Raw genomic sequence first — 72,089 nt, 5'->3', positions numbered from 1 at the left:
AGGTAAAATAGTCGCTGAAATCGGCTGCATACGAATTGCGTCTCTGATATAAAAATGTTGATAAATTACCAGTGACTTGAGGAAAAAAAGCTAGGATAAAGAAGATAAATAGATGCCTAAAGCAATATTCAGTAAGTTACGCGTTTAAGATGTACCTACCTAAAGTTGTATTGGTTATTATTTAAATAACAAAATAATAATAAAATGAAATAATACAAAATCTATAAATAATTATAATAATAATACTTGGTTGTATAAGCTTGTAAATCTTCTTCCTTTTTGTTATTGTTGTAAATTATCTGTCATTTGTATATATGTAATTTATTTAACAGCAGTATATAACGACGATATTATATTGAGTGATTATAAGCTCCGCCAGAATACTAGTTAGATAAAAAGTAATGGAAAGGTCTAATGTAAATTCCACCAGTTTTATTTTCTTACGTGTAATGTGTTTATGAAAACTTCACATTTGTTAAGACCTTACTAATGTAAAACTTAATAGTAAATCTCAACCAAAAAAAACTCAAAAATTAAAAATTAAAAAAAAAGCAATGATGTTAGTGAACTCTATAAATAGTTATAATAATGGATTTATATTTTATATACGCTTAGAAATTTAAATATCTAGGTGCAAATTGTATTACGTCATTTTAGTCCACAAATATTAAACACTATACATACCTTCATATTTTATGATTACTAAAATTATCTATTATAATTTTTTGACGTAATACGCATTACAATTTGTATGATTTATCATTTTTATATATTTTTTGATGTATCACGCGTAACTATTCTTAATTGGTGTAGACAATTATTGTTATAAAAATTATGATTTTTTTTTCATTACATTATGCATTAAAAACAAACACACGCACATAATCAATATGCGGGTTCGCGTTTGTGATGTAGTTATTGGTTATTACTTATTAGACTTTGTTAATAATTAATTAAACCACAACTCAGAATTAAAATGTTTACATTAATGCAATCATTATTTCTTATAGTATTAACTGTAGTCAGATATCTATTAGACTAATATTAGTAAATAGTAGTGTAATATTGTGTATCTGTAGTGTGAATATTTTTTTTTAGATATAACTGAAGAGACTCTATTTTAATGTTCCTAACATCATACTGTACCCTGGATTCCTGGAATATAGGCCCATGTAACCCTACTGTTGATTTAACAGAAAATAATTTGTTAATTCGGACTTTACTCTTATAATTTTATGTAAATAATATTATGTTGTATGCACTAACCTTTATCTTGGAAAGAACATATTATAGCACTTGCCACTTGAGCTACCGTATTTCTATTTCCGTTAGTATTATTTTTGAGTATACACTACCTATATCATACATTATACATGTTTACAGCACTACATCAGTGCTCATGCGTTTTGATTCCAGATACACAATCGTATTATAGCTACATGACTATTGAATTATCTGAATTTGATATTTGCAGTATTTTACGTTTTTATTGTCCATTACTCAATAGTCATTAGGTATATCAACTGCCAGTAAATAGTAATTCTTTGACAGAGACCTATATAGTAGAATAACCTAGCCGGATTGACTGAAAAACAAAACAATTTCATTTGACGGCAAAGGTTTCTTTTAATATTTCAATACGACCTTTTTTATATGAGTGGAAAGTGAATGATGTATGTGTGAGTTATGAGTGTATTTCAATTAAACGATTGTAATAATGTAGCTATAAATATTTAATTTTCTGTAATGGGTAGAAATAAAATGACAGCATTTTAAAATCTGCATACAATATGTGGCATAGGTATTCGTTAACATGGCACTATAGCAGCTGAGGCCCCAACCTTTTTTCCATTTTCAACTCAAGACCTCATACAACTATAAATTATATTTGAATCAAAATGTATTAATTTTAGCTTTTGTTAGGTATAAGTTTTATTCATGTAACTAACTATATCAATGCCATATTATTTATAAATAATACCATGTTTACGAATGTAATAGCCATTCGTTTTTAATTAAAAAATGTATGTTCATTTAACTTCAACATTTTTTAGGATTATTTATAGACAATTTTAAGTGAACTATATTTTGGTATTTTTCGTACAAGGAATTTTTTTACATGTTATTTTAAATTATAAAAAATATTATATTATATTAAATTTAAAAAAATGATTTAATATTTCTAGGCCGGATTTTTCTGGTGACTGTTTTCCATTAAAGTCGAGTCGGGACTCCGGGGCACCTGGTTCTGGTTACACAAATATAATATTATATCAATAGTCAGATAGCCGCATTTACATCAGAAACGCCCTCACATAATTTGCTCACCAGATGCCATACATTTGTGATATACTACGATCCGTGGTCCGTAAACCTATAACACCCAGAGTTTCGGAACGGCCTCTCATCGTATTCGTTGTCTTTATTCGAACATGTTCATATTATATCAGTTAGATAAAAAAAAAATTTACGTATTCAAAAAAAAATTAATTAATTTTAGCTAAAATAAACTAAGACCAATATAATATTGTTACTATGTGTATTGCAGAATGCAGATACACAAAAGTATACTCTATTCACAGAATAAATAAATAAAGTACCACAAATAAAGTAAAACATTTTAAATTATCTATATCTATGAATTGCTCACAGAGAGCTGAAATATTTTGAATAATATAATTAAATTCCAAAAGAACTATAATCTAAATATTTCGTGGAAATTGCAAAATCCTATCTGTGGCGATTTATTTTTACATAATTATGAACCTGTCAAAAACTGGTATTCCGTAAATAGTTCAGTCAATTTTTATTTCATTTTTCCGGATTGTTTTTAAAAGTAGATATTAAGATTTTTTTCCTTTGTATCAAACAGTGCGTATTACCAACTAGATCTAATTTTCTACCAGAGACTTATATTTAAAACTGATTACAGAAGGTTGAAGTGTTTTTGTTGCTCTAAAAGGTGATGACAAGCAAACAATAATAAAAAATCATTGTAAAACCAATACATTCATAGCTTTGCCCAGAACCTCGAACAATGCGAAAAAAAATGATTTTAGCGTTATTTTTTATATTTGGCCCTATTTACCAAAATTCCACAGTTTTATATTTTAAAATTAAATTTTAAATATCTGTAGAGATTTGATCATATGGCTGATCTGCTTACACGGACTTATCCGCCTTTTCTCCCCGGACATGCCCTCTAATCTTCTCGATTTATATGTTTCGTGTATGTTTATACTAACTACTAAGATACTGGGCACGTGCAAATGTGGTATGTGTGTGGCTGCGATTTTATAAGTCTATTAATATATAGTTAGACGTAACACTGTTTTAATAGAATTTATCGATCGGCTAACAAATATTTATAAAAATAGGTCTGAAACAGATAAAAATATCTGTAACGTATAACATATTCATTATATATTTTAATGTTATTTTACTCAAGTTTATTATACATTTTTTTCTACAGATGATAGCTATCGACCAGTGTGGCAGCGATTTTGAAAATTGCAGAGGCAGCACATTATGTCTCAAACAGTCATACGTAACTATACGACGTCACTGTACTGTCACGCCTATGATGAATACGATGCACAGAAGGCCACAACTAGAGTGAATAATCTGGGTGGGCTTAAGATTTCTTGTTTTCAATCGAACAATGTGCTACCGGGTAAAACTTAAACAAGAATGACATCAATTATTCAAAACAAGTAAATACAATGATACGCCTTAAAAATATTATTGTATTTTATACAGCTATTGCGGATAGTATAATTTGTGTGATTTATTTTCTAATGTAGGCACCTACTTTGTAAATATGAATGTACAAAAAATACAATATTAAAATAGATAATATTATTAATTTATATAAATAATTAATAAGTAATTATTCACCTCTATTGGCTATTTTTATTCGAAAAATGATCAAAATGAGCAATATCTCTTTCTGTAGGTAGGTACTTAAAAGTCAAAATAGATAAAAAAAAAAAAATAAACTGAACCCTGCGTATCCTATATTATACTGCTTAACAAATTTATAAAATGATAAACCTACCCTAACCTAGCTGAAATTATTGGTAGGTAATAGGTACCTATTGTTGTAGATTAAGTAGATCACTTGTTGTTTTGGTATTTTTTTGTAATTCATAAAGTGGTAAGTGAAAAGTTTGAGTGAATAGTCTTTAATCACTTTAAATATTAAACCTTCATTAGCAATCCGCTTGGTGCCTCACTGCCTCTATAACGGTATGACTGTATTGATTATCTATTTTATAATACCTATTGGCTTATTCATAATTACAAATTACACTTTATTGTACAGATTCAAGAGATGCATGTGTACAATTTATCATTAAAATGGTAAATGATCATCTGTGTACACGATTATCTGTTTCAATAAAAATATACGTCGTATAATATATACATATGTATACATCATCATAGTTAATATGTTAGAATAGGGGCTACATTTATTGAAAAAAAAACTGTGGGTCAGCTGACCCCCAACTTCTCCTGGGTCTACTTCTAAATGTAATTTATATAAGTAGTTTTTTTTTATTAATAAATATTGAAAACGATTAGTATGTTGTTAGAGTTTTTGGTTGAACTATGATTCCAAAACACAGCACTCATCAATACTAGTAAGTAGTGATAATACCCACTGTATAATTTAAAGTCAAACAATATGATTTTTGGGTTTCCTTGGAAATACTTAACTGAGAATTTACAAGTTACAATCGTTTCAAAGTAAATCGTAATCGTAGATTACACATATTAATATTCAGTGTACCACCTAGATACCATAAGTCTCCGTTATTCGAGCTGGATAGTATTTAAATATGTAAACTATTAATAGTATAATATTAATGCATTAAACGATAATAGTGTCATATTATTATACTGTACCAAAATGCAATCAATCGAAATAACTAATATGCCAAAGTCAAGGAAGTTGACCTTAAAATGAATGACGATAATATTATTGAAATTATATGAGTTCACAGGTAATAATAGACAATATATTTAAAACTAAAAATAATTTATATACCATCTATATAAGGCAAAATGACCGAGAAAGTTGATCGAGTTGAAACAGGCGAGAATCAGCTATTTAAAATACCTACCTAATGTGAATATACTCCACAGTCCGCAATGTAAGTTCATGTTGTGCTTCCAATTCTAATATCTACCAATACATAATCGATGGTTTTTATGGAATAAATTGCAAAATAATCTTAAAAAACATCTCAAGTATCCCAAAAAACATTAGAGGGTACAAACTACAAGGTACATATTATACTAAACCAGTGGTGGCCAAACTACGGCCAGCCATCATTTAATATCTGGCCCGCGAAAGAACTATAATATTTTATACTTCAGTAAAAAAAAAAATACAGTATATACATTCTTCATATTTAATACCGTAACGTTTTTGTTGTTACAATGTCTTTTAATAATATAAATAGCATTATGGTTCTCCTTATCTCATTTTCATACGATCACGATGGCTGTAGAATCTACAGTGTAGATAATATCGTCTGCGCCAAATAATTTTTGGAAATGTAAGCCGATATAATTTTTTTTCATTTGTAGAAATTATTAAGCTAAGTAAAAGAAAGTCATTACGATTATTGAGTACAATAAAAACCTCGTTAAATATAAAATTATACACCTATATACCTAAAATTCTGATGACTAAAGTAAAATTTATTTTATGGACCATGGTAAAAAAAAGTTTAGCCACCACTGTACTAAGCCATCTAAAAAACTTATAAATGATAATATCTCTATAAATTGAATGTTTTAAATATTTAAATTATTAAAATGTTTGCCAAATTATCCATTAGCCAAACGCCAAACTATTTCAATAATGGAAATACAAATCTATAAGGTACCTATATTATTTTATTATTTATAGTATATATTGTTCCTTGTTCAATTACTTTTTTGGACTGTGGACTGTAGTTGTCAATCATTTTATTAATCAGACATTTGGAATAAACACAAAACAGAGTTGGTTAAAAGCCAATAGGTACCTCATAAATAATACATCAAAAATAACAGTTTTGAACCCTCACTTTTCTTCCTGAAATATTTTCGAAATGGGTTTTCCACAACTTGTTATGTATATAACCAATTCAGTAAAACCTCTTTAGTACATTAAGTTTAAAAAACAAATTTTAGGGTAATTTAATTTGAATGCCCGAAGTACCATTGTATAAGTGCTTACTGTTGTTGGTTCGGAGAAAAACGTCTACCCACTAATACAATATTATAGTAAAAATGTACTTATGATTATTTTCCATAATAAAATGTTATTTGACTATTATGAGTAATAAAATAAGTAGGTAAATATGTAAAAAAAATATATTTTATTGTTTTCCAAATGTTTGGAGATTATATAAGGATTACAATGTGGATTCTGAGCGAAGTGATGAATTATTTATTTTACAATAATTTGTGTTTTTTTGTGTCTGTGTAAACGATAAGTAGGTAGTCAAAATAATGCTCTTATTTTCAACTTCAATATCTTTTCCGATGGGAAAGGTGAATCTAGTTGGTGCATTTGGTAATTAATAATTCCCAGTAATTTTAAAAATTGCCAGAAAAAAACAATAAAAAAATTAAGAAAAAACGGAAATTTTTACGTAAAATCGGTTTTTGACAAAATCGATTTTGGTTTTTGTTGTAATTTAAAAAAAAAATATCGTAGATACATGACATTTATACTGAATGTCTATATTACCATTTTCATTACACTATATAACTTTCAACTTATTTTAACTTATGTTCAGCTGCTTATAGACATCTGAAACTTTTGATTTTTATCAGTTCTTTTTAAAATTATTGTCGATAAAAAATGTTTGATGGGTCAAAAAACATGAAAATGTAATACAAAGTTCTTTGTAAGATTGTTCGAATAAATCAAAAAAAAAGTTCATAAATCCACACAATAATCTTTTACGAGCGTTTGAACTTCAAATTTCGACAAAATATGTAAAACTCAAGAAAATTTGCATATTTTTATGAGTTAAAAACTCATACAAATTGTTCTTCTTAAATCTAAGACCTTGAAAATTTAATTCGAGATTCTTTATAATTTTTGTCTAATTTACCCCCAAAAAATGTCTGTTAGAAAGTTAAATGACATTTTTTTAAACGTTTGAAGTTTAAATGTTTAGGTACAACATTAAATATTCACTCGATTTATCATTGTACAACTTTTCTATTTTGTTGTAATTCAAAAACGAAAAACTGTAGATACTTGAAATTTACACCAAATGTTTATTTTATTATTTCCTATACTTGATAACATTTTAAAAATATTTTGTTTTGCCTTAAGCGGTTTACTGACATTTTCAGCCATAATTTTTTTCTGTTTTTTTTCTATGCATGTCAATAACATTTACTCTTAGGGTCAAAAGCTTTGCAAATTTAATTAAAGGTTCCTGACATATTTTTATAACAGAAGTTGAAAAATATTAAAAATACATGGCACGTTTTTTTAGGTACCTAAAGTTCAAATGTCAATAAACTTTTATAACTATAAGGATTGAAAATTTAAAATAAGGTTGCAAGTAAGCATTTAATTCTATAACCAAAAAATTTAAAAAATATATAACACTGTTCTTTTTTATAGTTATTCTAAGTTAAAATTTGGACAAAATTACATATTTAAACCAAGAAGTTATTCTTGAATCGTTAGATTTAGTTATTTTGTTGTCATTTTAAAATATTATTCGTGGGTACTTGAGACTTTTAGAGTAGGTATATTATTATATTTTATACACATAATAGCATTTCTCAATGCAATTTTTCGACAGAAATGAATCTAACCTACTACATTACGCTTGCCTATTATATAGTAAAAAAATTACTTTAATCTCAATAATATCATTAAATATACCTACTTAGTAATATTCAAGGCTGACAGACCGTCTTTGCTCAGAATCGTTTTTCGTATAGGTACAATAATTTTTTATCAACTCAAATTTAACACATCAATTACAATCCTAGTCACCAGATCGTTACCCACTTACCTGCTTTTTAAATTTAAATTTGGTACACATAAAATATGAATGCCTATTATATTGTTACCTATTAATATTGTTATGGCTATTAAAATAGGTTCTATTAATTAATACAATTTATTAATAATCAAATTAAATGAAAACTGATTAAAATTATCATATGCAAACTGACATATTTATAAACATATTACTCTTTGGAACTCAATAAATGATCATTTTTTTTATTTATTTAATTAAGTCATTATACTTAGAGGACGTTATACAGACTACAGTGTTGTACCCATAGTCCATAGGCCTTATGAATATTTCAGTACCAGCATGTAAATAATGTCTCCGTCTTATACACACAAGTAACATTTCAAATTTGCTTATTGGATTCTCAAAGTTTATTTATGGTTAATAATAGACCAAATCGACATAATATAATATTATAATTAATTGTAGATAAGAATATAAGCTGTGTTTGAGCGTACTGAAAGTGAAGTCTTTTTTTAAGTGATATTAATTTTAAAGTCGAAATGATTGAATTATTCGAGTATTATAATTTTTTATGTTATAATAATATGGCAAATGGTAATCGGTAAAAAACGAAAAGTATATCATTTTAAAGGTAGACTCTAGTCAAGAACAGCAGTTTTAATTCAATTGAGGATAATATCAAATTTTAATTTTAATTTCATGGTTTCAATGCTTTCATCATATTATGCTATTGGTAAAAGTACATAATGTTACTATCGCAAAATATAACAGCTGCAGATGTCGGTATCGTTATTGTCACATTACTGTGATAGCATTATAGCAATATAGCATTATCCAATAAACGTCATTAGCCAAACACTCGATCGTAAAATATACCTACTTATTTGTAAAGCAAGTCGCCACAACAAAAATTGCCGGTCGTGCACACTCCACATGATAACATTTAAACAAGCGTCACATATAACAGCCGTCGTATGGTTATTTTCTCATAGATATATTTATTTATAAATTAAATTTAGCAGACCTAACAAGTAACAGCTATTAAACTATTATACGTATACATCTCATATTATATAATATCATGTTTCCGCGAAAACTGGGAACATCCTATAACTCAGTTACCAACTTTACTCAGTACCTACCCTGTACATATTTTAGAATTCTGTAAATTGAATAGTCAAGTTTCGTGTCCCGCAAACATAATTCAAAAATATGCACAGAGTAGTATGGGTAATTTAATAGGGAACCCTGTTCCACGTATAGACCATTGAGTATAATATAGGTTTAACTTACGACCAAGGTGGATGTATCCGCCTTGCTTACGACTTTGGATGATGGCGATAACTGATAAAACAATGGATTTTAACTATGTATATCAAAAAGCAGGGATTACCAACATAGATAATATGTTCGTAAGCCACGTGCATGCCAGGCGCACACGAATTGCGTACCAAATCAAGTAAACGAAACTTTTTGAACGAATAGCTTCCGGGTGTGGCGAATGTTTAGTGTATGTTGCCTCGTTGGTAAGGGTCTTTTTCCCCGGAATTTTTTTTCCTAGATTTAATATAATATTTTATACGAAAATGTAATATTATGATAGGATATTCGTGGTTTTTATATTTTTTATATTTTACTTATAAGTTAAAAAAGCGGGTAAGTGGATGTCACTCGGCTGAACATTAGGCAGGGCCGGACTGGGTCAAAAATATCTACGGGGAAAATAAAAAAATTGGCCCACTTAGTTATACCAATAAAAATAAATAACCCTAAAAAACATATATTTTCGTATAAAAGGATTGTATATATTATTTAAAGAATTTGAACACTTAATATTATTATTAAAAATTAAGAAAATTAAAAATTAGTTAGTATAAAGACATTTCATCATTTTTATTTAAAATACTCATAATATTAGTTTAGACTCAAGAATACACATTAATACATATTAAGAATATGCTTACAAAAAAAAACCTTGCCTATGTATTTTTAATATTTTTCAACTACTATTATACCAATATATCAAGACTTTTGTATTAAATTGTCATGCTTTTTGACTCAACCAACTTACTCAACCCATTTACTAACATTTAAAAAAAAAAGCAAAAAAAATGTCCGTCAACAGCTTAAAACTAGTATTTTGATAATTTTATCAAGTATATGAATTGATGAAATAAACACATGGTGTAAATTTCAAGTGTCTACAGTTATTCGTTTTTGAATTACAACAAAATTAGAAAATCGCAACATGAGAAATTATGCAACACAAACATGAAATATCCTTTTCGCAGTACTAATATACAACCCCGTATACAACATTATTTCTTATCGAGATAATAAGACTATGCTGACTATGCCTAGACACCTGGGTAGGCACCTAGTAAATTATATCTGCTTGAAACTTTTTAGAGCACTCCTGCAGAGCTGTTCGATAAGTGTTTAGAAAAAATATTTAAAAAAAAATCATTATTGTATAAAGAAATTATACAATTTTACATCGTTTCGTTCTTCATTTTAAAGACACAACATTTATTAATTTTTCACCTTTTGGTCACTTAGAAGTATATCCTAAGTAAAATGTATTTAAATAAATAAAAGATTTTGCTTAAAGTTTCGCGATTTAATAAGAATGGTCAATATCGAAATAGAAATAGGAATTATAAAAACAACAAGCTTTATAAAATTATATCAGCTAGTTTCGTTATAAATTCGTACCAAGTACCTCGGTCTTCAGAACCTATTTACATATTTTAAAAATGTATATCAAATCGTTGTAGTTGTAATGTAGGACATAATAGCAGCTTGCGCCGAAAAATAATTGATGGGGGGTAAGTTAATTTATTAACCGACTTGAAAAATCATTTTTCGCTCTCCGCTCAGTACACTGCATGCTTTTAATTTGTATCATAATTCATAACTCAACTTAAATTAATTATTTTTAATTGTTCTATACCCGTATAGTCAGTCAAGCGATGCAAAGGATAAGCCCATTGTCTTCCAATATTCGCTTGCCGATACAAGCCACAAACAGGCCAGTACGTGTCTTTTAGTGGCGTTGCTGTAATGTCAACACTCAAAGTTCCGAATCCCCATGTGTGGCAATAAAATATAAAATTATTTTATTCTTGTTCTTCTTTTAATATTTTGTGTTTTACTAGCTAAAATATCAATGGTAATCATAGTGGGGTTTATAAACAAGTGACATGAAAGGATTGTTAACCAACTATTCCTTTGGGACGGCCTTGATTGCAACACCAAATAATCATATTATTATTTAGTCACACTTAGTCACACTTAGTCACTTTATCATATGTGCAGAAAATTATAATATAATAGGAAATTTTCACGGGTTGCGCTGCGGTTAACTAATAATAATATTGCAGGTCCGCTAAGAGGGCACTCGCCTCGACGACGGGACAAATGATGTTTGAAAACAAGTAACCACGGAGAAGAAGCAAAAATGAGGTACTTGGGACGATAACTTTGGTGGCGACGACGTTGCGACAATAAAACCGGCACGCGCGGGTCCATTTGCCGCTATCACCGTATCACACGTTCAGTTCGTCACCGACGCGCTACCAGTGGCCGCGTCGTCGCTCTATCGTCTTCACCGGCTGTCCGAACATGTGCGTTAAAAGTGCGCGCGCCGAACGGCGGCGCATAACCATACACACGCGCACACACGCACTGCAACACGCGCGCGCGCCAAACGTACAAACTCGTGCGCACGCAATACACGGACGCTCTCACACACGCGCACACGTACGTACACACAAACACACACGTCCATGCGCGTGGTACTGCGCGTGCGTCGCCCGGTTCACCTCCTCTCCGGAACCGCGCCGCCGCAATCGGCCAGGTATTTCATTGTCACTCGACTTGGCGCTCTCGAACGTCGTCCGGCACCGTCGCCAACCCGAGAATATTATAACACCGACGACGACGACGACGACGTCCGTTTTCATATATTGTAGTAATATATATTTTTTTGAATATCCCAACGATCGTTTCTTTTCGTTCACGTTTGGGTCGACCGCCAAACAATACTTACTGCAGCAAAGACGAAGACGTTCAAAAAAACCGTTAAGTCGTCCCACGATTATTTCAAACTACGCGCGAAATATAATATTACCTGCTTGACCGGCTCGTTCTGTACCGAACGATGACGACGGAAACCGCCAAATCGGTGTTCGCCGTCGAGGGACACCCGTGTTTCAAGTACAAGCTCAATGATCCAAAGGCGTTTTGGAACGGAGCCGGTGCCGGCGTCGGCATCGCCGGCAACCACCAGGTACTGCAGGCCACGGCGTCCACCGAACGGTTTTGGGAAGAAGAACCGGAGGAGGAGATCAAGCGGAAAGTGCAAGATGCCAAGATCAAGTTCCACAAGGACAGGCAGCTGCAGGTCAAACACTTGCCCAGAAACGTTAGCGAAGAGGTGAGTAGTGTGTGGACCTTAGAGTGATTATAATATAGTAGTAGTAGGTAGTATATTCTAGTAAGAAATAAATATAAGTACCTATGGAGTAATAAGTTTAAGCACAAGTAGTTATGTAACTAAGCGAATTCACGTTGAAACGATTGCCTAGTAATAAGTATTTTGTCCGGTGTGACTTCGCGTCGTTTTTGCGTTTGATATCGATTATGTAAGTGCAATATTAATGATTACGACCGACCGATATTTTCAACACCGGAAATAGAACCGGGAAATGCCCTGGAGTCGTGTTTTTGTGCTCCCGCTAGGCGGTCCTTATACGCTGGCCTTTAGATTCGGCCTCGTCTGTCCCGAAACCGCGTCATCGTCTCAACAAAGATGATTTCCGACCTTAATCCAAACGTTTTTTTTTTTTTTTTAATAATAAACGCACACATTGTTTATCGTGCGGCTGGTTGATGCACGACGGCCACTCGCGCCGAACCGAGATAATCGATCTAAATTTAACTGCGGCTTCCGACATAAATTGCAATTATGGGTTGACAATTTGACATTATCATCGACAGCTCGTACGACAAGCTCGCGCGACGATACGGATTTCCCCAAGTTAAAACTGGTTACGCATGTGTCGTGTCGCGATAGTATTCTCATTGCAAGCAGTCGCAATATTATAATTATTATTATTATTATTATTATTATTATTATTATTGTAACGCGCATCGTCGTCGTTTTAACGTAAAATAGAGAATTGATAAATACTGCTTCGTGTGCCTATTTAATCGGCGGGTACCCTTATTCACTTGCATCCAATCCAACGACCGATAAAATAATATTATTTTCACGTATAGATTCTTACGCTGTACGACGAGCAATATTCTCACAACCTCTTCTGCGAATCGTATTTTGTATTTTTCTTTTATCCCGAGTACTGCCGTTCTAATGTAATCCGTTTTGCAAAAACGGCTTTTGTGATGTAAATTAGCTGGGGTGGTATTATAAAATGTTTATTGTGTTAAAAATTACATACAGAGACCGGTGCGGATACGATACCGGAACGGGAGTGAGTCTCCCGTATTTTTTTTAAATGGTGTATCCGTATTCAATCTGGTATCTAGTTGTTATCATTATTTAGCTAATATTTTTAACTTTTTTAACTTTTATTTTTAAGGAAAACAATACCTATAAGTTATGAATATGTACAATTTTCGTCCGCCTTATTTTTTTTTGTGACAACGGGCGTGATTATTTAAGTAGGTACTCCACGATATACGACTAGAAACTTCTTGAGAACATCGGCAATACATAATAGTGTTTGTTTAACTAATTACATAAATAATCAGTTTTAAACAGTAAAAATAAATTTTAAATTCTAAACATTTGTGTATACTTACGCATACAAAATAATATAATATTTAAAGTCGAATTAACAGCTTATAATATCAAAATAATAAGTATGTATGTTTGTCTACACTTAACGTTTAATCACGATTGTATACATAGAAGGTATTTTCTATAGATATAATTGTAAAAACGTGAGATACTGTTATTTTTTATTTGGTTTATTAATTTTTAATTTGTTACTCATTATTTAATACATTACTAAATATTATCGTTAACACTAATATTTAATAGACGAGGTATGAATTAATCAGTCTTCGTTTTGAAAATTGTTTATTGATATTAATTGATTACATGTCATGAATCATGATAAGACATTGAATTAATGAAGCTGAAAACCAATTAATCTGTTCATATAGACTTGACAAATTGAAAAAAATATATATTTAAAACTATGTTACCTATAGAAAATAGAAATATTGTAAATATTTATAAAATGTTTATGCTTTGAAAACATTTACCAATATTAATATGATATAAATCGCGTTGTATAACTTATCAATGTATTATGAATTACAATTTTGCAGCTTTCCGGCTATTAATGTAATTTATCGAGCGTGAAATAATAAGTTCCTACACAAAAATATTAGTGGACGTTCGGTAGTGTTTTTTTTAAATAATTCAAAATATAATGACATTTTAGTGTATAAATGGAATATCATCATAAACAATATTGACTGTTTACCCTCGATTAAAACAATATTAGAAAGAATATATTTTAATTTCCTCATTTCTGTCAAAAAATACTAATTTTAATTTGATGTAGATTTAGAGACAAAATACTCCGACTTAAGAACAATCACCTACCTTATGTCTTAACTTATTCATTCCCTTTATTAGTGCAAATTGGGTGGCTGAAGATATTTTTAAATTCTGGTAGAAATGAATGCAGTGATATTTTTTGCGTTTCAATTTATAAAAAATACATACATTAAATTCGTCTATTTTCAATATTGATAGTCATTCCTCATTAACTTGGTTGTATATTTATTTCAAATAATCTAAACGCTATTACTTGTATGATCTACACGACAAAAATAAAGTAATAGGTAATCATATTTTTATATTTATAAATCTGTATCCACTCGTGTCCGTATTGGCTACATTATTAAATGCTGAATACGACTTAATTATTACATTTTATCTCATCAAAATTAGACTTATCAGTTGTCACCGAGGTTGTCACTATGTAATCTTTTCTGTATCACTATTTTTTTCGCTAGGTCTTCATAATATTGTATAAAGGATTCTCTATTACGATTTTCTGTAATTATTTTTTCAAGAAATACCGCTTATCAGTTGAATCACGCAGAATACGAAAGGTAACTTAGTTGTTACATTGTTTGTGCATTATGACGATATAGTTGTGTTTTTTTTATTAATTCTTTTTCATTTTAAGATATTATCCATATAATATATTAATGACTGTATATCTATTTAGTCACATTTGTTTGCGATTTTCGATACGAAAAAAAATATTACAATAACGTTCAAATTCAAAAGCCCAATAATATACGGGTTTGTTGCCCTCTCTAATTTGGCCTTGTATCTACTTCAAATTATTATACAAGACAAATATTTTTACCCAAATCACCACATAAATACCGGTTATTGCTAACGTTGAATTTTATTAACTGGATATTTACCCATCACCAGAATGAATCCTAAACATTATTTACCAATATTGGTATCGATCAGTTAATCGAAGTCCACGTTAATTAACTGAATATTTTAAGATTAAGGAACAACTTTTTATTTCGACCCGAATGTTACTTGACATTATCATATAACTTATTTTGTAGGAATAAAAAAAACTTATTTCATTAAAAAAATATACAGTTGTTATTCAAACAATAAATTGTAAGTTAAATGGATAGGTTCATTTTTTTTTTCTTTGGGCTTCAAATATTTTTAAACACTCAACATTTCATTACTTAATTAATTATATACCCATCATATTTAGGTAAGTACAATATGTGATAATATTATGTGTACGGTGTTCAATACTCAATGTACAAAGTCTTAAATTAAATGTAAAGTCTTGTTTTAAAAATAATTATCAAACATATCACATTATATGTACATGTATAATATTAGTAAATCAATATTTTTTTTATATTACAAATGTGTTTTTATTCAACAACAATACAATCCTATCGTCATTTTTTCCCAAGCTCTGTTATTGAACCTCTGACCCTTCAGTATTTATTTTATTGTATGGTCACATTCTAGGACTGAGAAAACAATTTAATGGAATGGTCGTGTAGACATATTTAATGTCCATAATATTTTAAAACTCTTACAATGAATTATTAATTTTTTTTTTTTTAAATAAATTTATTTATTATCAATTTAGAAATTGAAAAAGCAATGCACATGAAAGTATCGTTAACTTGAAAATATTTTCCTTGTAGGTACCTAGACAAGAGTATATTATATTGGTAATAAAACATTATCTTTCTGAAAAAACCAAAATAAAACCATTAAAAAAAATATATTTAGGTAATGCGTGTATAATATATATTATATTGTATACATAATAACAAAAAAAAAAAAAACGTAAAAAATTTATTTTTAGATATAAAAACTAAACAAATAACATTTTTGATTTGTAGGTGTGCACTGTGCTCGATGTTTTAAAAAGATTTCGTGTGGTTTTAGAAAAACTACATTTATAAAAATGAATAATTTAAATTTATGTCATATTATTATGATTAATGATTATACTCGCTTGGCTAACATTTAAATTTCATTAAGAGCATATTTTTGCTAATGAATCCTAGAATGAATCTAATCTAGAAATATTTGCAAAATATATCTGTTTAATTTGTAGTGCCATGAAATGTATTTTCGTCTTAATTATTATAATTTCAAATTTAAACAAACAAAAAATTGTTTATAAAACATTAATTGCAATAGTCTATAGGTACTTGTCTATACTCTCTGATCATTAGGTACCTACTTGTTTTGTTAAATCATTTTTATTATTATTCATCGAATAATATTCATAATTTTGTACAAAAGTAATAAGTAAGTATCGATGTATTGATGTATTATTCATTTAAATATTTAAAAATTATAATCAGTTACCACAAGTTTCTTTAGTTACTCACATTTCACAATTTCAATAAAATAAACGATGACGTGAATTCAATATAAAACCATGAACCCTGACCCGAAACATGACAATTCGCGCATCGTACATACGCTACTTACAACAAACCTACCTACATCATAATATATTTATTATATTATATTACTATTTATTATGTTATGCGTGTTAACCATCCCGTTGATCATTGTTTATATCACCAGTATAGTATAATAATAATTATTATACTAATATTGTCTTACAAATAATACATTTATACCCATGCTTCTGAAAATATTAATCATAATATCAATATCCATCATTATAGTCATATCCTACATATTGGTACCTATAGGTAATAGGTAAATAATTATATAATAATATATTGATTTGGATCATTTTATAAAATGTCAATTTTACACAGTTTTTAATGCGATCCTAGAACTCATATTTCATTTCGGTTGTAGGTGGGAGATGAATTACGTGACTTGAAAACGTGATTACTTGATATTTTATTTTAAAACAAGGATGAAATTGAAGAGTTAGACCTTGGTGAATTTAGGCATGTAATTTTTTGCGCTCTTGACAAATGTGTTAAACGAAAAGTCCGTTCTCTATTCCAAGGTAACTACGTGGTCAATGAGTGCATTTCGATTTTTGGTTTTTTTTTCTAATTTACTAACCAAAGTATAAAGAATAATGTATTATATTTTATGGTTTTTACTTCAATTTTTGAATCTTATAATAATGTTAAAATATTGTATAAAGTGTGTTTTTTATACTATAAATTAAGTTTGCGTGGTTTAGTTTTGTTTAATTCTCAGGCCAATTACATATTTTTAACTTGAAAAAATACGACGCCTAATAGGAAATGTTCTTATTCTTATCCGACCCAGTGCAATTATTTAAATCGTAATGGCTTGATCTTATCCATTGTTACTCCAGAAGACAAAAAAGGAGGAGTTGAACCCACAAGTTTTTCTATTCATTATCACTTTTTTCTCTGATGTTGGTGAGTCGCATAACCCATATTCATAAATGCGTGTGGGCTTATAGACAATTATTTCACTTGATACTTGTTATTACTTGGATGTGTGGGAAAAATACATAGTGTGTTTATTTCCTCTTATTTTAAAGGTTTTTGGACTAAAATTACTTTTTTATTATATGTAAATTAATAATTATAGTTACCAAATAATAACTGTCCATTCCACACACACACAAATATATATGCAGATTTGAAGTAACATAATACACAAATTATAATATAAATATATAAAATTGGGCGAGTTAATAAATTTTAAAAAATGATAAGGAAAATAACATTGAATTGAAAAAAATACTGTTCAAATACAAGTTAGGATATATTTTTGTCACTAAAGACAACTAGGTATACTTTTTAACACTAATCATTGTTAACAGGCTATAAGCTAATAAGTCATTTAAGAATTATTTATTCGTCTTTATTTATTGAATGAAACTTATCAATCGGAATCATTTAAAATTATTGTTGGAAAACTTCCTAAATCATTAATATCGGCCTCCTGAGCTTATGAATATGTTATTAAAGTACTCTCAATACTAATTTATAATTTCGTAAACGAGGCGTTGTATATTTTTGGTTTTATTGTTTTTTTTTTTATTACTTATTAATACAGTAAGATAGTCCTAGTTTGCGCTATTTATATCTAGTGATGACATTATGCACGTATTTAGTTTTTCAAAGTATTATACATGAAATTAATTCTAATTATTATGCAGTTTTAGTGTTTAATTAAACTACATTGAGATAGTTCCCATATTTTTTTTGTGTAAAACAAGATTTTAATATTAAATTAATTTTGGACATTCATATGGTTTTCTTTTACAGTTTAAGTGTTTAACATAAGTTATATCTTACATTATAGTATGCTTTGTGCAAGAAAAATATACTTAATTAAAATGTATAGATAAATTAAAATTATTATGTTAAATAAGTTGTTTATTGTATGTGCTTAATTATTTAACTTAGCGCCTGTTAAGGTATATTAATCGCTTCGTTAATCGAAAATGTATTTAGACATTCTTTTTTTCGAAAAAATAAATTAATAAAATACATCAATAATTATTATCATGCTTGACGATTGTATACGGATATGAAATCCATATCATCATGTGACGTGTAGGTGGTATATGATCTCTAATTGGTTCATTTGACGAATAAAATATCGAGTACGCTTATAATAACAATTTTACAAATTGTGAGTGTGTAGTGTAGGCATGGACGATCTTAAAATAATTGTGAAGTTTTTCACGTTGAATTGTCGGCATTACAGAAACAATATCATTATTTCCGCGGCGTTATGATAATATCGAATGCAAATCATACAAAACTTTCAATATCAGTGTACCACGTGTCCGTGCCGCGTCTCGCCTCCACAAGGTTACCTATCGTAATAATAACTATATTATTGTAAGACAACATCATATGGTTTGTTCGTATATGACGTGTGCATATTATTATAATAATATAAAACGATTTTTATAATATTCGTGTATCTCATTGCCGTAACGGGGTTTTTCTTCGTAGTACAAATAAACGATGACGTACCTAACGCATATCATAAATAAATAAAAATACATCTTATTATCATATACTCCGCTAACCCAATAATCGGTGGCTGGTGTGTGTGCGCGCGCAGATGCGTAAACGTTTAATATTTAATTGGTGAATTAATTTTTAAAAAGAAAAAATTGTCATTAAAAGGACGTTTTTCGTTTGTACCTGCATGACGTGTTGTCTCTGTCCAACACTGTTAACTATCGGATTCTCACTATACACTTTATAGTTAATAAATCAATTAGATCGAATTTACTTTTTATTGAATTTGTACATTAACTTTTTCATATTTTTATTTTATAATGACGTTATAATAAATGTTTATAAAATTTAACTTTTCTAATTTATGTAACTTGTTATTCATCATATTATGCAAAAACTCTCGGTTCCACCAGTTCTCATCTAAAAATTCTATAACAGGTACATTTTAAGTAATATTAACTGTGTACAGAAAGAATTCTGTAGGTATTCTGTTACCCACTTGACAACAGTCTTTCTAACGCATAATAAAGTAATATTAACATTCAGAAGAATTTATATTAGGGTAAAAAATATTATTCAGTGCCACACAAAGCCTTTTTTTTTTAAATTTTCATGTTGAGTTACAAACATTTTAAAATGCGTGCATATTCAGTGTCATCATAATGATAGGTTAGGTAATGATATTTTATTCGCAGTCTCCGCCTCGAAGGTCATGAAAATCGGCGTTTTGTGTTCTTCTACCGTTCCCCCTTTTTAGCTCGAGTAACGTTCCACCGCCGATCATGGTATTATTATCGTACACACACACACACCATTTTAATAATATTATGCCTACTGTAACAATAATAATGACAACAACGCACATAGGCGCGCATCGCCCCCGCTGCCGTTACACCTGTTGCATCCACGACCGTCGACTATACCGGCGACCGCGCGAGGTGTAACGAAATACTACTCGAGGCGCATCGGCGGCGGGTTCAACCGTGTATAAAACGCTGACGGGGAAAACTACGACGACCGTGGCGGGTGACAGGCGGGAGGGAGATCGGTCGCTACCGTCGAAAAAAAATATTAAATAATTTTTTTTCTTTTCGGAGAGAATAAAATAATATTATTATATTTAACGCGTTTCTTATGGTCCGTTGACGGCGGCCGGTTACTACACTCTTGCTCGGTGGTTATACTATAGTATAATGTTATTATTATTATTATTATTATTATAGTCATAGTCATCGGCGGCGGTGGTGGTGGTAGTTGTAGTAGTAGCCATCTCGCTGCTGCGGCGGCGGCTTCGGCATCGGCATCGGCATCGGTGGCGGCGACCGAAGAACAACGACGGCGGCGGTGGAACCTTGAAACCGTCGCCGGTCAATGGCACCGGTCCGCCAAGTTCAGTACCACGGGCACTACACTTGCGTGTCCGCCACTGCCGGTTGTTGTTAATACTCGGCGCGCGCGTGTGCGTGTAAGCAACTAGTAATAGTAGTAAAATAGTAATAGTAATAGTTGTTGTTGTTATTACACTGTGTGTGTGTGTGTTACAATGGACAACCGTGCAAAGAATACCTCCCCTCCTCCCATTACTGCGTTAAGGCTGCCGCCCTCCCCTCTCGACGGTCGCGCACGATCTTCCGCGGCCTGCGTTTATGTACGAAATGTACAGATAACCGTCGCCGTACCTATATTGTGCGATGCGGCGCAATATGACATCGGCGCGCAGTTTTCAGCGGTTACGGTCGACGACGCTCTGACATTGTAGATGTCTTTGTCTCTTCTTTACCCATCAATGTCCTAACGAATTCGGATGGTCTGGGAGAGAGGAGCCAGTTCGGCGGTATTGGCAGCTCATGCATTGGCATGACTAGTGATGAGGCTTTAAGGGGGGTAAAGCTCCCCCCAAATAAATTTAAGGTGGTACTTTTGCCATGCTGTTTACACAGATACCAAGATACGTATTGAAGGTATTATCCGTATACGAGCTGGACCGTTGCTTAGGGGAAATACATGGATTAGATGTCCTGTATGAAGTGAGAGATGTCTATTTTACATAACATTGAAAAACATGTTTCCTATGGGCAATGACATTAAATTCGAAAGGAATTCAATAAGTCTACTGAAAACGAGGGAAGTTTAAGATTGATACAGAGTGTAAATAGGTAATACTTCATACATTTTAAACTCCCTATGTTGTTAATAGTCGGTAGTACCCTAGCCATACCAATAAAAAATTGTGGTCGTCCCCAGAAAAAAATCCTAGTTACGGCACTGAGTGGTAGTATTTGGATTCAATCTTGGCTCGGCCTCGGCACTACGATTGATAAAACTATTATTGTTATAAGTATGCCTCTATTTTAAAAAAGGGTTTTACTGTATACGTATTTTTTATTTCTCCTGTTCGACTGGAAGAAAATTACATTTTATTCCTGTTGTGTGTGGTGTCGTTGCACTTCCGGTTATCTAGGTGTATCAGCCAAACCAGTTTGACACGTAAAAATATGCAATGTTTCGTTCCCACAAACTAACCGGGTGGACGGTGGAATATTACGCGAATCGTCAATCGACTAATTTGTTTGATCGGTTAAATATGTTTCATTGAAATAATAGTCTACGACGATGATTCCCATATCTTCAAGACGTCGCCGTCGTCATATTGTTAGATAATAATAATGTACTCGTTGCGTTTGTAGGTTCTCGCACGTTATCGCCATTTGGTTTACTAGCTTTTCTATTAATACGTTATTATTTATTGTAGTTGTTTATGACCGTTTTCTTACAGTGATAATATACAGTTCAAAGTAATTGCTTTTCTAGTTTCTTTAATATTATATTATATTTATATCCAAGTTATTGGTCAAACGAACATCTCTGTTTCGTTTCCCGTGATGCCCTCTACTTCTTAGAGTAATAGTGTTTGAATTTGTCTAGTGTTACGCTGTGATAAATTGTATAATATCGGTTTATACTTAATTTACAGCGTTCAATTCTTCAATTATCATTATATTATAATATTCAGTGTCTACCTATGAAGTGAGTTTCGTTGCGTTGTGATTAAACCGTGTCGACTGTCGGCTTTTTTTGTTTTAAATTATTATTGTCGATTAATGCGTCCATCGGTTTTCAGTATATAGTTCATGAAAACAGAAAAATGCACCAACTTTTATTTTTATAAACCCATTGTGAGTGTGTGCTGTTTCTCGGATATCTTCATTGTATACGGGTGTTTTAAATTCATTCAACGATTTTTTTTTAGGTTAATGGGACTCGTAGGAAATAAATGACTTTTGTCGGTGCTATATGCGTACTGTACACAGAGAGATAGAGAGTACACTAAAGTTTGCGTGTATTTATCATATTGTATTAATTACTCGGCGTGTGTCAATGTACGCCAATGACCTACCACGATGCCGTGGCGGAGGCCACGGGTTGTCCGAAATATATTATTATTCTTTGCTTCTTTTGCCCCGAGGCACAAATTGACCTATAAAATGGTGAGCATAACTAACGGAGGCGAGACTAAATGGTTCACATATGACACACGCTGTATATTATACACCCCACTACAACTTCCTATAACATCGTAAAGCGTTTATAATATTATTAATTTTACCACCATTTTATTTATAAGTACATAACTCCACTTATAAATGAATTATTTCTTGACACTACACTCCATTTTCTCTTGACTTAATATTTATAAAGTTTCAAGTTCTATGTTTTTCTTTTAAATTTATCGAAAGAAATGTAGAGAAGAATATTAAATTACACGCCGGTAGTATTTTAATTTCAAATTTTTTCTTGGTGTGCATAGGTACTGTGTAGTTACATAAGATGATAGTTAGCTGATTCAGAACTAATAAGTTTTACTTTTAGTTGCGGTCAGGTCAGAACTTGTATTTATTTGTAAAAACAATTATTATGATGTATTTTAAATTAGTATTGCTTTAAACGTTCATGATATTATATCAATTATAATTTTATAAATTCATAACACTATTAAAAGAAATGATAATAATATATGATTTCAAATCTACATACAAGATCTATAGATACAGAATTACGCTTTTATAACATGCAATGTGCATAATATACACAAACCCATGTAATGAATGTATTTTTTTCATAAGTTAACGTTTAGTAAGTTTTTCACGGTGGTTGGTTTTAGTTTTACAATGTTACCATGCTAATTTTTCAATATATGTTCATACTTCAATACGTCATTGGTATATCAGTCGATTAATCAATTCCCGAATTTGACGTTTTCTTGTCACAAGGAATTTTGTATTTAAATTAACTAAACTTCAATAGTCTTAAAACGCAATCAATCATTCATCTTAATAGTCTATTTTGGAACTTCTTCAATTATTTCAGTCAAAACCAGTTCTTAAGCTACAAAAAACCTCTTTCCTACCGCTTAGCCTTCCTTACTACCTTAGTTTTTGTTTTATTATTTACTTAAAATCCAAATCCATGAGCAGTAAACATCGAGCAAAACAAAAATCAGAGAAAATTATACTATTATATTATAAATATATGAAGAAACTCGTAGTTGTCGATATCTATTATACGGAGGTATTCAATATTGTTGTAACAATTCGTATTGACCGTTGGTAGTAGTATATTGTGCTAAAGTGTCCTGTATTTCAGAATTATATCCAATTGTTCCGACGAATGCTCTGAGATTCTTAAATGAGGGAACATTATCATATTGTGTGTCTTGTAAAATAAAATATTTAAACAAAAAATATTATTTTTATTTGTCTCACCAAATAAGACTGATGAACAGGAAGACCCTGTAATTCAGTTAATATTGAGTTTAGAGCCATGGTTAAAATGTCCAAATGCCCAAAAATTGGTGTTGACATTTAAAAAAATGCAAGTTGTATAATTGCAATGAGTCCATTAAAATGGGCCAACGATTTAAAATCCGTCTAAATATATGTATTTCAGTTACTTTAGCTCTTCCGGAAAACCTCATTAGTCATTTCAATCCGAGGTCACCAAACAGAAATATTTCATATTATTTTTAAAAGGAAACGTACTCACCACTGTATAATATAAAATATAATATTTATTTACAAAAAAAAAACATTATCATGTTCTACTTTTATTTGATCATTTTATGCTGGGTTCAATTAAATGATTTAAGAAATATTTTTTTTTTTAAAGAAGCTTCTTTGAAATAATTTATTTCATAAGCATCTCGTTCTTAGTTATAAATTTTGTCTTGTATTTCCGGATTCTTATTATGGGCACCTAAAATGTTTATAATTATATTACATAGTTCCGAATTCCCGTTATTGCGACGCCGAAACACACGTACGAGTTCGTAAGTCGTTTCTAGTATTGGTTTTTTTCACGCATCGTCCTGCCAAACCACTTGGGAGTACATTCTGGTTGGTATGTGTAGTAAGACTCTGCTCTTACACTTCTAACGCGTTCGCGGTTTGTTGGCCTCGCGTTCGATCGGATTTCGGCGATATAATAATAATACAATAATAATGTCCGTCCGTCCATTGTGTCTCGTATTTTTGTACGGTTTTAAAAAAAAAAATAGTTACCATCATATTTTCTTTTTTTGGTCGGTCGGTCGACGACGTGCACGTCGTCGCAGCTAGCTAATGGCGTTTCGGCTGCGACCGTGCGTACTTGTCTTGAAAAAAACATGTTTTAAATAATCACGGTCTAGAGAACGCGTCTAAATGACATATTATTACTAACCATAATATGTCATATTCGTTCAATTATTATATTATTGTCATTATTATTAGTATGTGCCCGCACGATAATATATTATATCAAATATATAAATCAACATCGGAATATCATCAACGTTCGTGTACCGTTGGTTCGTTCACCGGGCTGCACAGTGTAATAATAATATGATGTTATATTACTATTATTACTGTTGTTATTGTTATTATTATTATATATCTGTTAAAGAAATCGTTCGAGGAATCGGTTCATCGTCGTACCATAGGCGTACAACGCACGGCCGGCCGGTTGACCCAGAGCGAATGTCTACTTCGACGGCGGTCGCCAAATAACGGTTTTGCCGTTTATGCGTGTGGTTTGGGCTACATAATACATAATAATATTATATACCTATTTACCATTATACCATATTATAATATATACCAGGTATGTTGTACCTATACAACATAATATTATATTATTAAATCAATCGAACGGTAGGTACTGCAGAAGAAAACCGACCTGTTAACATGTATAACCCGGTCAACGAAAACTGAAAATAGTAAATTTCTTAATTACTGTCCCGTAACTGCGATAATGACAATTAATAATACATTTTGATTGATCAAGTGGGTTTGCGCACATTTGCCACCCAAATAGGTAAGAGAACAATATAAGCAGTGGGTGCAATACTCACTAGTCACTTATAAATTACCTGCCCGTAATACAAAATTGTATTAATACTATTATATTATTTAGGGCTGCTCCTGATTGGTATAATGTGTTTGCTTAGTTAATGATTAATTTAAACACGCACTTGACTGTGTATTAATATTATTATTATAACGTTTGTTGATTGCTTTGACGATGTCGTTACTCGTCAATATTTAATTGTTCATTGGAATGCTATTAAACTATAATATTTCGATGTAGCCAATTTATGACCCCGAACATAATTGCAGTCTTATTGAATATAATTTATAAGTTTATAACTACAATGTATAATGTTTCATTATATAATGCTTGAGAGTCGTATTTTCGAAACCGAAGAATTCGGAAAACTTATTGGTTATGATTATGACAATATTATTCTCTAAACATTTTAATCCCGTCAATTAACATAACGATTCCTACCTTTAATTTTAAACAATAATAATTTACATTAAAAAAATATAAAATATAAATATACAATTTATTATTTGAAATGAGAAATGAGAAAAATAAAATTTTAACTCTATGTCAATTTGTTTGTTGTGGCTTATACTTATTTAACACTGTTTTTTGGTATTATGACGAGTCATTTTTATTAATTATTATTAAGTGTCGATCTAGTATCTACTTACCGTGATCGATATTAAATAGGTACATTTGATCGGTAGTTGGGTAATAATTCCACAGACATGAAAACTCATGCGAGTGACATAATAGTATATATTATATTATATAGAACCATGTTCTGCATTATAATATGATATTATATTAATATACTGTTTTATAAATGAAATATTAATTAGTATGTTTAACCACGTACAAATAACAATTTATTCTGACGTAATTTGTCAACTTGCAGTTATAATCTCTATTTTTATGATTAATTAAATATAAGATATACAAATTGAAAAGTTAAAAAATACAAGTATTAAATTGATCTAAATGAATTTTTGTTGTTGAACAATGGTTTTGCCAAGAGTATACTTAACAGAAATACACATTCTATTTTATTGACTATTCTTAAAAAAGTATCTAGCTTAATTTATTTTTAATTTTAAGATACCTACATAGTTGTATTACGTTTATCTATTACTTGTTGTTTCGATAAAAAAAACCCAATTTCCCTAATTGTCTTTAACTTTATTGCAATGTCGACTTTACTCTATTATAAATCGACTCTATCACTTAATTACAACATCATGAGTTTTTTTCACAATTCGTTTTAATTGTTCAATTTGTGATTCGAACGATTTACGGATAAATTAAAATAAATTCGTGCAAATTCGGAAATAAAATTATTTATAACACATCTTGTGTCGAATCACCGCTCATTTATTTTCGGTCATGGTCCGTACGTGCTAAACGCTCGAATATCGTTACCCGAGCTGAAAATTCATGTTATACGAACAATATCGAATGTGAACATGTTTTCGCGCGTATTACACAGACGTGTAACATTCGATTGAAATAACATCAGAAAAAAAACCGTCCGAATTTCGACCGAACAATAATCCGTATTCCTACCGTAAACATAACAATAACGTACTTGTACATAATAGGTAATATATTACTTTGTATTTATTATATATACATAACGAAGTGGTAGTAACACTGACATGTACTATATTTTACTGTATAATATAAGTATATGATATAATATACAATATAAACCGTCGTACTGTTCGTCCGGGGGTGGTCACGAACAAGTATAGGCACGTACACCGTCCGCCCGAGCAGGGATTGGAATAATACGAGAATATGAAAATAATGACAAGTCTTATGGTATTATACATTTTATTTAAATATTATACGATGGTGTATAATTTATTACCTACATTGAGAAATTTACGAAAGGCGCTGCATGTGTTCAGGAATCTTGGTTTCTGGACACAATCCCTAAACCCTATTACTGTGTGACGGCAGACTGGTAAATCGCGTTTTGTCGCTCGAACCTGATTCTTTCTTGCAGGCCAACCACGTCGGACAGTGCCTGACCTTCGGTTTCTTCCACTCATCATAGTCTCAAAATATTATTGTGTACTAATTTCTTCATCGTTTTTGAATAAGGTTCAATGACGAGTCGTACACCTACAGAAAAGGTTACAACATAATATACACGTTTTGATATATTTCCTGCACTTGGGATAACATTTTTAAATTTTGGTTTAAATTTACAAAGCAAAATACAGCCATTTACTTAGGTACTATATGGTAATACACTAGTATTACTTTTATAAAATACCAAACGAATTATATAGAAGTCAAAAAACATGTTTGCCTTATTTCGACCTTTGGCGTTCTTCGTTGAATATAATTTTTTTTGTAATCTGGTGTTGAATGCAAATCAGCAAAGTTTAGAGTTATGCATTTCATCATGATATTTCAGAATAATATTCAATAACTGTCACATTGCGTTCTAGAAGACAATATGTGTAGGCGATACAGCCACATCTTAAAATAAGGCAGGATGCGTTTACTTCATAATCTAAAAGTCTACATATTTCTAAAATATTTTTTAATATTTGAAAATGTAATTTGGTAAAGCATGCTTCTAAGTATTTACGTTTTTAATTAAAAATACGTTAGTATATAAACTTTTAATCATATCTTCGTTCTAGACTTCAAAGTGATCTTTTTAAAACTGTACATTTTGAAAGTCTGTACACGTCTTGTTCTGGATGTGCAAAATTATGGCTCAATTTCCTGATTTATTGACCAGGTCTAATCGTATTGGATTGACTTACATTCGTTACTACGACAGTATAAAGTAAATAAACTTAACACCACCAGGTTATGCATGACACGTCTACAGAACTGTTACATTTTCACTACTGTGAAAAGTTTTGTAATAATAATTCAATGTTATTATTTGTTTTCGGTGCGTTTAAACCACCCGATCGGTTCTCATCGTGCTACCATTATTATTTAACACTGAGTAAGTAGAACGTGTGTCTTATTCGTATTTCTCACAGCGTCGTAGTTTTCATCTTTTTCATTATCTACATTTTTTTTAATAAAAGAGAAAACTAAACGGCTCGTACACTCTAATTAACAATATTCTTTCTTTGCTTAAATAAGTACTGATAATATTGTTTATGCTTTTAATGAAATTAAGCTTTTTTTTGTTCTTGATAAATCGGACCGTGATGAAAAACTATGTAGGTAGGTACTAAGTACATTTAATTTCATTAATAATATACCAAGTGAAAATATATAAGTTTAATAATATTATATTCTATATTAAAATCATTTGTACTGTCTGTTAGGTTGTTGCATTTTATTTCAATATGTAAATAGCATTTACAAAACGAATTATTTTTTATTTATTTTCCGCCAATACAAACGTATTTTTTTAAATGTATATCACAATCGTTTCGAAAAGTATCAAATTGCGGCAATGTAAGATGACTAAGATGTTATGTAATTATTGTCTCACCATACATCATTTATGCCATATTTTATATTATTAAAATGTAAAAAAAAAATAAAAATTCGTAGATAATATTATTATGGAAGTATAGGAAAAAAATTGTCAACGTCGTGTCCTGGAATTCTGCTCGTGTATTTGAGATAAGGAATACGATAAAGATACAGAAAACGACCAAGTAAGGTGTTGCAAAACATTAGAATTTATAATAATATTATCACGGCTTGACATAATAATAGTATCATGTTTAGTTTTAAACAAAATGCACTATCAGGGGTGTGTTTCACACGTGCGTTCTAAATATTTTTAAATATTACGATTTACGTTTTGCGACACTTGTCGTTATAATAATAATAATGTGGCGATGGACTGGCGTATAGATAATATAAATCAATATTATCCTATCTTTTTCTCGTCCCACCAGATGATCCACAACGGTCGTCAGCCTTGCAGAAAGCACAATATAGTTTATCCTTGAACACGTTTTTTTACTATTATTTTAATCCGACCAAATAGGTACCGTTAATTCACCTTAATAACATCCCAATTCACAATTTATCGATTTGACACATCAGCTCTATCGTCATCCTCATAGTTTTTTTTTTTTTATTAAAACCCGACATTCTTTAGCATGCGTCTTATCGTCGTCACTCGTACACGATAATATATGTAATATTAAATCACGTATCCTAATGTTAGTAGCGTATAATAGTATATACCAATTTTATGTTTCTACAGTATATACCTAACCTGTAAAGTGTATTATATATTATTATATTATACATTTATACACGCATGATAAATAATATACTGACGCCGAAGAACCGTTAGAATTAAAAATTATGTGTGTGTGTGTGTGTGTGTGTGTGTATGTCTTACAAAAGTACCGTTCTTTAGGGACTTGTTGTCGTGAAGATTCCTTCTCTCTCCCTCCTAACATTATCTCTCTCTCTTTCTCGTTCTTGCACGGTGTTCCATGTTCTTGTCCTTGGGCGAGTTAACGCTCTCGTCGGTTGTGCCTGCAGTTGAATTTTTTCGTTATTTTTCAAACATTTATTTACACGGTACGTTATACGAACGATTCTTCGTTGTAAGGACATAATATTCTATTGACAGTATTGAAACACTGACGGAATTCTTTTTTATTATTATATATTTTTTTCCGAAATTCGTTTAAAGTCGGTCTGGACAATATATTTTTTTTTTGGCTATACATATACATAGATAGATGTCGTATGGTTCGTAAAACGGTCAATGCATCTTAAAATCTTAGCTCTTTTTTCTCCGCATATTTTATTCTGTACTTATTCGAATTTAATACTGTGGCGTAACATTTTTTCCATTGCACTCAAACACAACAAAAACGTTTATTTATTTTTTAATTGTGTGATAAAATTATTATTATTGTCCATCACTTGGTAGCGTTGTATCTCGTTGAAAAAACATACGAACAAATAATTTTACACCATTAAATATTTTAACTCAATAAAAATAAATAAATGAATTTCAACTAAAAAAAAATTGAGAGCATTTGATCAATAGGTTTGACCTGTTCGGAAATTAAGTCCCAAAATAAAAATACGGAAAAAAGCCCTGAAAAATTACCTTTAATTAGTTAATTATTTTTTATTTGTTATTACTTGTTTTGAATGTTATATTATACTAGTCACTAGATATCATTTTTTCTTTAAAATTAATTATTAAAATACCTGCACACATATAGTAATTAGTATAATAAATTCGGTGCATAATGCATATAAGTAAAAGATATATAATTATACTGTTTTCAACTTAGGTGGGTACTATATTTTTAATATATCATATTGTCTACTGTTCATTTTACAATTTTCAATTTTTATTAATACTTCATATTATTAGGTAATGAAAAACAATGTTTAGGTACCTATTGTTATTAAATAATATAATAATATAAAAGTACAAAAATGAATAACTTGCATGGCAGTATATTATATTGATATAGATACGTATTATGGTGTGTTACATAATTATTGATTAATAAATAATATCAATAACTCTTATTATTCATAGAACGATTGGAAATTCGGAATATTTAGAGCACAATCATGTTTAGTGTTTGTTGGTAAGAGGTTTTTTCTCTAGATTTGATCAATAACCAATAACCATGTTAGTATAGACATTTTATTAGACGTGTTTATTATTTTATTTCTTCGCACATTTTTCGAGTGCACTGACTTATACATTTAGATTGGACACTGTAATTGTTATCAATTGTTTGGATTTAATTTTATCTTGAGGAATTTCGGTCTACGTAATTAACACGTTCTTGGTTTCCCAAGTTTTATCATTTGTAAATTATCGTCTTGGTTTCCATGCCTGATAAAAATTGATATATTATGTATATAACTATATAAGCATATTAATATAATATCTTGTAGGTATTGTATTATTTGAGATTATTACCGTACTATCGACGATTTAAATATGCAAATATCATGGTTTATGGTCTATAGCAAAAAAATAAAAAACTACGCAAAACCATTATATCGATTAGATGATGTATGTTAGCTAGTTACGTTTACTCGACGTGCAAAACTAAAACAACATTAATCGTGTAGTTTTTTATGAAGCTATAAACTGGTACATAATTTAATTGAACATTTTAAACTGCTCGGTTTATAATTAGAAGTCGAAATGTATATTTAAATATATATATAAACCTATATATACTATTATTATACTCGATTTTATGCGGTTTTTTTTCTAAACTTTTTTTCTATTACCTACTTAATGATGATACAGGCATATTGTTATATGGCTTCTTAGAATAATACAAATAGATTTATTTATTTTTCGCGTGATTCTAATTTTTACACTATTTTACGTTAACATCTATTTTTTAACAATTATAACCTAACCAAGCCGCACGAGATCCACATACACTATTTAGTAGATTGTCCCGTCGATTTGGTTGGTAAATTCTTCTCCGGGTCGTACAAAAAGTTTCGAAAGTTCGACATTTTGTTGTTTGTATAGGATAGAAAAGTATAATGTATCGATGACTGTTATTATTTTGTCACACAATCAACGGATACAGCATTTCATTAGCAAAAGTAATGTGAAACGAGTTTGTCTGTTGGGTTGTACATAAAAAAAATAACCAATTAAATATATCATGAATGAATCACTGTATTATTTTGCTTCGCCGACATAAAAAGCAGCACGTGCGTCGTCTCGTTGACATAGATTTGTTATTATTATCAATCAATTGACTCTTCACAAACGCGTCCCATCGACGAAATAATTATAATATACGTTTCTTTGGCCTTGTATGTATGTGCTCTATAAGAAAAATCGTATTCATAAACGCTCTGTACTACGCACCACATGTGTACGAACCACATTAGTTCATTAGTTTCACAGAGTAGGTAGTATTCATGCTGTGTGTTGACTTTTGTGCGTTTGGTATGAAAGGTATCTACTGCCCGTTTTTCGTTTTGACAAAAAGTACACTAAATATTATAAACACGTAGTTTTCACTAAAAAAAAATGTTGACTGTTCATTTTTTGTCAATAAAAGGTGTCGTACAACGGATGACACTCGCAACGCTCACCAGCAATATTAATTACGATTGTATAATATAATATACCTTCTCATCGTAACTGTTAACTGTTATGGTTAACGGATTATACATGATTTACATTAATATACGATCAAATTGTGGTGTATATACTATTTACACATGACATATTATATTATATTGAATATAGATACTGCTAGCTTATACAAAATATATGTAGTTGTTAAGTCAGTGGCACAAGTTAGTCTACTGGGACTGGGAGCTCTATATTTTAAACTATAAATTGTTTTATGAAACTTGGAGTTTTTCTTTGATAGGCTCATGTAACTTAACCTTTAATGGTTTATTTAATTTATTTCACCGATATTAATCTTAATGATTTTTAAATGTATTCAAAATTAACAAACTAAATAGTTTACTTTTATAAAACCAACATCTTATACTTATTGCTTATCGTAAGAATTAATTTCGTCGATGACACTTATTAATATATGAATAGCAAACAAACATAGACTATAGAACGAAATTTGTCATCTATGTTTATTATAGATTTTATAGTACTATATTTTTTGACATTATGAATTAGATATTAATTTTCCTATTACGACGTTGGCCTCCGTTATCTCCTAAGCCCGAAAGATTCACTTACCCTGCAAATTTCCCGCTAGTCGCGCCACTGTTTTTAGTTATTTTAGTTGCGGTTTCAGGAGACGAAACCTCGTATAGAAAAATTATGGTTGTAACCCGAAAACCGCAGCTCTATATACGATGTGTTGGAATTATTCTATTGTAAATAATCGTTTTTAAATCAAATTATTTCCGTAGACACACTGCCCGATGTTTTCTGAACTAGTTTGCATTTGTATGTCTAATAATGGTCCAGCGGCTCATATGCTAGAATTTCATATAAATACTCACTGCCTGTATAATATTTAAAATGTTCATACGTGGCCATAATAGGGAGGGCATTTTAGAAATTCAGCAAACACGCAAAGACAAACTCACTGGTTGCGGTTATTATTTTACTATGCGTTGATGTATCACGACAGGATTTTCTTCAGGGGCAACAATATTTAACCATCCATAAACAAATTGGATATTTCAATAATTAATTATAAGTTATTTTTTATAAACAGTTCAAAATATTTTCAATTACCTAGAACACTTAAAAAGATAATTTATAAATTAAAATCATAACGTTGTATTATTTAATATTAACTTTTTAAAAGCTTTTTAGTAAAAAGATGGGTAGGTAGATAGTGCACAGTATTAGTAGTAAATTGTAGTTGTTGCAAAGTATTATCTGTGCTTGTCGACTGTCGTCTATTGTTAGTTGTCGTAATAAAAAGTGCGAAAAAAGAGTTAATGGTTTAACTATAATAATTAATAGAAAAACTCATTAGAAAAATCATTGAAGGAAAGAAAAGTTATTGCACAAACGTAAAAATAGTAGACACAATGGTTTTTTTAAAGGGTAGATTTTTGAAATATTATTTATTGATAAAAATTACGTTTTAACAAATAATTTGACCGTCAAAGTAAGCCACGTACTTCAAATTCAAGTTTTAATGTATTCTCCTGTTTATTTTGTATCCTGAAAAATGATTGGTCCGTACTATTTTTATCTGTGTGTACGAGCTGGTATGTTAAAGCTGTTTGGAAAAATAATGTTTAGATTCCATATTATTGTGAAATGTTTATAGAGGGAAAATATGGTTGATAGAGTTTTTTATGTACCTAAGTTGCAAAACTGTTTTATCATCACTATTCACCGTGCATACAATATATAATAATATGCAATATACATAGCCACCTTGCAATTGTTACCACTCACGTCGATGATTTTTTTCAACAAACCTTCCACATTTTTAATATTTTGTACTTGTTTTTTTAATTATGATGATTTATTAACGTAAAAACTCCAATGAAAAGTTGTTTTATTCTTAATCAATATGTTATAAAATTATACACAACGACGATTTGAGCACATTTAATGGAATTAATTTCAGTGGAAATTTTAATTTTGATTTAAAAACTGTTAATATTAGATGTATCTTAGACATAAATGGAAGTTCTCAGATGAGTTGAATTACTTTTTCCTTCTTTTTCGGGCAGGGGGATGTCGACGGAAAATTGGCGTAGGCCCTAAATCCGACTTTTATCACGAAAACTGTCCAAAAGAAATTTATTTGATAGAATTGTCTTGGTGAATTATTATTATTATCATCACATACAGCGCTGAGTGTGGTTGCCCTCTTGAATTTAGTTCGTGATTCGAATTCGAATTATTTTCGGACATCGCCAATACTATAATCTATATTCTATAATATTATAATTCATTGTGTTTTAGGCGGCGTAATATTCTGCATCGCTCTCCACTAAGATAATTTATTAGAATTTCCACTCACTCGGTACACCGTTAATATACTTTCGGCGGTCGGTTTCCGCTGCTCGCAGCAGATAAACGAAAATAGCGAGTGTGCCATCTGTGTAGTTCTGTAGAATTATATAGTTTCTGCGACCGAGAAAATTCTTTATTTATTTATACGAACACGGCCAATATTATGAAACGCTGCTGCTGTGTGTTTTTCTCGCGATTACCTATATCATAACCCATCATCGTTTAAAATACGTGTAGTGCGATTATCGTCGTCTGAGATGACATCACATCGTTACAATCGTGCCCGTGCCAGCAGGACTATACTTCATGTTTATTATGCCCGTCGAAAAATAATTGTGATGTGACGACGACGGTCTACAACAGTTATTAAACTATAGTTACAGGGTGATCAGTGATCACCAATCATTATCGCCCGCCCCCCTCAACAATTATTTTCTTAACTGTGTATGTATTCAAATTTTGATTTTGATTTTTGGAATTTTACTGGTATACTAACTTAGTGGCTTCAAATACCAGGATTTTTACATAATTTAAGAGGAAAGTCTTAATCCTGTGCACCACAAACCTTTTTTTACTGTAAATTAATAAACCGGTGTTTTTTTGTTGAATTTGTCAATATATCTAAATCAAAATTTGTACTTGTAATTGCTGAGTTATTTTAATGTATTTATTATAAGTATAACAGAATCGGTCAAATTGATAATAATATAACATGGATTGATTTCTATAATTTTGAAATTGTCGTAGCCTTCAAATTTTTTCAATCCTATTAGCATGTACTTTTTTATCATCCTTGGTTCGTAAAGTTAAAACTTAAAATACTTACAACTGATGGTTTGAATTTCAGTCTGGGTACATGCATTTTTCAAGAAAATCGTCTGCATAACAATTAAGACCCCGTTTCACATGGACGCGTATCGTACTCGCGCGTTTTTAATTTACATTGATTAAGTTCAATCGCCCTTACCGGCGCGCGGTGGTGCAAGGTAAATGAAAACGCTCGCGTACGGTACGTGGCGTATGATAAGCGTCCATGTGAAACGGGCCTATACTGAAAAATTTGATTCTCGTTCGAAAAAAATAAGTGATTGCCACTTCTACAGATAATAGGACACTTTTTTTTGTAAATGTTGTAAAAAATCCAAGCATTTTAAAATAAGGTTATTGATCATTAGTCATTAAGTGTAACTAATTACATGAGCGTGCTTGATGGTCCACCCTGTATAATATACAATATATCTTTAGTCGCTGCCGAGTTCCTTCACCACTACTATAATAGTAGGTATATATGGTATACTGTATGGTCTGTTAGTAAATGAAAAAAAAATGATATATATTATTATATCGTAGACGTTTCTTTTTTTTTAAAGGGAAAAAATGAAGAAAAAAATGGCATGTATTATAATTATTGGAATCCAGCCATCTGTTCCACTTCTTTTTCTTTTTTTTAAAACTGTTTTGTGATTCGGTACGGAATATCATAATACTTTACGGACTATAACGTGATTGAACACCACGAGAAGTGTGTTCAGTGTTTTCGGCTTAAAGATTCTATAATAATAACAAAACAAAAACCAATTAAATACATATTATGACGACTGTACGAAATAAATTATTTAATACTTCAATGGCCCATAATGCGCGTTGCCAACCATAAAAATTTTAATGTTTTATTATGACTATGTGCTTTTACGTAATAATAACAATAATAATGTATATGATGTATGGTGTTCATAAATTGTATACAGATAATGCCTTATTTTGCTGCTTAGAGTTAACTCTTCGGAGGTACCTTCTTAAGATCGTTTAAAATATTATATCTTTAATAATAGTTTGTCGGTACATACTTTGTATGAATTCTTATTATGGTATAAATTGATCATTTTTAAACTTCTAAAATAAAAGATCATAAATATATTTATCAAAAAAAATCGTTCATCTTGCTCACGTTTTATAAAATGTTTGCGTACTTAAAAATTATGAATATAAAAATTTCAAATACAGTTTATACACATGGTAATATTTATATTCTTTGAATGCCACATCGACTATAGTTGTGTAGACTGTAGAGGATGGATTTGTATGTAGTTACAAGTATCACAATATTGGCATATTATTTGCAGTAACAACCTTGAAAATATGCAAAAAAAAAATAGGTAATAGTAAAAAAAATTGTTCTCAATTGAATCGTTAATTATTAATCTATAGATATTAGGTACACAAGTCATTTTTTTGTTAAAATGTCTGACAAGATTATGAACAAGAAAAACTTGCTTTAAAAAGGGTTCAAATTGATATTTGTCAACCGAAAAACGGCGTAGGTCCGTAGTCGACAACATTTATTTTTTATCAAATATATTATATTATGAAATATTTTTTTGATACACTTTTGTTAGATTTTGAAAACTTAATAAAATTTAGTTCCTCATTGACATGCAAAAAAAAATTGTTGTCATTAGCTTAAAAACTTAACTTGTAAAGGTGACTGACGAAAATTCAAAAATATACAATTGTAAATATCTGTACTTGGATAGAGTTCAAAATTGTTAAAAACTTTCGATATTATTGAATAAGTAAGATATTTGTTTATTTATGTTTTGGTTACATAACAATAATATTAGGCACGGTATTATAGTACGTTGGGAAATGGAATAACACGTGTAGTGTATTTGTAAAAAATTACTTCCACACATGGCCGAGTATTGTTGTTTAACCGTGTTTACACACATATTTGACTACACGGTGTGATGTATGTAGTAAAAAAAGAACATTGAGTTTACTCGGATCGTGTTACGTATTATTTTTTTTTGAAGGGTATGCTTTTAAGTTTTTAAAAACATATTAATATAAACGATGACCCTATTGAAACGGTTTTCGGTTGGGCAAGCGGATTTTCGTTTACACAGCACCATTTTTCATGTTTAATTATAATATGGGTTGTCACTTGGGTTAGAGTTCTTCTTAAATACTTGTATTCGACATTTCGACTTTTCTGTATATCCGACCACAATATAAATCCATTTTCATACGTTTTTACGATTTGGCACGATTTTCAGGAGCACAGCCGCTGTCGCTTTAATTATCGTTAGTTTTTTTTTCTATCTGTTCATCGTTTTTTGAAAAATTTAACGATGCTTCATCCAAATACACCAAAAACTACCTTCATAGATACCTATAATTAGTAATAACTAATAACTTCTTAATTGAAGATTTGTTCTTAAAAGACTTAAAACAACCGGAAATTAATTGACACCATTAGCCAGTGGCGTAGTGTTGATTATGAAATTAGGGGGGTGTAAAGTGTATATTAAACAAGTTGTACAGCTTTCGTACATAAATAATAGATTTATTAGGGGGGAACACCCAAATCCCCCTAGTTACGCCACTGTCATTAAAAACATCTGTTCTAATAATTTTAAACGTAAAAATAGTCCTTTCGGTTTGTAATTAATATATATTTGAGAATACCTGTATTATTATGTTCATTCAATTTAATTTATGAACACAATGCCATTCTGGTATTCATTCTAAATAATAGGCTCTTACAAATTGTGGGTTCAGTTGTAATTTTAATATTCTGTTAACGAGACATTAAAATCACGAGAAAAGTCTATTAGGTAGGTACTTTTTTCATTGGCGTGTTATTGACTTGCCACTAAATTTCATCTATTTCCATTATAGTCTATATATGTGGTTTAATTGTAAAACCTTTAAGTATATTATAAACCTAATATAATTTATTCGTCCAATAATAACAATAATAATTATGATTTTCTTATATCCCGAGATATTTTTTTTACCTTATTGCTTTTATTGATGCAACAAAATCATATCAAGCTGTTTGTGAATGACTAATGTGGCAACACAGACTTAACATTTTTTTTGAGGGTTTAGAGCCCCATAATAGTGACTAAAAAAAATGCATAGAGCATAGCCCCATTCCCCTCTCTGAATAAGGACTTGATTTTGGGTGGGGGGGTCTACCACTCCCCACCCAATATTTATTTTAATAAATAATTCTCACCCCTTATTTGCGCCATTGACTGGCAAGCTTAACAGTAATTACCAATAACAATAAATGGAGATTATATATAGGCATATGAGTATGTACACGTATTACAGTAATATTAATGTATTTATATTTGTATCACATACTTATATTGAATTGTTCTAATTGTCTTTGGACAAATTAGTAATTGTCAATACAACACACGTGCATTAAATAATATTTGGACATAAGGCATAATAACAATAAAAAACAAAACTATTATTGAACAACAAAAAATAGAGTAACGTAAATTATGATGAAACCATTAATTTTTTTTATGAACGTTCTTGCAGATTTATGTCATGCTTTCCCAACTGTTTTAATTATTATAAATATTTTTAAAAATCTATTAGGAGGTAGGCACATGCAATTATTACGAATATGGTTGATTTTTTAAATCGTGTAGAAAAATTATTTCGGTTAAAATTGTATAACATGGTATCTATGCTAGACGAATCAATGAGTTAGGGTAAAATGGTCCCATGCAATGTTCACCGTGCTGAATAAAAAATAAGTGAACCATTATAATCACCGGAAGTGCAGTTAACCTATTCACGTGTTCGATACTTAAATTTTTTTTTACATAATACATTTGTTGAGATTTTAATTTTAGCCAAAAATCGATTAAACATTTCAAATACCGTTTAATTTGACTACTGTTAGACGGGCTTCTTGTTTTTTTTGCAATATTTATATGGCTTAATATTGGACTCCACCGTTTCGATTACTATACATGTTTTGTTCAACTAGTAGAAATAATAACTATGAACATGGCATAAAAAATCTGTATTTTTTTTTCTAATAATTCATCACAGTAATTTTATTTAAAAAATGTTAATTATCTACTGAGTCTCGTGTCGCTATAATAATTTATTATTTCTATCTCAAAAATTAAGCCTATAGAGAATAAAAACTGATCACAACTAGAAATAATTGATGTTAGATATAAGTACTCGTGAAACAGTGTCGATAAAATGTATATGCCTCTTGCCCCCTTATACGTTTTTTGAGTTGAAGGTCGTACATTTTATTCCGGTCGATATAGTAGGTAGCCACTACCGCAACAACCAAATTCGAACAATAATCGATGAATTAAATGTAAGGTTAGCTATAGAATAAGCTAATTTGAAAATCATTCAGTTAGAACTATAGTGGTATATGAGTTAAGCATCTGGTCTTTCACTCTTTATGGACCGCATTTCCAATTTATATTGACTTGAATAAAAATATAAAATAGATACAAATTTAAAGTTACTGAATTTAGATTTATCCAGCCGCCCGAAAGTGTTGAAGTGTGTTTGGGCTTGACATATAATTATAATATACGTTCATGGCAAAACTTAAATGTTTAGAATAAACATGTGTTTTTATAATATATGCCTTCTTTTTATATTAATGGCAGGTCCGCGAATCGTATCACCCCGATCGATATTTTCTACTATTTTGTTACTTCCCGCTTACCTATAGTAATCATAACCCGTTTATGAAAAAAGTATTGAACAAAATTAAGATTTTTTTCTTTGTTACAGGAAATCAGAAAACTTTTAATCGAATTTCCTGTTGAAAGCATTCACATCAGCACGACATCCGGTAGCAGCATGGCTCGAGTGACGCTGGAGGACCCGGAGCTAAGGATGGAAGAATGGGATTTCCACAAACAGTTCGTGTTGAGAGGACAGCGCATACCAGTGTCCCCGACTCCCACTGAAATGCTCTTGTGCGTGGCCAGGTTGCCGTACAGCTACACGGAGGACCAGTTCACCCGGTTGGTGCAAATGTACGGCGAGGTGCGCAAAACGTTTCTGATAATCAGCGAGAAAACCGGTGAGAGCAAGGGATATGGATTCGTCGAGTATTTGAACAAAGAGTGCGCTATTACGGCCAAATGTGGTCTGGATGGTAAAGGGATTGATGACCAGACACTGGTTTGTGATTGGTTGGATGGCAGTCATATCACGTACGAGTCACTTCACTCCAAATGCCTGTATGTGGACAACTTGCCTAAGTCATTCAGAGACATGAGCGAATTCCGTAAAGTTTTCGCCAAAGTCGTAAATCCGCCATATTGCCAGGTCAGTATCTATACACAATAAACAATCATGATGGTTGAATAGTTTAGCTACTGTACAGTGTACATTATGTTATTGTTGTTTAATCGATGCTAAATCGAATAAATTTATTGTTTAGATTGCTCTTAAAAATGGATGTCCGTTGGACTGGGGTCTAGTGGAATATAACACAGCCGAAGATGCAGAACGAGCGCAATCGGAGTTGAACGGACATACATTGAGAGGCCATAATATTCGTATTACGTACTATATACCTGGAGTCAGAGCTATAAATTTGTTTTTGAAACTTTTGAACGAACCGGTAATGGTGTGAAACAATCTAATATTTACTTTTATTCAATTTTAATTAAAAAATAATTTTTTTACTCAGAGCAAATCTAAATGTGGTGGACTCTTGCCAGACCCTCCTCAAGAAGTCATTGAGCAATCGTTGCAAAACCTTTCCAAACAGAATCCAATCTGTAAGCATCTAATAGACAGTAGTACAATATTAATTTAAAGTTGAGTTTAATGATTTTTAATTTTTTTAATTTTAGTTGCACAAAATCTTCAAAATATTATTTTTAATCAAATTAAAGCCTCTCAAATGGGGTCGGAACTGCAAGATTTTAACGATTGTAAGTTAATTAAGATGCTTAATTATTTTATTAACTTAATTGTATTATAACTGATTTTTATTACAAATATTTTTAGCTACACTGAGATCACATTTAATAAACGGCAAAGCTCCACCGACTATGTTGCATTCTCCAACAAGTTTATCTTACATGGGTGCCACTCCAGAAGTAAATTTATTTTATATTTTAAATAATAAGTTTATTTGCCAACTTTTATATCATGTTTTTTATTTTGTTATTTTAGACTTATGGTTCAAGGTTATTACCTAGCCCACCTGTTGGAGAAGTTCCCCCACATTTAAATTCTGGATTATTTGATGCAGATTTAGCCAACCCACTACTGGCTAATTATTATAGAGAACTAATAACCGCTCAGATTTTGGCTGGAACACAAAAGGCTAATGGATTTGGAGGTTTGACTGCCAACCTTAATCCCACATTTGTTGATACCGTACAACAAACTACAAATAATAATAGTACTTTGAATCAAATTGATGCTGTACAAAAAGTTTATCAAAACCAAAATTTGCAAAGTATTGGCCAACAATTAGCTCAACAAATAGCCCAACAACAAATAGCTCAACAGCATATAGCTCAACAACAGATGAATCAACAACAAATTAATCAACAGTTAGTTCATCAACAACAACAGCATAATAATATTGGTCAGCATAATATAAGTCAACAACAAAATGTTGTTATTAATATCTATGGAGGTGTTAATACTACTACACCTCCAGCAACACCAACTCCAACTACACCTACTTATCCATTTGGTTCGTCATTATCTCTTAACTTGGACCAACAGTGGCCAAAAAATACTCAGTCTTCAACAACTGATTCGTATCTAGCCAGTCCCATTGCCGCACCTGAAAAATCGTCTGTGAGTTACTCGCCATCATCCACATGGTCCTCTATGCAGAGCATTGCTTCTACTCCATCTCCACAATCTATGTATTCTCCTTTAGCTCCTAATATCTGGACACCTACTTCATCCACATCATCGCTGTCAAATCAACATGAAACAGCTCGGGGCCAAAAAAGAGGTATTCCTCCATCTCCTGAACTTAGTCCTGAGGGTATGTATATTGGACAGCATTCACAAGGAATTGGAGGCCACTATGCTGATTCCTACTTGAAACGTAATAAGAAAAATTGAACTCCGTTCTCAACTTAGCTTTCTATGTTTTACCTAAAACGTACATAGTTTTTATGTTAATTTCATAGTCCAGGACTCAATCATTATTTTTTATTCTCATTTTAATGTTAGATTTAATAATTAACAAAATCGATTTTAGATTTGCTTCTGTTCATGTTGTATGGGGGCATTTACGCTAACTCTCTGAGTACAGAACATAATAAAAACCTTAAATGGCATGCGTGCAACTTATCTATTTCTGTTTTCTTTATAGCGCCTACATATTTATTTTTGATTTATTAAAAAATCCTGGACTAATTTATTATTTTCAATGTTTTTGTTTTGACCACAATTCAATGTTGACTGAAATGATGTGATATAATGTCATATTCATATTGTTTTTTTTTGTTCTTTTTTTTATATTCTTGATTTATTGCAAAGGTCTAAATTAACTTATTTTATCTTCTCAAGTATTAATTTTATGTATATGTATTTTTCACAAGACATTTCAAATGGGACTTGTTAACTTTATTTATTCACATAGGCATCAACACACTGAATGAACTTGTATATTATGAAAGATAATTCGTGTTTATAGTTGAAAGTTTTTACTTATACTTTAGTTTATGTTTGATTATGAGTTAAATTTGTCATATTTGTCCATTTTTCTTTTTTTTTCTATTTTTTTTCTAGTATTTTTTAGTATGTTTTTTTCTTTTTTTGAAGTCCAAACCAATTAGTATATATTATTTTAATATAAATTTTGATTTTTAAATATAAAAATATTATTATCCATCTTGATGATAAATATTTCTAATTTTAAACTTTTGAAATTCATACTATTGGGCAATCACTGGATCTATTGGATCTACCCTCAATTCCCACTATCGTTAATTATAATATGATGAATAATATATAATATTATATTATTAGGTACTTTTATGTATGTAAGTATAAACATATGTTTAAAATTTGTAGATGTTTAAAACTGTGATTGTACAATTTATCAAAATTACTTTGTTTATAAGCCAAATTGTATTTAACGACGCTCATTTGGTCTAACTACACTCGTTTAATTTTGTTTAAAATAATTTTTTATTAGATGTTGGCATTCGGAAACAAAAAAATATATTTTATCCAATCATCCTAATTTTGTATATTAAGACTGCATAAATATGATAAGGGTATGCAATTTTAATGTTTGTATTACTATTATTACATATTTTCAAAACTTAAAATGTTTCTAAGAATTAAATTAACATATTTGTTTTTATTTTAAGGCTGATTAGTTAACCTGCTTTTTTCATTTTTCAAAAAACATCTTAGAGTAGGCAGTGTTTTTTCTTTATTTATTTATTTTTATGTATGAATCATTTTTGTATGTTACTTATCTCATCAACTGTTATCTTAAATATAGATATATATATATATATATTTTTTAAATTCTTTGTATTGCATAGCATTCAAGCCATGCTATGCTAAGCTTCATTTACGAAGTACAAATTTTCGTTACAATCCTTTATTGTTTAATGTATATAAATTTATCTTTTACTATATTTAATATTATAAGAAAGTACATTATTTACCTTATTGTATTACTTTATTTTAATAACACTTTTTTTTTGCAGAATTAAAATCATTTTTTTGTTTTTAAGCTATTAATTATTTAATATATCAAATAATATTAATTATTTGTATATATTTCTCACCATATTTTTTGTTTATTTATCTTGTGTATTATTTTTTCAGTACTGTTCTTAGGTTGTTAGAGAACTCCATAATGTTTACAAATTTTATTTTTTGTTTCCAAGTATAAGTTAACTGTTAACATTTTTATTTGTATTATCTGTTTAACCTTAAATAATATGATTATCATGACAGTATATAAAATGATATTTATTTAAATATTTCGCCTATTGTTAATTAAATAATTATATACTTTTATTTAATGTCTACAGTTAATTAACAATGTCAAAAAAGGCTGACTAGTATATTCATATGAAATCATAATTTTTCCATTAATTTATGTACAATAAAAATGTGATTTATTATCTGCTGAGATGATAGATCTTCAATCTTCGTAAAACTTTTTTCATAATAATATTGTTATCTTAACATTCTTACGTTATCTAATTATAGAATAATTTTATTTCGTTGATATTTTATTATCAATATTCTTATTCTTTGCTATGACCTTAATATAGATAGAACTTACATCGATGTGATTTCATATACGTTTATTTATCCTTTTTTTTTTTAAGCTTATTAATTTACATATATTTGTTTATGTATCGCTTATTATTTATACATACATTTTTTTTTTAAAATAATATTGAATTGTAATTTTTATTAATATATGATGTGATTGTTCATTAAACAGAAAATAATTTTTTGCAGTATATTATTATTTTTTCTTGATAATTTTTCTTTTTATAGTATTGTATTTTAAAGAAAATGTGAGGAATATATTATTATTTGAAATAACTATGTTTTGTATTTAAGATTTAACCTAATACATTTTTGTTTCCTTAAATCCTTAAACAATGTTTTTTATAGACTTAATTTATTTTGAAAGCTTTGTTAATGATTTTAAACAATTAAGTTTATGAGTTATTTTCAATCAGTTATTATTGTTTTTCTATATTGGTGGTCTTAATGTATTATAAAAAAAAGTGTTACGCATAAATTTGGATTTGGTATATAATTTTAAGCATTTATAGCTGATATAATTTTTATACTTTTTTTTTATAAAAATTTAAAAGAAATATAATGTTTTTTTGAAATTATGAAACAAAATGGTTTCAAGTGTACTCAATATTGAATGTATATATGATCAAACATATTTTTTTAAGAAGTATCAATGATTTTTTTGAGTTTTTGGTATTGAATTTGTGACCAATGCGTGTTCCAGATCACTCGACTGTTTGAATAACACCTAATATTTTTTTAATTCTTAGATAATATTTTCGTATATTATAATTTATAATTCCATTTTCTTTATCTTAATGTTTCACTCATTTTATTCATACACAACATTTTTTTTTCTGCTGGGGTTAACAGGTGTAATATATAAATTATTATTTTCTAAATTTTTTTTATAGATTTTACTGTTGGCTGTGTATTTTCAAAAACCTTGTGTTTACACTGGAAAGTAAAACTCATACTAAACATCTAATACTAAGTTAGTAGGCCGATGACAGCTGAAACTTAAACTTGTACTTATAGAGTATACATCAATAAAAATATATTTAAAGTTGACTATTAATGTCAGTCCCACTATACCCTTGTGATGATAAACTTGATTTAAAAGAAAATGTTTCTTGATGTTATAAGTGTGAATGACTTAAAAGAAGTAAAATGTAAAAAGCACAAGGTAAAAGACGTATATTATGAAAAAATTTAAAAATAACATAATATACAAAATAATTTGAAAATACTTGTATAAATACATAGCATATCTCCATGCCAAATTGAAAAAATGTAAGAATTAAAATGTTACGTACTTTGTGCATACTGCATATTGCATACTGCTTTTGATATTACAGAATATGTCAGTTCATTAATCTCAAAAACATTAATTATAGTTTTAACTTGAGTCTATTTGACACGTTTGTTACTGGGGAAAAAAATATCCTATCTTACTTACTATTATTTGGCAATGGCAATTGACAGTTATTCCGTTTTTTAAACTTCAAGAATTTTACATTAAGTGTTTCTCTAAATAAACAACTTAACATAATACTAACTTATAGTTGCCAACCTGATATGTTAAATATCTGAATTATACATGTTAAAGTAATATTAGCTGTAAAATCTATGAGTAGGTTAGAGGAGGTAGATATGTTGGGTACAAGATAATTTATATTATGTAGGTATCAATTTTTTTTTTAATTGTTACTTATGCTTATACAGTAAATTAACCCAGAAGAAATTGTTATTTTGATATGTTGTAAGGTTACTTAGTACTAACACATATGTCATAAACTTATAAATATGACTACTTTTATATCTATTTATAAAATACTATCTTTTCTATTTTTTTTATTTAAGAAATAAATATTTAATTATATTCTTCGACAAGCTGGAACTCTATGAAATTACATTTCAATTTTATCTCTGCCAGTTTCATTACAATTTTAATTATAATACTGAGCTGTGAGCATAGCTTTTTTTACCAATTTATTACAAGACAATAATGAAAGATATAATCTAAATCAGCAAGAAGATAAAAATTATATAGGTACTGTATTTTGATTCTTATATTTTTTAATTAATATTTAAAAATATGGTTGTTTTTTACAAACATTTTAGCAAGTTTTGAGTAAATAACACCCTTACAAATGTATTAAAAACAATACATATTGAGTTTTACAAATATTACATAGAATTAAATCAAAATTAAAAAATCAAAAATGTGTGTGTTACGTAAAAATAATTTAAAATAGCACATAAGTAAATAGTAGATGCATGTAATAAATATTATAATAGGTTGACCTAACGTCCCGTTTTTTGTACCTCTGGCCTATTGTTCCCTGGGTAATCTTTGGGACATTAAAATGTATAGTTTTTAGAAGGTAGACCAAAAATTAACAAAATCCAAAAATACAATTTGTGAGATGGCTGGAACTGAATATCAGAAATTGCTGGGCTACGATAAGACTATATGGCTACCACTAATGTCTGCTATTGAAAGATTTTTGCAGTTGTATGTACCACATGATAATATGAAAGATTATTTCTTAAGCATTAAAAAACGTTCAATAGTTTCAAAGAATTTTTCCGAGTTGTTCAAATTCCGAATCATGACTTTTTTATGACATGTGAAAAGTGAAAAATATACGACTAAATCTGTGTGTGGCTTTGACCTACGCGTATTGAGCACATTTCTACGGTAATTTGATGCCAAAAAATAAGAATTAGCCTTTAGTTTTTACATCATCCAAGTAAGGAACCTTACATAAGTAATGTCATTGTTGTGTATTGACATATTGTAAAATATAAAATAAATTAAACAGAACGACAATACAGTTTAATTTACATTTGCTGGATCGACTGTTTTTATTTTACACAACAATTTGAACAATTTTGAAGATACTATACGATTATCACCCTTTCAAACCAGGCTATATTATCACTAGCGGTGTGTTATCAACAAAGCAATTGCCGTACTGTAATCTCGCATACTATATTGTTATTATTTCGTGTATTGCTGATTAGAGAAACGGTTTTACAAAATATGATATTCGTCGATTAGTTTTCGATTTCAATTCCACTGACTTCTAAATAATTTCAGAATCTCTCGCATATAATTCAAGTTACGTCATTCGACGAAGTACACACATGAGAGCCACAGAGGTAAGTTTCATTCTATGGTCGTGATCGTACCGCTATTATCTACTGATTAATATATTTTTTACTAATTCGACACAAAACTGGTTCAAACTTTTGGTTTCATGAATAGGTATTATTTACCTCCTTAGACCTTTTGTGTAGTTTTATTTACGTTCGTCTATCGACAATTGCCTATAGCGCCCACTTCCAAATCATTCTCACTATTGTCTGTCAAGCATACTTCTTATTCATATTAATATGAGTTTTACCGTATTGATGCCACAGCATGTAAATGGTGTACACTCACCGTTTCTGTGATTTTCATTTTTGCTTTTTTTGTACAGTTAAATTTGATTTTTATGCATGAGCAGTGCACATGTAACAATATTTTTATCACTGACATATATTCATTTCAGTACTGGATGTTGATATCAACAAAATAAAATATTGACTTTTAAGTATTAATAATAATTTGGGATTCCTCAAGTCTAGAATATGACAGATTAGACATTATATAGTGCATTCTGCATCTTGCTTTTGTTTTTGGTAATGGAAATTAGCCATGTACTTGATAGTCGAAAACATTTAAACATTATTTTATAATCGTAAATCGCAAACTAATATATATCTGTATATTTATGGCTTAATATTTAAAACATATTGATGTGGGTATGACATTGCATTTTGTTTGAATAAAATAAATGTGTAATATTTTTTTTTTTTTTACAGAATTTATAAGCGATCGTTTAATATCCATATCTATTTGTATCAGAAAATGACATTCTATTATAAAGGACGCGAAAAAAAAATACCAAACGTAAAATGCTGGTATAATAAAGCAATAGTATATGATCCGATAAAAGCTGGCAGTATAGATGCCACTGATAATATACCACATGATGCTGGAATTGTTAGAGCCTTGAATTCCGAGTATAAAACATCCTATAAGGCAATAGGAAATCCTCTGAATACAATATTTGTTGGCAGACTAAGCTTAGATACAACGGAAACAGATTTAGAAAATGTAAGATAATATTATTATTCTGAAACAATAACTAGAAAATGGGTTATTGTGTGTTATTGTATGTAAAAACAGAAAATAACAGGTCAACAGAAAGAAATTAAAATATCTTTAGAAGATAATAAGCACACATTGACTCAAAATTGATTACTTATGTATGATTTTTATTGAAACATATGAAACAGTGCTCTATTTCCTTCTACCGATACATAATATGTTGGTACCATATATATAAGTACATAATTATAAAATAATTTTGTTTTCATAGTTTTATACATACATTATGTATACAATATTCTTCATTTTAATTTTAATGAATAGGTTTTCGGATAGTAATAAATTATCATCATTATTTTTTTTTGCCAGGAGGGGGCTTATTTACCTTTACTTTATCATATTTTATGTATACTATTAGATACAAATAGAAAAACCACAACTAACTGTGGTTAAATGCATACTATTTAACTAAAAATATAGTGTAAGTTAAATAATTTATTGTTGTTTATTTTGTTTTAGGAATTTAGTCGCTATGGTAAAATGATAGCTTTAAGGCTGGTTAGAGATTTAGTAACCGGTTTAAGTAAACGATATGCTTTTATAGAGTATAATACGTTTGAAATGGCATTGAATACTTATGAACTCTGTAAATTTCTAGTATTAAAGAATTCAGAGGTATTTGTGGACTTCGAATGTGGACGATTGCTACCTGGGTGGAAACCTCGAAGATTAGGTATAACAATTTATATTTTTTAATTTTTCTAATAAAAAACTTAATATAATTGACATTTTAACTTTGTTTAGGCGGAGGTTTCGGAGGTGAAAAACAATCTTGTCAACTTAGATTTGGTGGTAGAATAAGAAATTTTAGACCACCTTTTAGTCTGGTTAAATTTAGAAAGAATAGATCAAATAATGAGGAAAATGAAGAAAATAGGAAATCAATTACAACTCCTCAATTTACTAAAAAAATGGGTTCAAATTCTGTTAGTGGTGCAACTACATCTGCTCCTTCAATCATATCATTACCATTAACACCTCCGTCACAACCAGCTATTGTTTTACCACTAACACCGCCTTCATATTCAAATGCACTGTTACCATTAACACCACCTTCACAATCAATAATTGTCTTACCATTAACACCACCTTTAAATTCAACTGTCACATTACCATTAACACCACCATCACATTCAACTACATCTTTACCTTTAACACCACCATCAAATTCAATTCCACCTTCTTGAATTATATAAAATTTAAATGATTTATTAATTATAACAGTATATACATTTTTATTTTTGTACTAATTTATCTGAATATTATAATAATTATTATTATTGTATAAAACTGTTTTTAATTCACTTATTATTTCTTATTATTAGCAACTTCATAACATTACAAGTATAATACCAGTATTCCCAATAGTTATTTAGATTTTGCATGTAACCCAACAGGCAACAATACTCCATTCAAAATAAGAACGGTAGTCAGCGGATCCATATATTCAACTTCTTCTATTTTCACGCCATAATTGTAACATTTATTATTGATGTTCAGTATTTATTATTCTCTTTTGTTTTATATTGTAAAATCATTTTTGAGATGTAATAACTTTTAGTTGAAATATCATTAAATTAATAAATTAATTTAAAAATGTTAATGATTATTCCTCAGATAACTGAGGTCATAAGAAACACCTAAGAAATTTGAAGCGTCAGGAATAAAACGATTTACGAATTTGGCCAGAATACAAATCAGGTCAGCTAACACTGGTAAGAGTTCACTGGAACGCCACTTAATTACTATTTGAGGGGCTTAATATAGGCCATTAAAATGACTATTTGAGGGGTTTAATATAGGCCATTTAAATGACATATAAAGAATAACTAAAATTTAAAGTTTTTTAAAAGTGGTTCCATACTGGCCAAACTCCCTTGTCAGTACCAACAATGATTGTTGCAATGTTGTGTAATATCGAGATTACGATTTAGTTACGATAAGTTGTTATAGAGCAAAAAACAATTTTGAGCTTCAAAAACTCGTAATTTTACCAATTTACAGAGATTTACCAGATTGTCACATTACCAACACAGAAGAGAACTTTATCTGGCTAATATTTTTATTTTGTTGGTACTTGGTATCATTGGTTTGTAGTACGCAAATGAAACATATATTAATCTTTATTAAAGAATAATTTAGATTGTACATATATTTAAGTCAGAGAAAAATATATACTATGTGCCTATGTCATAGTTAGAATTGTATTGTAAAAATTCAGAAAGTTATTCTCAGAACATCGTCTCCGTAAGTATTTGTCTGCGCAAAACCATTTTTATCGATCAATGGTGCTATAGTGGTCATTAGGCTTCCTCTTATCCATGTGTCATATTTCCTTTGTATTTGAATTTGATATTAAATTCCTTGTATGTTTTTCTACCTTTAAGAAAAATAAAGGTTAACAGAAATTCAAATTCATTTTCATGAGCATTTAAAGTTGAAATTTTTACGACATTGGATATTTGTCATTTCACCCGTACACTAAACGATTTCTCTTGGAACGATTTACTTATTTTGTTGTAATTCAAAAACGAATAACTGTAGGTACTTGAAATTTACACCAAATGTTAATTTTATTATTTTCTATAAATGCCAATACAATTTTATTCGTTGGGTCAAACATTTTGAAAATTGAATACAAGACCCTCACACATTGTTAAAATGTCTGTTTAAAAATATTAAAACCACAGAGGCCAGATATTTATAAGCATTTAAAGTTCAAATTTTGACAACATTAATGAAGTTTAAAATATATAATTTATTTTGTAGTGAAAAAAGTATAAAATGTTCAATATTTGCAGCAAAAGATTGGAAATTTAAAACAAGGTTCCACGTGACCAAACAATCTAAAATATGTAAACACAGTTTTTTTATAAATATTTTAATTTCAAATTTGGACGAAATTACACACTACCTAACATACAAACTAAGAATAACGATTTTAGTTATTTTTTTGTAGTTTAAAAATTTTAATTCGTATGGGTAGCTACTTGAAATTTCTAGAGTATATTATCATAATACTTTGTACAAGAAATGACATTTTCAAATGCAATTTTTTCTACAAAAATGAATTTAACCTTCTGTAGTACCTATTAATGCCTAATAGAAAAATAATATATATAAGTAATATCATAGGCTGACAGACCGTCTTCACTCAGAATCGTTTTTCGTATGCGATGACTTTATATCATTGAATTCAACTTTAACACATCCATTTCAGTGACTATCCAGACGCTAAGTGTACGGCAGAGCAAGGTACCCACTTACCTGCTTTTTATATTAAAATCAACCTAGTGATTACAAAACACCTATTACATTACTAAATCATGTAACCAATATTCATAGTTATACTATCAATATTAGTAGAGTACTTTAGTTGGTTATAATGTTATATAACGTATGATACATATGACATCACACATATTTTATTAAATAATAAGGAATAACACAATTCTATATTATAATTTAATTTAACACATTAAATGGGAGACTTTAGAAGGTTTTAAATAGGTAAATATATACTGAAGTGTATAAAAATCGAACATTTTTTCCGTAACAAAATAAACTCATATAAATAGGTCTTCGAAAAATAATATTTTCACTTTCTCTTTGTTTTATCCAGTCACTGATTTAGTTTTTACGAGCGTCAGTGATTCCTCAGAAATCAATAAGTGTTAAACAGTTTAATACTATCAATAACAGATGTATGTATATAGCTATGTAAAGTTTATATTGCAACAAGTAGGTATGTTTGTTTTGTACATAGTTTATATAGTTACTCCTCACTTCTGCCTCCTACTACGTGGTATGTATGTAGCTACACTACACCATTTAATTAATCATGAAATGATTCTTTACTAAATATTTAACAAACATGCAAAAACCATTTAACTTTTAACTAAATATGTATTAATTGTAGGAATTTATTACTATTTAATAAACAATACTGATAGTTTTGATAGCGAAACCATAGTTTTTCATACACCTACCTAACACGTATATATAGGTCTTCATTTTTCCTTCTTTCATATGTTTCTTAAGTGTCATGGCCCAAATTATCCTTTAAGATTTGTCTATCCAATGTAGTATAATATATATAAGTTTTTTAAAGTCCTCTTTTGTCGTAGATCTCACATGCGCATGTATTAGTGTCCATATTATTATTAGCCTCGAATCACTGTACGAAGTAGGTAATAATATTGATTTTATCGACAGTAATTTCGATTTGGATAGCTTATTAATGATAGAGTTTGGACTAAGAACAATTTGGTAATTTGGTAACATTTGTTTCCGCCAGAATACTAGATATTCTTCGACTATTTCCTGATGCTTGTCATTCTCACTATTTATATTAACTTCTAAGTACCTATATAGATATTTAGAGCTTTTCATTTTTTCAAATGTAAAATTATCCACTTGTAAACTAGGTGGTTATTGTCTAGGTGTTTGAAAATATAAAGCTTAAAATGTTATGATTATTTTACTCATATTATTTAATTTACTATTAAATGTATTCGTCAAAAAAATAGAGCCTTTAAATAATAGAATTCATATAAAAACATAAAAGTATTAAATTTAGCCCTCACTGTAGTAGTCTAAACTACCCTCTTCTTTGTTTAATGCGATTGTTTCAAAGTATTAACTTTCAATTTTTAAACACCTATCGGAAGGAACTTACTCGGTAATAACTCAATACTCATGTATAGACATTACGCTTATAAATACCTTTACATAAATGACTGCCGAGTGCAGACTAGTAAGTATTCAACACTTCAATAAAATGTATCTAAACATTGTATACAGTCCAGTAAATGATTTGAATTTTTCATTTACATTTTTACTAAAAAAAAAGTACACATAACATTGTATTCATTTCAACTATTCACGTTATAGGCATAGTTAAAATGCAAATAAACATGTAGTTTGAGTAGAAATGAAAAAAAATATAATTGTATACAAATCAATTAATTAAGCACTAAAAATAATATTATAAGTCAATACTTGGTATATTGCAATGTCCCATTATTTTTACGAAATGAAATCTGTTTATTTCACCGGTGGTATACTTAAAAGCCAATGTTTTTGAATGTAGTCAAGTTTTTGACATACACAATATTACTACGGTACAAATAAATTTCAAAACAGTAATACCTATACAATATTTAAAAATTTTAATTTAGAGATGTGTACATTTTAAGATTAAAGTTAGAAACAACTTGAGTTTTTGGGTATACACCTTTTTTGAATTCTAATGTTGAATAATATTGGTGCGCAAATGATGTACAACCTTTTAAATGGTTGATGTGCGAACGATGTATGACCAAAAAATCGAACGATTGCAATCGTCTTACACAAAAGGTCAAGATTAACAATAGTGATGTGCAAACGACAACCGGCGACTGTAATATTATACTCATATTGATTATACTGTTTATAATTCTTCAACCATTAGTAAATATTTTAATAAGGAATTATAATTTCTACGAAAAGTTCAAATTCTTAAAAAAATAAATAATAATAACTTTTAACTCAGACACAGAAATAAACCTATACAGCCTACAAATTCCGTTTTCCAATATTGAGTGCACTATTCTCATTTGTCTCAATTTACGTACAATGTATGATATTAAAATAATATAGTAATTAGAACTATTACTTATGGTTTAAAATCATTGGAAATTTACAATTTGCAATCGAAAAAGGATTCTAAGCAGTAGATATACTTTAAATGATATTCGTGTATAGCATTCGACTTATAACTTATAAGTAGTACCAATTTAAATAATTTAATATAAGTGATCTACCAAAAAATTAAATAATTACATACGATTTATTATTATTTATTAACACTTATTTTTATAAGCTATTAAAGATTATAAAATGATAATACAAATAATAGTCAAATAAAAGTGCATTAAACCAAATTATAATTGTAATTAGATAACCAAAACAATTACCTATGCAAATTACAAGTGTATAATGTATACGTATAATAAACGTTCTGCGTGTTAATCAAACATTTAATAAACATATTAAATTTGTCATTCAATTATTTACTGAAACTCCACTAGACCACTTTTCTTCGATAAGATGTTGTCAAGTTATGAGTTTGTAGAAGTGGGTGCAATGAACAAAATTAATATTTGAGTAACCGTTAAGAAATATTTAAACAATTTGATAGATAGCCAAAAGATCACACTTAAAATTAAAATATATATCAATGCTTAGGTAATTAGATATTTATCAAATACATAGTTAAGCTAATTAACCTGATTTTAAGAAAGTCTTATGATTTAAAATGTATTTGTTAGACAGGTGTTAGTCCCTCCTCCCCCTTCCTCGAATAGTTAACTTGAACTAAATGAGATAATGGAACAATAATGGTATAATCCTACATCAATAATTAAATTATTGGCTCTCACATAATGATTGAGTGTTTATTAAAGGATTTAGTACTTAAATAATAATTGGTAAATTTGGCCTATGAGCTTTAACTAATTACTACAAAGCATTTGTTTATGCATTTATTATATTTAAAAAAAAAACCAGATAGAAATTTGTTTCATTACCTACTTAAAGAACTATTCAAATTTACAACTTAATACTGTCTATTTTTGCATATATGTCTAATGTTTACTTGCTTGGTCAGTTGGTCATAAATTCATCAACCATCATGCTTTTAGTGCATATTTATGGTGTTTGTTATATATTACGTTACATATTCCGTACAACGATTTATTTTTAAAATAAGGGAGAATTTAAAAACAGAACATTCAGCGCCCTATTTCTTGGTGAGTTATAATTTTTTTTTTACTTTGCGAGTTCTAACATAGAATATGTATATTTGTTTCATATTAACAAACAATTCACAACTGTTCACTAAGTATGATTTTTAATAAATAAAATGAAGCTGTATTGAATAAGTAATTAATTAGTTTTTATTATTGTAGGTTAGATTTAATTAGGTACATATTATTACTGAAACTAAAATAAACTTAAGTAATATACTATAGATTGCCTTATAATAATAGTTATGTAAAAATTAATAAGACCTTCATATATTATATAGCCGTTTATGATTTATGACCCGAAGGAGAGTGGTCATAAAATTCATAGGACATTGTACTCGAAATATGATAGGTTCAATGAAATGATAAAAATATCGCATAATGTGTTTGCCAAAGTTAGTGGGTCTCTCAAATTTAGATAATTGGTATGTTCCTTTTTGAATGTCTCAAACTGTTTGTTTTAGGATTTCATATTATTTAGCAAATGTTTGTGATTTTGATAAATTTCGTTAAATTATACGAATATACTTTAAACTCAATTAATAAAAGATTTTGATCATGTACTTTCGATATTTTTTAATTGAAATATGCACAAATTTTGAACTTTGTATTCAACTACCAAGCAATTTTACAAAAATTGTATTATACATGGATCCACGGGTGGATACGTACTTTTTTTTTCTACCGAGATATTATATTTATTACTTCCACATATAATTAGGGCCAACTTATAAATTATATAAAAATAATGATTGTTTTGTTCGCAATACTTTTTGAAATCATATCATATAATATATTATATGCTACACAATCAATTGTTTAAAAAATATATAATATATTATTATAATTGATAATGATGACATTTTTTTTAATTTACCACTTCTATTATATTAATATACTATATAAGTACATGTTAATTATTATAGGAGTAGTTTATTTTCGTCATTCGAACATCGAACATATTTATTGATATTTGCATTACACTTATATATTATTTAGTTTTAATACAATAGACAATAGTACCTACATACAACCAACTAGATATATATTCATGATTTATACGGCTATCAATACTATCAATAAGTATTATAGGTACAGGCGAGGCCCCTAATGGAGTGCATAAATATTACAAAATATAAGCATTAATTCTGTATAGCCGCCAGCCGGTTTTAGATATAAAAATTAATTTTTATATTTAATTTTTTTTTTAATTAAACTTTTTTAAACATTTTTCATAATGGAGGACTCTGAGTATAATACTGATTGAGGCCTACCGGAAAATCCCGATTTCCCTATAAGCTTATCTGCCTATGATGGATCAAAAAAGTAGACATTTTAACTACCTATAAATAGCACGAAGAGAGCGAAAATATAAAAAAATTATATAAAATGCCAACCATATTCAAATGGAATATTGAGTGAAAATGTCAAGTCTCAACTCTCAACAGTTATACATTTTTAGTTATTGCAAAAAAAACAAATTAGGTTCTGTCAAAAACTGATTTTGCCTGAAAATTTCATTAAGTTCCATAATTTTGTTTTTTGTTTTTCCCGATGATTTGGAAAAGTACTTGAAATTTGTTCCCTAAGTTACAGATTAGATCTAAAGTTGAAGATCGAAGCATAATTACTGCTTCTAAAACTAATGATAGACACGACAAAACGACATTTTGACGCGACACCCAATAAAACACATATCATTTTAAAACCTAATTCGCTACTCGAATCGCTCTGCTCAGAACTTAAAATAATAGAGAAAAATGTATTCTTCTTATCGTAAAATTGTACATGTTATGCATTAGTAAGGTGGAGATAACACATCCACATGGCATTCGTGACGTCTTCTTGACTGGAAGACTTTTGAAAAGGTACTTTAATAATATTGTATATGCACTATGCACAACATAATAATTATTAATATATTGCACAATATTACAACATTATCATCTGGGTGATCATCTCGAAAACACGTCCATATGAGTTGCAGTATGCAACTGCATACCAATATTTTACTACCACATTATAATCAATGAACTTTCTAATTCTTACATTTTATTATTTAGTATATAATACATATATAAAACATATAGATTTATACAGCCATTCATAAAAGTAGCCTGTTGTAGCCGTAGGTACTATAATATAGACATATTATTATAGTAGCACTGATTGAAATATGATTTATACTAAACGGTCTCAAATATAGTAGAAAGAAACTCTAATTTAGCCATGTACGGTGATTCGAAAACTCCATGAGGCGTAAGAGTGTAAACCTATGACGATTATGTGTTGGGCTTCGTGGAATACTGGAATTCAATACTGGCCGTTTTTAAGGAGTTGAGTATAGGCAATTTTTCATAATGTGAGCACGTCTGTAAAATACGCCAAGTGAGTAGATAGTGATCATTAATAATTGTGCGTGTGACAGTAGAGTAATAGAAATAGCGGAGGGCTGCAGCATGTTTTTTTGCTGTCTAAAAGTATCAATCTTTTGCCAATTGTATTAACTTACCTATTTATCCAATAAAATACCTGATGACATATTTGAACTCATCACGAAGTTTACTTGACAACATCTCTCATACATTTTTCAATTAGTTTTTTAGTTCAATATTATTAACGCTTTTGAAATACCTATTTAATGTTCAAAGTTCAAATATGATATTTTGAAGGGTTTAAGAGTTCAGAAGACTTCATTGCAAATTCAAATATGTTTTTAGACATTCAATCCAATTTCTAGAACAGTCGATGCAATTGACATAAGACAGGTGTATAGTTTTGTAAGAAACCCAGCCGTGATCGAATGCCCATAGTATTATTTTTATTTTTTTTGGAAAAAACTTCCAATTTTTACCCTCTCCTAGATGTTACGCGAACTCGCGCAATGCCCAGTCACCGGTCGTTGTTCATCACGACGACTATCGGTAGTTGTGTAAGCGGTGCAGTTGAACAGTGTACAACTATTGCACATATTTTCCACACTGCCGGACTGCCCCCATAAACATTATTAATTTAAATAATAATGTCGTCTGGTTCGGTTGCGCGACGACAAAACTCAACTCTAGGCGGTTTCGGTCGTCAAAAGACACTGCTACCACGACCACGGACAAAACATTTACCACATTATCACTAGGTGCCTACGAAAATAATAATAATAATTTTTAACAAAATAAGTCGTACCAGCAGGCTGTCTGCAGCAGCGACCAGCTGCGGTGGTACACCCGGCACGTCTCGGCAGTCGGTTGCAAGGAGACGTAAGGCGGTATAAGAGCGGTTAAACAACATTCCCTCCACGGCGGCCGTGTAAATGCGATAAACGCGTCGTCCGCCCGCCCGCCCGCCCCGCCGACGCATCACCACAACTCGGTCTCGTGCAGTCGTACGCGGTACGTCCCACCAGTTCGAAAACAGCGAGTGTCCGCGCGCCGTCGTCGTCGTTGTCGTCTTGTTCACACCGTCCACCCGGCACCCACCGCCCGGTCTTTTGGCGCGCAGTCGTGTTGTGCTCTCCATGTGCGTTACGTAACGGCGGCGACGTTATCACACGGTGTACATTAAAATAATAATATTATTATTACCATAGTACGGTTGACATGTTTTGATCCTCGTGAGTATTACATATTATTTGAATATCGTATTTTTGTTTTGTATAATATTATTATATCATCATCATTGTGGGGCCTGTGGGTAGCACAGGTGCATAAATTATAAAGATAATAGGCAGGGCTGGAAGTATGGCCCTTCTTCGACCAAATGTCACTTTCGTCGCTTATTTGGAAAATGATCACTTAATATTCAAATTGTAATTGTATTAACATTTGTTTAACTCACGGGACACCACATATTACGCACATTTTGTTGATAAAATTAAGCGTAGGTTATAATTCCATAATAGTAGAAAATAATATTTTAAAAGAACGCTTTTTATGATAACATAAAAATGATACTAATATCTTGGAGTAGGTCACTAAATTTTTAGTCTTAGCCACGTCCAGTCCTGAAAAATGGATAGGCCATGGCTATATCAATTGCCCTAATTTGGGGCTGCTGTCTTTTTTTGCGGAGGGAAAGAATATTATCAACTACGTTTTAAGGAGATTTCTCTTTCCAGCATGGAATAGGTATGTTTTTATTAACCCAAAATTCCCTTCTGATAATTCTGAATCTATATTTTTATTAGTTATGGGTAGGTCACGGAATGTGGATTGTTTTTGTGTCGTGGGTAACCACCGAAAGGGAATGATAGGGAAGACAATTCGTGATAAGTGATATAATTATTTAAAAATATTATTTGAGTATGGTTCATGCTAAAAAATTTTTTTATCTAATATGAGGCAATGCGCCCCGTCCAAAATATTAAAATTTCGAAACTCAGCTTAGTATTGTATTGTTATTTATGATAGTAATATACAGTAAAAAATAATAAGATCTGTATACTACAGTGTTATAGAACTAGTATAACATATTAACATATAATATCATACGTCGGTTCTTCGCACATTTTGGAAACCGTCTGTACTCTGCAGCCTGCAGGTTTTTTTAATCCGAATAACATTATAATATTGTTATTATGATGACACCGCGTACCAACTTAAATCTACGCCGCTTGTCAAATAAACAGACGATATTGTAATGAATTGTTAAAATAAGGATGTCGAAAAAAATGTTATTAAATTAGTATGTTTAAGTTTAATAATAATAATTAACGCTAGGTATTACATTTAATATATTATTTTAGTACATATTATAGAACATAAGTTGTACGTGAAGTATATAGATAAGTGCGTTCTGTATTGTCGTGTCTGCCTATCTTATATTACACTATTATGTACTCGGATTATACTCTTACCTCAGAACGTGTTCATCGATCATTCCTATTCGTCACTAACAATGCGAATAAAGGACTAGGTTAATTTGTTATTGTATATAATAACAGGTGCTATAAGATGATCTTATGTTAAAAACTGCAGGCAAAATATGATAAAATTTAGCTCGATGCACAACCATGTTTTATATTGGTATACAGTATTATATAAAATATATTAGTATATTACACTAAGAAAATGTTGTGTGAATTGTTCATACTCGAGTTCTAAATTATAAGGTTCTTGAGGTTTCTCTAAGGTCTTTATATTTTCAATATTACTCTTTAATTTTTGTAACGTTTGGTTTCGAACGAATTGGTACTCAAATTCCCCAACTACCTGTAATTATTTCTCTCTTGAATGGTTTTAGAAAAAGAGGGTGTACTGCGTCACTACAACATAATATGTCATATGCCACGGGGGGTGGACCGTAGATCTTTACAAAGGGTTAGTTCTTTCTCTCTGTATAGACTCCAGAATTCTGCTGCACGCCGACTATTTATATGAACTGACAATATATATTTAAATCGATTTTAAAATGAAAAATAATTAATACCCACACAGTATTTATTTAAAACAGCTGGTGATTCAGATATTATTTTTCGTATATTTTATTGTTGTCATTGTCATATTTCTGTAAGTTTGGAGGTTGTATACGGAATGATGTTGTTTGACTTGTTCATTTTAATTTATTAACCTACATTAGGTTGTCAAACGTACGACACATAATCAGCAGAAGAAAGCAAACAACTTAAATATTACATTTGTAATATCAAAATTAAAAGTACGAATATTTTTTCAAAGTATTTCAATTTCAAAATGCTTATAACTTAATTAACAATTAAAATATGGTACAAAACCAGGCTACAAACATGGATACCTACTGCTTTGTATGTTTTGTCCGTTTTGTAAGTTAATAGTAGGTAAGTCGATTCACCGTAATATTTAGAGGACACTTTGATATGTTTAATTTTATAGTAAATTTATCTACAACCAAATTTTGAAGAAAAAATACTATGTAGTCAATGATATAAGTCTTTTTAAATTTTAATTATAAAGCTGGTTATAAGCATTTTAAAATGCACACACAATTTACAATTTAAAACCTATGCCATTGACTAGATAATATTCTTACTTCTAAATATGGTAGTAGATCAATTTACTATAAAATTAAACATATCAAAGTTCAATTAACTATTCTATATTATGTGTATGTAAAACAGAGACAACGCATGCGAGTAAAGCGTCCTCTAAGCTAGCAGCACAAAATTAGTTCAGCTGAACACAAATTTGCTATTAGTTAACAGTAATTTTTTGATGAACGCGGATCCATTCACGGTGTTATTTGATTTTCATCAATATACCTATGTAAATTTAAATATTGATATGAATTAAGATCTTTGAACTTAACAAGATTCTGCGATGGTAGACAGGTCACAAATTTAACAAAATAAAATATAAAATATCGAACATTTGTTAAATAATATGATTAAATCGTTAATTATGAGTAGGTAGGTATTCAAATTATAGCCAATTGGTCTGGTTGTTTTTATATGATTATCATTTATCACTATTAGTTATGTGCTTTAATAATTTTATATAAATAGTAAAATATGAAATCATGGAAATACCTTTATTATATTGATTAATCCATCTCAAATAAAATAAACTATATTTCATTAGTTATTATGTAATAATGCGATCATTGAAAAAAGATACCTAGATGGATGACATAGATGACATTTCAAATAATGAATAAGTAATACAATACGCTTTTTTAATCCTTACGTGTTATGGATTTCTTTTTTGCTTCACTAGTATAGAGTGCTGATCTATACATCAATGAATACTTCCAGTTATTACTATTCTCAATATCTATGAGTTCAAAGATGAATTGATAAAAGTACTCATATATTATAATATTTTAATGAAATTAACTGTATTAAAGTTGTAAACATGTGTTTCAAATAATTATTGTATGTAAGTAATTCTTTCGTCTCTATACAGTGCGAAATTAAAAAAAAATAGCAAACTCGTTCTGCTTCATAATAGGTTTCGAGATTTCTTTGTAATTCAGTGAATGGATGTGGTAAATTTGAATTTGTAATGGTACATTTCGGGATAAATTGTAGGTACAATTAGGTAAATTACGGTACAATAAGGTAAATTGTAACTACATTATTACATTAGAAATACGATTATTAGTTATTACTAAAATAATTAATTTTTCTATTAGTAATACGGTTGATTAAATTTAAAATTTAAAATTGTTTAGTTTTAACATAATCATTGCATATAATAAGGATAAAATATTATTTTTATTATATTATAATATCATAAATTATTGTGATTAACTTTTAGGTACTTAGTACTTGGTAGGTGTAGCTTATAATTCAATACCGACTTGAAAATAGATTCATGATATAAATAGCTCAAAATTAATCTAAATAATATAAAAATGCTATCTCGCATAGAAAATGATAATATACGTAATGGCTAAAAGTTTCAAGTAATTTTATGAATATTATATTTTTGTTAATAACAACTTTTTTTATTTAAGAGAATATTTACAAATTTTACCAGTAGCAGCATGATAAGTAAATTAGACGAATATGACAAAATAAAAACATAAATATATATGAAGACATAAGAGAGGAGGTAAACCCGTTGGTAGACAAGTATATCATAAGTTTTTTTTTATTATTATGAGTGAAAAGTAATGTTTATTTTGTCAAAGCTTCCCTTGCAAGTTTCTTTTTAGACTCTTAGCGTAAAACAATTACAAAACAACAAAAATCGTTACTTTTCCTATAAATATTAATTCAATTCAACTTGAAATGTGTATAAAATATAAATAATAATTGTACTTATGTATAGATTAGATTCTTTAATTGTTTTAAGTATAACAATAAGGTACAACTTAAGAGGAACTTTGAATTACATTTTCAAGCTTTTTGACAAGAAAATTGTTTGTATCAAGATTCACTGAAAAAAATCGAAAAAATCTAATGTTTATAAATAATTTAAAATTAGGTAGTCTAGATATTTTGAAAATTTCATTCTGTATGGAAAATGCTAGCACAAAATATTGGTCAAAATGTCAATTTTTCTCTTATTTGAAGGTTAACACTGAAATAGTACGAGTATAATATGGTTGCAATTCAACATTATTTACATATTTAATAATAAGCAACTAATAACTAAAAATGTATTTATTTTTAATTTTTTCTAATTTTATTAAGAGGATGTTAGCGCACTATTTGCTATTCTCTTTCTGGTCCAAGCGCATTTAAGTTGAATAATTTTTTATTTGTGTTGTGAAGTATTTATAGAGTAAAATCGCCCATTACAAAAACGATGGAGAATTATATTTTTGAGGGTATGATATATCGATTTGTCTAAATATTGTCTCAAAACAATTTAGACATCATTTAAACGTACAACATTTTTTTTGTTTATTTTGAAAGTCGAATACGAAGTCAAATAACAATAAAATATATAATCGACGTGTCTTACCTTTAAAAATATTATTTTCCATTGTTTTTGTAATGGATGATTTAGCTCTAAGATTACTTAAAAACATAGATAAAATGATTCTGCGTAAATGCGTATTGTCTATGAGAGAAAACAAATAGTGCACTGACATCTTCTTAAGATATATACAATCTATACAACAAGCATATTTTCCTCGATATTTTCAAACCTGTTATTGTTTTAATTATTAATACTGAGGTACCTCATGCATCTATATTATGTATATATTTTAATATACATTTCAATATTTGTAAGTGTAGGTACTAGAATTCTAAGATTCGAACTTTAATTTAGAATTTGCATTATAATATATTATATGATATAGTCGATTACTTTACATTTTATACATTTGGAAACGTAAACACTTAAATATTATAAATTAAATATTTTTATTGTTATATAGTTAGATGAGCTTGTTTAAAATATAATATAGGACATTTTTTAATGGTGATTAATATAAGACTAGTGAATGCATATTTTATGATAGTTGATAAGTGTTTATCATTGTTCTATACACTCTTTAGAGCTATACAATATTACGATCAACGACTTTGTATTTTCTATTATTTAACCAAAACATTGCAATAGAAACGGTTAACATTAATACATTTTGTAGTATTTTCTTATTTTTCGTATAATTTGTTATTAACTTTCGTATATGTAAAAATGATATATTATGAATATTTATATCCCCAGAATTGGTGTAAATTACGAAAGTACTGAAGAGTGATGTTATACTGTATGTTTGTACATACAGTAGTCATGTTTCCTAAAACAAACGCACAACATATTTTCGTTTAAAATAAAGATATTTAAAATTGTCAGTTTTAAACGACTTGAATATAATTAAACATTATGACATTAAACATTCATTAAAATTAGCTATTTTAGTCAATCCGAATAATGATAATTCAAATTTAAAATAATCGATAAAATATCATAAATTGTAAGGTTTTTACATTTTATTATTATCATATAATAATTGTATTACTGAACTAAAGTTAATAATATGTAGGTCAAATTGATAGCAATCAGTTATGAACATTTCTTTTAATCCTGAACGAGAACGAAATTGTTTTAATGTTTGTAGAATAATTTAAAAAAGAACTTGTGTATGTATTAATATTACTATATTATTATTGCATCGACTGAAGTCATAAAATAATGATAAATAGTTGTTGTGGTTAGGTCATCAATAGCACGTATAGTTTAGAGTTATCCGTGTTTATAGATTGTACAATAATAAACTTAATAGTCTTAATGTATAAGTAGGTACATTACATTAAACAATACCTATACTTATACACATGTAAGTATGTTATGGGAAAAGTGTATTGTGCTGTATCATTATTATTACTATTGTTTATTATCATGTTGATATATTTGAATGTTTTCTTCATATTATTACAATTTTTGATAGCCTTCTTACATAATAATAATAATAATATATATTAACATATAAAATTGTTAAGCAATATTAACGCATATACCTGTGTATACTGTATTTCATAGGAAGGATGGATCCCCAGTATCTTTTTTATACATAATTATAAGTGCGGGGGCACTACACTGCGATTCATTTTAAAAATAATAAATGTAATCCCCCCTCCCCCAATGAAAATTCCTGTCTACATCACTAGCTAGCCCTATAGTGTACCATAATATTTTATTTTATTATATTGACTGGGACAGTATGGATCGTAGGTATTAATGATTAATGAATCATTTTTGGTTGCCCCGTGACGTTATCAGCTTAGTTAACAGCTCTGGAATGTGAGTAATTTAAAAATAATAGATGTTTACGTAATTACGTATAATTACTAATAAAATTAGTATTATTATTAATAAAATTAGTAATTACACAAGTACGCAGAATGCTAAAGATATTAATAATTTCAAAAAAAACACGAAAGTTACTAATTGCTAATTCCAACTATTTTTATTTATATATTTTCAAATATATTCTTATAAATTATTCTAAATATTCATTATTTAAACATTTAAAATATTAAACTTATTTGAATGTTTGTTTTTGCAAAAAACTGTTGATAACAATCATCAATAATTATCATACAATTTTATATCGAGTGTATTATGTACAGCTAATGCTTTCTACATAATGTATACCTATGCTTAATTATAATGTCACTTGTATTTGTTGAAAAATAATACATAACGAAAATGTGTTATATGTGTTTGTTTAAACACCAAGAAAAATGAAAAGATTACTATTTATATCTAAACATAGAGTGTTGTAGGCACATATAATGTCAAAATTACTTTTTACTAATTAAAAAAAAAATATATATAATATCTGATAATCAACTTTCTTATAATGTGTCTATAATGTGTATGTATTTATTTATTTTGTTGAAATTAAACTCTGGTAGGCTTTGGACAAATACAACAATATAGGTACGCCAATAGAAGTATTAGGTATAGTACATTACCAGTTATTAGTAGGAAACTTAAACTCAACAGTATTATGAATTAACAAATGAGAAAAAATAATGATGTACTCTGCATGAAAATCAATTATGTTATAACTTATAAGATCATAATTTTATGTAGCTATTAAAATTACGTATTAGTCTAATCAAGGATGTAGATATTGCGTGAAAAGTTATATTTCTCATTTAAGAATGATTATGCTGTTAATTTTTTTTATACACTTCAAATAAAATACAAGCAGTATTTATTGTAAGCATTTATTAAAATATATGTCTTTATTCTTGGTTTTCTTAAATGTATTCACTCCCACTTCGGATTTTCCCATACTCAATATGACCTTGGATATTTGTAGAAGGTTGAGTAGTTAAATTGGTATAGGTACTATGATGTTCGCATAGATTTTTTTATTGTCTATATTTTAATTAAGTATAAACATAAACATTTTTCATAAGTTTCCTGTAAAAAACATAGTATTTTATAACCTTGTTATATTACAACCTGTTTTCAACATTTTTTATTCCATCATTGACGTGATTTGTATTTACTATTAATTTACATACGTATAATTTTAATTATTTGTTTTGTATGGTATAATAGGTACCTATATATATAGTGCACGCCAAAGGATCTATCAAATTTGGTGTTAAAAAATTTAAAATATCTGTAGACTTCAGTAATTTTTTATTTCGTACCTATATTTTACCATAACCTATGACTTTGCACGGACTGCATAACTTGGCATAAGCAACTTAAAAATGCATTGACTACTTAGTACATATAGGTCAGGTTGGTAAAACCTTTTGTAGTTGGCAAGTCAATTTACACAATTATATAAACACTAAGGGCCGCTAAAAGAAAAAAAATAGTTTTTATAAATTTTAAAATATTTGGTACGTTAGTAACTTGTAAATCCGCAGAAATATTACTATCACTATTGTAATAATTCAGTGATATGACAGACTGCCGAAAGAAAAGCAATATCAAAATATTATATTAGTTTTTAATTGTTAAAAATATGTACCTATCAGTTCAAACATTAATAAATGATAAATCATTATAAAACTTAGTTGATACAATTATGAATCATTTCAAAAATTATTCTGAAGGGATTTCAGATAAAACAGACTTAGTAAAATTTTTCAAAAAATATTCAATGGTTATCTGTAGTTATTTCTTATACTCACAGATAAATTACTGAGCGCATATAAATCAACTTAGAACTATTGAAACACACTCCTGATCGAAAAGTTATCAATAAAGAAATATATGCCATTGTTAAATACAAAAAGCCGTTTTTAAAAACTTAATATTAACAAATTTCAATTTAATTAAATGTACACTTAAGTTATTTTATACTATATTATGTATTTCAAACCATTTTCGCAATTTTGTGTGAATTAATAAAATTACAACTAAAAATCTTTGAACGATGGACACGGTTAATTATTTAAGAATTGTATTATAATAAACGCATTGATTGATTGGATCAGTGATGGTATATACTGAATACTGATATAGTGTAATAGTGATATATACACATATACATAGTAATATATTAGGTAAGTACTAAAATGAATTGTATAATACTTAGCAAATTTAGTATATTTTAATATTTCTGATTTTTTTGTTAGGTTAGAATCAGATAGGAAAAAAAAGCTGATAATTTATTTGATGAAGGTACATGATGATTTTAGGAATTGATTTTCGTTGTAACGAATGTTGAGAAAATGATAACTTCAAGTAGCAAACCGACTATTGCCTACCTATTGGAAAATACATTAATATTTAATCTTAATGGTTCCAATATTCATTTTATTATTTACTAATAATCGCGTGTTAATATGCTAAAAAACATATTCAATCAAATTAAATGCATTCAAATTTGATGTTAACACAAATATAGGAATGAATAATATTTGATAGGCCTTAACATTTTTTTAATAAATTGTATATATATATTTTATAGTTATAGTCTATAGATCATATAATATATCTTTTTTATTGGAGATATTTTCAAGATTCAATATGAAATGTACCTATATATAATATTATAATAAAAATATTAAATGTATCATCAAGTTTGATTCTGTGCCTTGCATAACAATGTTTTAAATCATCGTTAAGCAATTATGGAATTAGAAAAATTTATAAATCATGATGACTAATTGTTTGAATACTTCCCGGTTTCCCGTGTATTTATTTTATACGTTGTGGTTATGTAAATTTCCAATAATTAAGTACGCCTAAGAGTATTTACTATACGAGTTTCCTTACCATGATTTTGAATAAATTATGTTTCACAACCCATTTCTATGAAGTTATTTTTCTGTCGTAAACATGTTTAATGTTTATAGATTATACCTGACAATATTATTGTTAGAAAAGTACTGGCATTAGGTAATCTAGTGAATTAATTGCTATTTTATTTCTATGTGCCTAATGCCGAATCATAATATAGTACGTAAATTATTGTTGAAATTTAAAATACTAAAAAACAAAAAATTACCAATTTATTAGTTTGAAAGAATTAGTTATTAGAGTTTATCAAACATATAAAGATCGTAAGAGATACGTTGGAAATTCAGGCAGAATATTTAAAAGGTGGTAGGGGGAGGGGCATTTAATAAATTGTGAATATTATATCATAAACTCTATAAAATCTGTGTTTTAGTAGTTTAGTACAGATTAAATTCAAAGTTTCAATCAATAATTTAAAACGGTTAGTATGTTAACAATAAGGCAATTCAAAACTCTTTACAACCGACAAATAATAATAAAAAATATTAAGTTCGTATGTAAGTTTTGACTTGTAGATGGTAATAGGTACCAAATAAAATGAAAACTAGGTACAATGCAAGCTGTTTTCTAAAGTTCCATCCGTTGTACCAAATTGTAGTTTAGATAAACGACTGTAAATTATAATTAGTAAACATTGAATGTCGATCACTGTTGTATTGTCAATAGACGCGATGTAAAGATAACCGGACTACAATAATTTATCAAGAAGTGTAAATATAATAATCCAAACAAATAAAAACCGAGCCATAAAAAACTGTATAGTTGCTATCCATTTATTGTAGTGTGACATACAAACTCAGTACCTAAAGTCCAAATATATTAAGTTTTTGTCACTGTATTTACGTCAAATAATTATTGACGTACAACGTAATAACTTGATAATTCATTAGCTCCAATATTTTTACTATTATATGAATCATTTTTAGCGAACATGACCCCCTCATAAATATTTGTCAATTAAAAAAAATGTAAAAAATATTTTATTAGACATTCTCTTTTACTTGTTACAATGCATTTTCGGAGTTCACAAGGCTAATTTTCTATAATGTTTTGAACATTGTCAACTCATGAAATAATTTGTATTAATTTGTATTAATTTTTATACGTAACATATTCAGTTCAAAATGTAAATTGGAAATAGACTGACGGAAGCTGTTTAATCAATACATATGATGTGTATAGTATACTATATAATATATATGTATATTGTACATGTAGTATGTACACACACACATAATATAAACTAGACTTTAGTCGAGATACCTATATTCCCCCATGTAATCCCTCGATTTATAATTGGGGTCCCTACTAGAACGTTTTATTATTAAATTTATTTATTTGAAACAAGACCTCGCTTAAAAAACTTTTTTGAAAGCTCAAGTTATTTTTATAATTAGACATTTTATAACCTTTCTCATGAAATTTGTATTAATATCCACCTACTGAACTATCTTTATCATTCACTAACCACTTGTCACTAGATATATGTCAGTTTTTTTTTTCCGTTTGAACCGACAGCAAAGGAGGATCTGTGTGAACACTACTACTCCTAAATATATGTCAGTTGGGCCGGACAGTTTGTCTGCTACACGTAATTATGAGTTAACTGTATTTAGCCTGGCCATCAGTGAAACCTAATTTTGCTCCAATCGTGAGGTCAAATCGTGTTCATCTGGTGTCAATATTAATAATGTTCCTCAAGTTGATCATACCTCCAATACATTTTGTATAATTAATAAATTAAATGGAGTGATTTTAATTTCCCTCATGAGTTATGGTTCTGTATTTATTTTTAGCCTTTGCAGATGACTTGAAATTGTTCCTTGGCATAAAATTCCCGCAGAATTGACAAATTCTACCATTTAATTAAATCAATTTTTGAAAATAGCTAGAATGCTAGATATTACAAAAAATAGGATTTCAATCAGAATCATCAAAGTTTCAGTTTACTATTTGCTAATTACGATAGAACTACACCGATTTATAGCAATATCTATATGAATCTCGAAGTGAGATGAATGTAATGAATCCATATTATATGTACTCTGCAGTTTCATCGTTATTCATAATTTATTAGTTATTTGTATTGAATTTAGTTTTTGTGTGTTAATTCTATTGATTACTGAAATGTTAAGTTGCTTAAAATGTTAACAGACTAGTAAATTCCTAATGTTAAAGATTGCATTACCTTTCATTATACCTACACAATGTAGGTTATGTCTAAAAAAAAATTTAGAAATACCTTTATATAATAACAAAAAATCGAAACTCGACGTATTTGAAATATTACAGAACGTACAAAAAAACCTGTTCAAACATAATACGTACATTGGTATCATAAAATCATGTAAAATAAAATGGCATTTAAGTTTTTTAATTTGTTTTCAATAATTCAACCATAAAATGCAGATTTAGTTTATATGAAAAGTATTGGGTTAACACTTAAAAGTTTTTAATTCTTAAATTGTTTTCTTGTATGTTTTAATAATGCAATATTCTTAATTAATTTACTTTTTACACAAACTAAAATATAAAAAATTGCTTATGAATAAATTAAATATTATT

General features: G+C 29.1%; 3 protein-coding genes across 4 annotated transcripts in view; all 3 read left to right on the top strand.

Annotated features, from left to right (window-relative positions):
* Nucleotides 1-11,859: 11,859 nt before the first annotated feature.
* Nucleotides 11,860-44,782, top strand: LOC111032117 (ribonucleoprotein PTB-binding 1-like). Of its 2 annotated transcripts, none has more exons than XM_022312340.1 (7): nt 11,860-12,450; nt 40,885-41,427; nt 41,543-41,731; nt 41,795-41,885; nt 41,961-42,041; nt 42,118-42,209; nt 42,286-44,782. In XM_022312340.1, the coding sequence occupies exons 1-7, from the start codon at nt 12,175-12,177 to the stop codon at nt 43,198-43,200; spliced, it is 2,187 nt and encodes a 728-aa protein (XP_022168032.1). In that variant the 5' UTR covers nt 11,860-12,174; the 3' UTR covers nt 43,201-44,782. The 2 variants fall into 2 exon arrangements, with proteins under 2 accessions (XP_022168032.1, XP_022168033.1); XM_022312341.1 differs by having other exon boundaries at nt 41,543-41,725; nt 42,286-44,781.
* A 3,580-nt stretch (nt 44,783-48,362) lies between these two features.
* Nucleotides 48,363-50,863, top strand: LOC111032124 (U11/U12 small nuclear ribonucleoprotein 35 kDa protein-like). The gene is made up of 4 exons (XM_022312352.1): nt 48,363-48,534; nt 49,240-49,534; nt 50,048-50,261; nt 50,333-50,863. The coding sequence occupies exons 2-4, from the start codon at nt 49,286-49,288 to the stop codon at nt 50,773-50,775; spliced, it is 906 nt and encodes a 301-aa protein (XP_022168044.1). The 5' UTR covers nt 48,363-48,534; nt 49,240-49,285; the 3' UTR covers nt 50,776-50,863.
* Nucleotides 50,864-59,762: 8,899 nt separating this feature from the next.
* The window catches only part of LOC111032116 (ras-related protein Rab-7L1-like), a 21,761-nt gene continuing 9,434 nt past the window's right edge, over nt 59,763-72,089 (top strand). The window contains exon 1 of the mRNA XM_022312339.1: nt 59,763-59,983. The gene's annotated coding sequence lies outside the window, so the exon portion shown is untranslated. The remainder of the gene's footprint in view (nt 59,984-72,089) is intronic.

Source organism: Myzus persicae, unplaced genomic scaffold (genome assembly GCF_001856785.1).
Source record: "Myzus persicae strain clone G006 unplaced genomic scaffold, MPER_G0061.0, whole genome shotgun sequence".
Lineage (NCBI taxonomy): Eukaryota > Metazoa > Arthropoda > Insecta > Hemiptera > Aphididae > Myzus > Myzus persicae.
Note: the sequence above shows the minus strand (reverse complement) of the source record. Positions and strands in the feature narration are given on the sequence as shown.

Bases quoted from the DNA above. Each gene is read 5' to 3' on its own strand.
- LOC111032117 (XM_022312340.1), top strand. From the start codon at position 12,175: ATGACGACGGAAACCGCCAAATCGGTGTTCGCCGTCGAGGGACACCCG. The intron at 41,732-41,794 runs GTGTGAAACAAT...TTTTTTACTCAG, and splicing joins TTTTGAACGAACCGGTAATG to AGCAAATCTAAATGTGGTGG. The intron at 41,886-41,960 runs GTAAGCATCTAA...TTTTAATTTTAG, and splicing joins TTCCAAACAGAATCCAATCT to TTGCACAAAATCTTCAAAAT.
- LOC111032124 (XM_022312352.1), top strand. From the start codon at position 49,286: ATGACATTCTATTATAAAGGACGCGAAAAAAAAATACCAAACGTAAAA. The intron at 49,535-50,047 runs GTAAGATAATAT...ATTTTGTTTTAG, and splicing joins CGGAAACAGATTTAGAAAAT to GAATTTAGTCGCTATGGTAA. The intron at 50,262-50,332 runs GTATAACAATTT...AACTTTGTTTAG, and splicing joins GTGGAAACCTCGAAGATTAG to GCGGAGGTTTCGGAGGTGAA.